The sequence below is a fragment of the Primulina tabacum genome, chromosome 5, assembly GCF_025594145.1.
Source record: "Primulina tabacum isolate GXHZ01 chromosome 5, ASM2559414v2, whole genome shotgun sequence".
Taxonomy (NCBI): Eukaryota; Viridiplantae; Streptophyta; class Magnoliopsida; order Lamiales; family Gesneriaceae; genus Primulina; species Primulina tabacum.
In genome coordinates, this window is record NC_134554.1 from 34,954,428 (window position 1) to 35,014,534 (window position 60,107).

Genomic DNA, 60,107 nt, shown 5'->3' on the forward strand with positions numbered 1-60,107 from the left:
TTTATGTATTATTGGTGGTGTGGGTATTGATTATGATTATGTTATGGTGCATATTACCTCCAAAACCGAGTCTCTCACTTTCTCTGAAGTTAGTGCACTTCTCATGTCTCAATGAAGGAAGACTCGATTCTCAAAACTTCAATGGTGCATCTCCACCTACAACAAACACTGCTATATTTTCTCAGCAATGAAAAATGTACAATCAAACCTTTCCCGCCAGTCCTTTCCTTCGTCCTAGAGAAGTCGTGATCGAGGTAGATTTTGTAGAGGAGGAGGTCGAAAACCATGGACCATTAACAATGACAAACCAACTTGTCAAATTTGTCAGATTCAGGGTCATGTTGCTGAGATTTGCTACTACAAATTTGAAAAAGATTTTGTTCCTACTCAGCATTCTTCGGGACCTCCTCGTCCACCCTCTCAAGGGTCTGGTGGATCATCTCAAGCTTATCCCGCAACTGCCTTTACTACCACTAAATCTGAATCATCACCTGAAGAATGGTGGTTCTCGGATTCTGGTGCATCCCATCAAGTTACTCATGATCTCTCCAACTTCTCCGCTAAGAGCGAGTACACTGGGGGTGGTAAGCTAGACATGGGAAATGGTGCAGGTTTGTCCATCTCTCACATTGACAAGTCTCAATTATACTCCCTTTTCTTCCTCTCGAGCATTTCTTTTGAATAATCTTCTTAGAGTTCATATGATAACTAACAATCTCCTTAGTGTGAGAAAATTTGCTCAAGATAATCATGTTTTATTTGAATTTCATCCTTGTTTCTTTCTTGTGAAGGATCTAGCAACACAAGCAATCATTCTCCATGGGACTTAGCATGAAGGTCTCTACTAGTATGATCTCGGAAAGCCCGTCTCAGTTCCCTCCTCACAATCACTTTGCTTCAACTCTGTCCTTCCCTCAGTCAATAATTTGGATCAAAAGTCTTGCCATCTACTCACTGTTCGACTATCTTCTCCAATGTTAGCGCAATGACATCTTAGTTTAGGACATCTCACTTCCTCTGTAGTTAAGAAAGTATTGCTTAGTTGTGATGTTACCTTTTCCGGAAATGAAGTTGTTAATTTTGCAATGCTTGCAAACTTGGAAAAACTAATCAATTATCATTTTCTCCTTCAAATACTATTGTTTCTATGCCTCTTGAATTAATATGTTGTGATGTGTGGGGACCTGCTCATACCATCTCCAGAAATATTTCTCGATATTACCTGAGTTTTGTTGATGCTCATACTCGTTACACCTGGATATATTTCCTTAAAATTAAATCTGAAGTTACAAAATATTCACACGCTTAAATAAACACGTTGAACTTCAGTTTGATAGAAAAATAAAGTGTATTCAATCTGATTCTGGTGGGGGGTTTAAATGTTTTAACTCATTTTCTTCAAATTGTGGTATCACTCACCTATTTTCTTGCCCTTGCACCTCTAAAAAAAATGGTCTTGTTGAACGAAAACATCATCACATTGTTGAGACAGGACTTTCACTCCTATCTCATGCATCAATGCCACTCTCTTATTGGGAAGATGTTTTTTTCACTGTTGTATACCTTATAAACAGGCTTCCTACTTTAGGTCTTCATGGAGCAAACTCACTCCAAAAACTTTACAACAAAGCCCCTAATCATACCATTCTTTGTACATTTGGATCCTTTTGTTTCCCTGCTTCTTTCCATATAATGCTCATAAACTTGAGTTTAGATCGGCCCCGTGCACTTTCCTTGGGTATAATGACATTCATAAAGGCTATGAGTGCATCAATAGTTCAGGAAGAATATATATTTCAAGACGTGGGAAGTTCAATGAAATCACCTTTCCTTTTGCTTCTCATTTCGAAATCTAAATGCTCTACTTCTGCTAATACAAATTCTGATTCATCTTGTTTATATTCACCACATATTCAATCACCATCATCTCTTCCCATCCCTCCCGAGTCTACAACCTCATCTCTCTCTCCTTCACTTTCTCAACCACCTATACAATCTCCTGGTGTTTCTTCTGTTCCCTCTTCTCCAGTGGCAGTCCTTTCTCCCTCCGATGTGAATCACCATCCGATGATTACTCATGCTAAAGATGGAATATTTAAGCTCAAGGTCTTGGTAACTACCAAATCAATAGATTTTGAACTCTTAAACTTCAAATATGCTCAATCCCATTCCAAATGGTGCACTGCTATGCAATCCGAATATGATGAATTCATGCATAATCACACATGGTATCTAGTCAACGTTCCTTTGAATACACCTCTTTTCGGCTGTAAATGGGTATTCAAAAACAAAACCAATCCCGATGGTTCTGTTTCTCGGAACAAGGCTCATCTAGTTGCTAAGGGTTATTCTCAAACTCAATGGCTCGATTTCTCTGAAATTTTTAGTCCAATGGTTAAGCCAACCACCATTATAATTGTGTTAACAATTGCAATTTCAAAAGAGTGGAATGTAAAGAAAGTTATGTCAATAACACATTTTTAAATGGTACATTATTTGAAACAATGTACATGAAACAACCTTCAGGATTCGAAATCATCGATCCCAACAAGAACCTGGTGTGTAAACTGCACGAAGACCTTTATGGTCTCAAACAGGCTCCGGGAGCTTGGTTTGATCGACTCCGTCACTCTCCTTTATCCATGGGGTTTGTTGCGTCTAAAGCTGATGCATATTTGTTTATTAAATTTACTGCTACTTCAATACTCTATGTTATTGTCTATGTCGATGATATCTTACTCAAAGGTAATAACAAGACGCAACTTGATGCTATCATCCATCAATTGAACTGTCAATTTTCTCCCAAAGATTTTGGTGATTTGTCTTATCTTTTGGGCTTTGAAGTTATCAAGTCTTCATCCGATTCTCTTTTTCTATGACAATCTAAATATACTCGAGACTGGCTGCTTCATACAAAGATTCATGATGCTAAACCTTTTCCTATTCTAATGGCTACTGGAGTTAAATTATCATTTGTTGATGATGATTATTTTTCTGATGTTACTCTTCAATTCTTGACGATTACTCGTCCCGACATAGCTTAAAGTGTAAACAAAGTCTGCCAGTTCATGCAATCACCGTCTCTTTCTCATTGGAAGGCAATGAAAAGTATTCTTCGGTATTTGAATGGCACACTTCATTTTGGTATTTCTCTCACCGCCTTCTCTTATCTTCCTCTGCATGGTTACTGCGATGCTGATTGGGGCAATGACCCCGATGACCGTCGTTCCATGTTCGGATTTGGTTGGTTTCTTGGCACATCCCCGATCACATGGAGCTCTAAAAAGCAATCAATTGTTTCACGATCAAGCACAGAAGCTGAATACTGCATCCTTGCAAATGCAACCTCTGAGTTACTTTGGATTAAATATCTCTTATATGAACTTCATGTATCTTTAAAGCGTACACTAACAACAAAAATGATATTTACATTATTTCATCATTTTTTTTACTTTTAAACCTCAAATAAAATATTGTAGAAAGAAATAAATACTCTAATAAAAGACTAATATGAAGAATAATTAAGAAGAAGATAAGACTTATGTGTAGGAGTAATAATTTTGAAGAGAGATGAGATATAATAAATAACGACTTCTTTAACTAAATATGTTGTTTATAAATTATTATAATCTTGTGCCAAATATTATGATAAGTGGTTTAGGCAGTGCAATTTGCTGTGGTTCTTGGCAAAATAAATAACCGAACCGCGTATTCTGTGTGGTATATGATTATTATTTTTAATCGCGGTTTTTATACAATATTAAAAAAATAGTGCGGTACTATTCGGTGTGGACGGTTATTAAAAAAAATGTGATCACCCTTATGTAACACCCACGAATTCTGATGACCGAAAATTTATCCAGTAGCGAAAGGCAACAGAATAAACATGATGCTTGGATGTAAGTTGTAAAACCATACAACTATTCAAATTTCATATTTCAACTGTCATATCGCACATGCAATGGAGGACGTTTGAGTAGATTATTGCTCCTGATAAAATGGAAATGAAATTAGCCTAGTGCATATTTGTTTATTAAATTTATTTTAAATAACTTATGGTTGAAAATTAATATTTAAAATATGTGTATTGAATATTTGAATGTTGAAAATAAGAGTTGTAAAAATTAGAAATTTGTGTGTGATGATGAAGGTAATGATGTAATTTATTTTTTGGATTATTACCAAAGAAATTCTATAAATAGCCTCACCATTTGTGAAGAAATTCACAATTGAGTAGAGAGAAAAAGTTTATAAAGTGTATAGTTTGGTAAATTTTAAGAGTTCGAGATTTTTACTTTTCACTATAAATTTTTACTTTTTCATAACACGTTATCAGCACGAAGCTCTAAAAGTCCTTTATATTTTTCCAAGCTCCAAAACAGAAGAAAAAGGTAACAAAATTAATAATATTTATTTATTTATTGTGTATATATTTAATATATAATATAATGTTATTATACAATAAAGATCATAAATAATAAAAATAAAATTTTTAAAAAACTTGTTATAAATCCTGGGAGGATGTTAAGACGACATCCCACACTCCCGATAAAGGATACGACAAGTATAAAAGCTATAAGGTTTTTAAACAAAATACCTTAAGACACCTCATTATAATAATGTGATAAGATATACATAATTATTTAAACATGACTAATATTATATACACCATATTATTACCATAAAATTATACAAATACATACATTTATTTTTTTGTACCCCAACGGTCATAAACGGTAACAAAACGGATAGTGTTTGCCCTATAAATATGATTTCACAAACACATTCAATCACTTCAACTTTCTCTTCTTCTCTAAAAATTATTCTTCATCAAATTTTCGAAGAAAAAAGAAGATACTTTCTCAAGGTTATTTTTAATTATTTTGGTTATAATACTCACGAATTTTGTATTTATCGGAGAATATCCTCCTCGTGTGTTTTTTTATTTTTACGAATGCTTATACTTGTTTTTTATCCATTACTTTGTATTACAATATTCATAACTAATAAAATGCATCGTAATTTTTTTTAGTACTACCATGTCAAACTTGCAAAGCTCGAATTCATTGCTCTTGATATCACGAGGAAAAATTATATGCCATGAAATCTTGATGTAGAAATGCATCTTGAGTCATTGGGTCTAAATGAGACTATAAAAGAAAATGGCATATCCACAGCACAAGAAAAGACAAAAGCCATGATAATTTTGCGTCGACATCTCGACGAGAGATTAAAATGTGAATATCTAATTGAAAAAGATCACATGGCTTTGTGGAATGGATTAAAAGAAAGATTCGAACATATAAAGGAGGTTATACTTCCGACCACCCGGGATGAATGGAATACGTTGAGATTCCAAGATTTTAAAAAAATCAGTGATTACAACTCGGCGATTTATAGAATAATCTCGCAATTGAAATTTTGTGGGCACGAGATTACTGAATTGGAAATACTTGAAAAAACATTTTCCACTTTTCAAGCGTCTAATATAACTCTACAACAACAATATAGAGTGCGTGGATTTTCGAGATATTCTGAACTTATCGCCTATCTCCTTGTGGCGGAAAAGAATAACGAGTTGTTAATGAGAAATCATCAGGCACGACCCACTGGTTCAACGGCATTTCCTGAAGTAAATGTCGTAAGCAAAAATGAATTTAAATATGGAAACCAAAATCAAAGTTATAGACAAGATTTTGGTTGAGGAAAAAATCGAGGACGTGGACGTGAAACTGGTCGTGGTCGTGGACGCGGCCGTAGTTTTGAAAATAATCGAGATAGTTATTTCTATAACTCATCTCAAAAGAGCGTCCCAAACCATCCACTGAAAATGCATCATGAGAATATGAGTGTTAATGAGAATCACTCAAAAAGATTTCAAAGTTCTTGTTTTAGATGTGGTACTCCAGGACATTGGTCCCGTATTTGTCGAGCCCCTGAGCACCTTTGTAAACTTTATAAATAATCAATAAAGGGGAAAGAAAAGGAGACCAACTTTACTGAACACAGTGAACCTTTGACTGATTCAACTCATTTTGATGCTGGAGATTTTCTGATTGATTTCTCGGACAATGATCAATTTGCTGGTGGAATAGATATGTAAAATATTTTATTTTTCCATATACTCGTATGATATTGTTTTATCGTGTGTTATATTTTTACATATGTATTGTATTGTATTTTATTTTTATAAATGTATTGTCAATAATTTTATTTCATTGCATATTTTTTTTGAAGTTCAAATATGGAAAATGCTATGAACAAAGCCGAAATTTGCATACCTGATAGTGGTACAACGCACACTATCCTCCGAAATAAAAGATATTTCTTGGAACTAAAACCAACAAAAACAATAGGTGAATACAATATCAGGTCATGTAGACTTGATTAAAGGTTGTGGTAAAGCACAATTTTTGTTACCTAATGGTACAAAATTTTTTATCAATGATGCTTTGTATTCACCACAATCGAAAAGAAATTTGTTGAGTTTTAATGATATATATTCCCATGGGTATGATACTCAAACAATGAATGAAGGGAATGAGAAATATATGTGTCTTACCACATATAAATCAGGAAAAAAATATGTGATTGAAAAACTACCAATGCTCCCTACTGGATTGCATTATACACATATAAGTCTCATTGAAACAAAAATGGCAGTTGATAATTGTTCAATATTAACCAATTGGCATGATCGATTAGGACAACCTGGTTCAACAATGATGCGAATAATTATAGAAAATACACATGGTCATCCGCTGAAAGACCAGAAGATCTTTCAGAATAATAAGTTTCAATCTAAAGCATGTTCTCTTGGAAAACTTATTATAAGACTATCACTAGCCAAATTCCAAACTGAATCACCAATGTTTCTTGAATGTTTTCATGGTGATATTTGTGGACCAATTCATCCACCATGTGGACCATTTAGATACTTTATGGTATTGATTGATGCCTCCAACAGATGGTCACATGTATGTTTATTGTCAACTTGAAATGTTGCATTTGCAAGATTACTTGCTCAAATAATAAAATTGAGGAATCAATTTCTTTATTATACAATCAAGAAAATTAGACTTAATAATGACTGGTGAATTTACTTCTCAGACTTTCAATGATTATTGTATGTCTATGAGAATCACTGTTGAGCATCATGTTGTTCATGTGCATATACAGAATGGATTGGCTGAATCATTGATTAAATTTCTGCAACTGATTGCTAGACCAATGATTATGAAAACAAATCTACCTATTTCTATATGGGGACATGCAATTTTACATGCTGCTGCAATTAATTCGCATCAGACCGAGTGCATATCATAAATACTCCCCATTGCAGCTTGCATTTGGTAAAGAACCAGATATTTCTCATCTGAGAATTTTTGGATGTATGGTGTATGTGCTTATTGAACCACCTCAACGAAAGAAAATGGGACCTCAAAGAAAGATTGGAATTTATATTGGTTATGATAGTCCATCAATCATTCGATATCTTGAACCTCAGACAGACGACTTGTTCACAGCACGTTTTGCTGATTGTCATTTTAATGATGAAATCTTCCCAATGTTAGGGGGAGACAAGAAACATACCGAAAATAAAATTACATGGTGTGTATCATCATTGTTATATCTGGATCCAAGAACAAAACAATGTGAAAAAGATGTACAGCAAATTGTGCACTTGCAAAGAATAGCAAATCAAATATCAGATGCATTTACAGATTCAAAATAGATAACTAAATCATATATACATGTTGTAAATGCTCCTGTTCGAATCGAAATTCCAAAGAAACAAATTGAAAAAACTCATGATGTCGTAAAATGCCTAAAGCATGTAAGGCCAGTCGGTTCCAAGGATAAAAATCCTCTAAAAAGAAAATTCATAGAGAAACACGATGATCACAAAATAGAGAATGATGTTCATGAGGAAACACATGATGATCACAAAATAGAGAATGATGTTCCTGAAGAAACACATGATGATGAAAATGTTCTGTCAGAACCACAAACTGATGAGAATCGTGAAATCTCTATCAATTATATTAATACTGGAAAAATATGGAAACGAAAAGATATTAAAGAAATTGTTGATATATTTTCTTATAATGTGGCAATCGACATCATAAATGATAATGAAGATCATGAACCAAAATCTTTTGGTGAATGTAAAAATCGGCAGGATTGAATAAAATGGAAAAATGTCATCCAGGTTGAATTGGATTCGCTAAATAAATGTAATGTTTTTGGACCTATAGTCCTTACACCTAAAGGTGTAAAACCTGTTGGATACAAATCGGTTTTTATTCGAAAGCGAAATGAGAAAAATGAAATAGTAAGATATAAAGCTCGACTTGTTACACAAGGTTTTTCTCAAAGGTCTGGAATTGATTATGAAGAAACGTATTCTCCCGTGATGGATGCAATTATGTTTTGGTATTTGATTAGCTTGGCGGTATCTGAAAATTTAGAAATGCGTCTTATGGATGTTGTTACAGCTTACTTATATGGATCACTTGATAGTAATATATATATGAAAATCCCTGAAGGATTTAAGATGTCTGAAGCACAAAGTTCAAAACCCAGAGAATGGTATTCCGTAAAATTACAAAGATCATTATATGAGTTAAAGCAATCCGGCCGAATGTTGTATAATCGGCTAAGTGATCACTTGATGAAAAAGGGATATGTAAATAATTCAATACGCCCTTGTGTTTTCATTAAGAAAACAACATCTGGATGCGTAATTATTGTTGTATATGTTGATGATTTAAACATCATTGGAACGAATAAGGAAATTCAAGAAGTTGTGTCATACTTGAAGGAAAAATTTGAAATGAAGGATCTTGGAAAAACCAAGTATTGTCTGGATTTACAAATTGAACAAAAAGAATGTGGAATATTTATTCATTCAGAAAAATTATACAAAAAAGATCCTTAAACGTTTTAATATGGATATATCAAATCCTTTAAGTACTCCAACGGTTGTTAGATCATTAAACATAGAAAATGATCCATTCCGTCCAAGTGAAGATGATGAAGATATTCTTGGTCCAGAAGTACCATATCTAAGTGCTATCGTTGCCCTTATGTATTTTACAAATTGTACAAGGCCTGACATATCTTTTGCCGTAAATTTATTGGCAAGATTTAGCACATATCCAACAAAGAGACACTTGAACGGAATTAAGCATATATTTCGTTATCTACGAGGAACAACAGACTTGGGACTTTTGTATTCAGAAGATGCTAATCCAAGTATAATTGGTTATGCCGATGCTGGATACTTATATGATCCACACAAGGCACGTTCCCAAACTGGATATGTATTTACTCGTGGAGACACTGCAATTTCTTGGCGTTCACAGAAACAAACACTCGTAACAACTTCATCAAATCATGCCGAGATTATTGCACTACATGAAGCAAGCCGTGAATGTGTGTGGTTAAAATCAATTAACCAACATATCCAAATCTCATGTGAATTATCATTCAACGAGAAGCCTGTGATACTATATGAAGATAATGCTGCATGTGTTGCTCAAATGAAAGAAGGATACATAAAAAACGACAGAACTAAACATATTCCTCCTAAATTCTTCTCATTCACCAAGGAGCTTGAGAAGAATAAATATATTGATATTCGTCACATTCAATCAAGTGAAAATTCATCAAATCTCTTCACAAAGGTACTTCCTACGACAATATTCAGAAAACACATATATAATATTGCAATGCGCGCAATCTACGAAATTTGTGAATGATTGTTCGTGTCAACATGATGGGGAGTTTACGTTACTGCACTCTTTTTCTCTTACTATGGTTTTTATCTCAATGGGTTTTTCCTAGTAAGGTTTTTAACGAGGCAGTATAAAAACACGTAATGAAAACAATCATTATAATCATCATCACAAGAGGGAGTGTTGAAAATTAATATTTAAAATATGTGTATTGAATATTTGAATGTTGAAAATAAGAGTTGTAAAAATTAGAAATTTGTATGTGATGATGAAGGTAATGATGTAATTTATTTTTTGGATTATTACCAAAGAAATTCTATAAATAGTCTCACCATTTGTGAAGAAATTCACAATTAAGTAGAGAGAAAATTTTACAAAGTGTGTAGTTTGATAAATTTTGAGAGTTTGAGATTTTTACTTTTTACTATAAATTTTACTTTTTCATAACACTTATAACCTTTTTTTACACACATACTATGTTATTAGGTCTTTATAAATTATGCATTATTATTTCAGAAATAATGTTATATGTCACACGTTGTCATGATTAAGTAGTCAAGAGTTGTATAAATGAACTTGGACAATCCTCTCCACTTAGCTAGCTTCTGAGGTTAAGTTAGTTCCAAATCTCATGTTTAACATGTTACTGGATACCAGAGACACCGTTATCATGTGTTGGATTGTGTATATGTACTTGTACAATCATCTCGTCTTGAGCTTTTAGGATTGTCACATTTGTATAAAATAAAATAATGCGGTATTTAAATATATTTGGTATTAAGAGATTTCTTTTATCATAAATACAAGAAATGGCATCATGTTATAATAAAATCAGAGAAATAAATATTTTTGAATCTTTCACTGAATTTCAAGGACATATTTGGGATACTAGAATTATTAGATATTTGATCTTTTTAAATTTTAAAATAATATCTTGAAAAATGAATTAGAGTGACGATAGCTTTCAAAATTTCTATGATTTTTTTTTTTTGTCAAAGATTTTTCAAAGCATATACACTTTCAAATAGATTATAAATTATTTAAAAAAGTCTCTTGTGAACTCAACCAAACGTCTTCAAGAGCATAAATACATATCATATCCCAACAAATTATATTGTGTTGGGTGAAAATAATAAAAAAATGAGCGATGGAAAATGGTCCAACTCACGAGTGATTTGGCGTCTAGTTTTAGTGGAAAACAATGGTGACAGAAGAGATTCATATCAATATACGTATATATATATATATATATATATATATAATACTATTATCCTTGATTAGAGTAAAAAAATTGATTATTATTTATTAATTTTGTTTTTGAAATACTCTAACATATCCAATGATTAAAAATTGAAATGACGGATTAAGAGTCCTTTTGATTTAGTAACATTTTTTCAGTTTTTTTATTTAAAAAAAGTGTTTTTTTCAGTTTTATATGTGTTTGGATAGGTATTAATCAAAATAAAATAAGTGCTTTTTCAAAATCCAAAATTTATAACTTTTTAGTGTTTTTCTAAATAAATCCACTACTTTTGAAAAGTCAGGGAAGCTTAATTGCTAATCTATTATATTATATATATATATATCTATACTGTTTTATTAAGTTGAGAAACTTAGAGTAACTAAATTTGGTGTCATGGTCTGTTTTTATTAATTATATATATTAATAAAATGTTAAAACTTTAATGCAAATTATATGTGGTTTAGTGGATAAAGTCATTATTTCTGTGGATTTAGGTTATAGGTTCCATTCTCATTAAGGTCATTTTTTATTCTTTTATTTTATTTTTTAATTTATATATCAAAATTACAGTGTAGTCACTCACTATTTCTTATAATTATATTTTGATCTTCATTTAAATCTAAATCAATGAATTATAAAAAATATTATACAAGTACGCAACGCGTGCATCGGTGCAATATTGTTATATTAAGTTTGAGGACATGATAGTAACCACTTAAGAAGAACACCAATTTTTCTTCCAACTTTACCCTAATATGATACTAATATTACATTTATGTTTTTTGTTTTTTTAAAAAAAAAATTCAATACACTTTTATTTTTATTTTTTTTATTAAAAAAATTCAAATATCAATTTAGTCACTCCATAATTTGTCAAATTTAATTTTAGTTCATCGATAATGATAAAAAAGACTGTATACACACGCATCGCGTATGGAGAATAACTAATATCTATAATATGTACGTATAGGTGTGTGTTGATCAGTTGCTATCGGTACCACATGCCAGAGTGAAAGTAGAGCACTTCGATTTTATGCCCTGCAAATTATGCATTTCAACCCGACTTGGTTGTTTGGGTTAGTGGTGCAAGACAGCTATTGGTCATAGGCTTCTATTTCATGAATTTTATTTTAGTTATTTTTTCCACATACATATCATAGAAAAATGAAGGCATGTCATCGGAAATTGCTGAGGTGGTGACAAGCATTATTGTCGTGCCAGATGTCACGCCAGCATTATGATGAAAAAAATGCAAGTTAGTAGACTAATATCGTGAATCGACCGATAACAAGGAAAAAATGAAAAACATGAAAATTATAAGACAAAATATGTAATTTAATTTTTTTTAAAAAAACAAATCACCATAATTTAAAATGGATTTTAACATTGTGCAAAAGTTTCGTGTTTTTATACAGTGTATATGTATAAAAATGAGAAATAGAAACGTTAATTAAATCTAATTCAATATTTTTGTTTGGGAATTTATTATCAGAATCAATCATTCTTTGAAACACAGCGTATTTGATCCTACGTGGCCTGGCATGATCACCTAATGCACATGTGATCAAATTCAACTTATAGATAAAACGTGAGAGTCATCTCAACCTTCAATTATTAATGTGACATTTTAAAATTAAAATCCAGCAAATACATAAATTACGTATAAAACCTTATAAATCAAGGAAAAATACAATTTTTTCATTATTTTATAAAAATCAACATTACCCATAATATATATACATATATATGTGTGTGCGCGCAAATATATGTATATATAGTCAAATATTCATCTAATTTGTCATATTTTTATTTTTTATCCATTTAACTTGTCAAAGTTGTGTTTTAATCTTGTAATTTTTGTTTTGTTTTTGTTTTTTAGTCATATCTAGCTGGAGTGCTAATCTGACACTTAACACAAACAATTTTCGATGTCACATAAGTAATTTTCCGTGCCATATCAACCATCCCACACAATATGACAAAAAGTCAACAAAAACCAAAATCACATGAATAAATTACAATTTGTTAAGATAAAGTACTAAAAACAAAAACATGACTATTTTTTAAATTAATAATGATGTCTTTTTCCCTAATTACAAGTGGGTGCAAGTATATAAACATGCACATAAGAGATTGAATAATCAATCAACCTAACTTTGCAGCAACCAAAAACAGAGAAAACCATAAAATTCAGAAATGGAAACAACTTTGTGTTGTATCATAGTTCTGATATTAACTTCCCTTTTAGTATCAAGACAATTTCTTCTCAAAAAACGAAGACAAAATCGACCTCCAAGCCCATTTTCACTTCCACTGATAGGCCATCCTCACCTCGTAAAAGAGCCAATGAATCGAACCCTGCAAGCTCTCTCCGCCAAGTATGGTGACATTTTGCAGCTTCAGCTTGGCGTGCGTAAAGTCCTGGTGCTGACCTCTCCCTCCGCCGTCGAAGAATGTTTCACAAAGAATGACATAATTTTCGCCAACCGCCCTTCGACCCTTTCCACCAAACATTTCAGTTACGACAACACGACGATCAGTATCGCCCCTTACGGAGAACATTGGCGCAATCTCCGACGTATCGCGGCACTTGAAATCTTCTCCCCCGCTAGAATCGCCATGTTTGCGAACACACGGAGAAGGGAACTTGATCTGCTACTTGGAGAGTTTCTGCGTGATTCAAAGCTTGGTGGAGGGTCGACAACAGTGGATTTGAAGTCGAAGTTTATAGAGCTTTCTTTTAACGTGCTTTCCATGACCATAGCTGGGAAGAGATACTACGGGGATAATGTGGCGGATGCTGAAGAGGCGAGGAGGGTGAGGTTTATAATGAGGGAGATGCTTGAGCACAGCGGGAACACGAATTTGGGTGATCTTCTGCCATTTTTGCAGTGGGTAGATTTCCAGGGTTTGGAGAAGAGGTTCGCGAATTTGATGGGGAAACTCGACAGGTTCTTGCAGGATCTAGTGAATGAACGGCGTGAAATCGTGTTGAAGGAAAATGAGTCTGTTGGAAGCCATGAAAGGTTGGAGAAGACCATGATTGGTCACTTGTTGTCACTGCAAGAACATGAGCCGGAGTATTTTACGGACGAGCTCATTAAAGGGATTATACTTGTAAGTATAGTTCTACACTTTAATCTCAATGTCCATCGACACTAAATAACAAATATATATCCCGTATTACAAACGAAATACTTTATTTAGTGTTAGTTGTCACACATAGGTTGGATAAAGTTCGGGTGAGTAGCACATATGAACTTAGATCATCCTTCCTTTTGAGCTAGCTTTTGGGTTGAGTTAGATCCAAATCTCAATCTTAACACATGTTCCACTATTAAGTTTTGGACTGTCTATAGTTGGGCCACCCGTTTCGCCTACATTTGGGTTATTTGTAAACTTCACGATCCAGATATTCATTCTTGGGCGTGAGGGGGTTAGTTGTCTTACATTAGTTTGATAAAATAATATGGAAGTTGAATATATAGACTGAAACAATCCTCACATCTTGAGCTAACTTTTGGGGTGGTTAGTTGTTTTACATCAGTTGGATAGAGTTCCTGTAAGTTGGCACACATGGACTTAGACAATCATTCTCCTTGAGCTAGCTTTTAGGTTGAGTTAAGTCCAAATCCAGATTTTAACATGATATCAGATCTAATGTTCCATCGTTATGTATTGGACTGCTTATAGTTGGACCACTCGTTCTGCCCATAGTTGGGTTATTCGTAAACTTCCGTTGAAGATGTACATTCATTGGGCGTGAGATGAGTGTGTTAGTTGTCCCACATCTTGCATATATGGGCTTTGACAACCCTCCCCTTGAGCTAGCTTTTCGGATTGAGTTAAATTCAAGTCTGAATCTTTAACATTTAATATTCTTTATTTTTCTTTCTTTATTTATTTATTTTTTTGTATATTACTCAATATTGTGGATAGGTGTTATTGGTGGCGGGAACGGACACAATGTCCATAAGCATGGAATGGGACAATGACACTCCTACTTAACCATCCCGAATCGATCAAGAAAATCAGATCTGAAATCGAAGCCAATGTCCCAAAGGATCGACTATTAGATGAGCAAGACCTACCGAAATTAACCTACCTACAAAATGTAATAACCGAGACGTTGCGCCTGTATCCACCGGTGCCATTTCTAATACCTCACGAAGCCTCAGAAGATTGTATAGTTGGTGGCTATGACATATCAAGGGGCACAATGCTGTTAGTGAACTTATGGGCCATTCATATTTATCTGGCTTTTATTTAATATTTATTCTGCTAGTTTAGTTAATGAATCTTTATTATAGCTGGCGAAATTTGAATGCTAAAATATATTTTATCTTTTTAAAAAAATGAAGAGCATCCATTTTTTTAAAGACGTAGGAACTCGTACTTGCTACCTCTCGGTGCACAATAGGTAAACCACATGCAGTCGAATGTCTATTTTCTTGCTCCTCGCTTTGTCCAGACAAACTTAGTTTTGATAGATTAATTTGAGCCCGATCGAAAACAATGAACTGTCAAGGACACATTATATATTTTGTATATATAAACGTAAAGAACTTGTAATTCTCAAAATATTATCAAGTTGCATGTCTCTAAAACACAAACAAATGAGTGCCGGAGTGCTTTCGACGGACGGGATTGTGGACAAAAAAAAACAATAAGGCAAGATTTTAAATCACATTTACATTCATTAATACTAAGTGATCATTTAGTTCTTTGTCTTTTTGGTTCCTAAATTGCATGGAAGTTGGCTTTTATAGGAACAAGGCATGTCTTCGACTTTGGCTTCAAATGGTTGTGTTGATTATAAAGGGAGGATTGCTGATAAACAGTCCGGCGGAGGATGGAAAGCTTCCCCTTTCATCATAGGTTTCTTCCTTGGCTATTTGATTTTTTTTTTAAATTTTTTTTTCTGAAACAGTGATCAAATCCATATGTTGAGTTGCCAATGTCTCCCAATTAGTTCATCTACTTAAAGGATATATGTGTCCTCTCTGGATTTGTAGTTATGGATTACACTGAAGCAGTCGGATGATAATATAATAAAAAAACGGAATAAAATAATCAAAACAAAGATCAAGAATTTACGATGTTCACCCAATGTATTTTTTCTGATTGCAAATGTGAATATCAATATATCTTGGTCAAGCCATTGACCTTATGTACCATTTTTTTTCTGCAGTAAATGAGGTGGCTGAGAGGTTGGCATTCTTTGCAATTGCTGTGAGTATGATGCCTTATTTAGCACGTGAAATGCATCAGCCAGTCCCCGATGCTGCCACACACATAACGGATTGGATTGGAGCCGCCTATGTTCTTACATTGCTTGGAGCCTTTCTTGCTGATTCATATTTGGGCTTTTTTCTTGACCATCATGGTCTTTTCGTGCATCTACGCTGCTGTAAGAACTAACAAACCACCAACTTTTCTTTATTTACCCAAAAACATTTTGACTTTCATGTCTAGCTAACTTAGTCAAGAATTTGAGACCGTCCCCCATAAGTTCATTTTATTCGTAGCTAGATTGCAATATATAATTTTTGTCCCATGTCTCGTGATCCTCGATTTCTTTTCTCAAGGTTTCACAGTAGTACGATCCTATTTCGAATTTGCATGCATTTGTGGATTTATTAACAAGTTTAAGATGCTATTCCATCTAATTTGCTGGTTTTCCATAACACCAATCGTCATACTTTCGTGTTCTCTTTTCAGGGAATGGTTTTGCTTACATTTTCAGCCTCCAAAGACAGTTTAAGACCACCTCACTGCACGAAAAAGCCCTGCATTCCAGCGTCCACTAGCCAAACGGCCCTCTTCTACTGTGCCTTGGCGCTTTAACGCCTTTGGAACCGGAGGCATCAAGCAATGCGTCTCTTCCTTTGGCGCAAGCCGGTTAGATGAATATGATCAAAATGAAGCACATAAAAAATACAGCTTCTTCAACTGGTTTTTCTTTGCTATAAACATGGGAGCACTTTCAGGGATAACACTTTTGGTGTCATACAAGTGGAGTTCGGATGGACTTCGGGATTTTGGATTCCGACGGCAGCAATGATCGGTTCAATCAATATCTTGGCTACGGTTTGAAAAACTACTGGTATCAGAAGCCGATGGGAATTTCTTTTATGCGATATGTTCAAGTGATTGTGGTTTCCGTGACGAATAATGTTAGAGGCGCCAAAGTGGGGTGAGGAGATAATCTGTATGAGGTTAACGCCAGTGAATCTGCCATTTTTGGTGCAAGAAAGCTTGCTCGCACTGAACAATTCAGGTAAGGTCTTGATGACGAGGTTCGATTGGGTGAGAGCTAGATGGGAAATCTATCAGGCAAAGATATGTACTTTTCTTCTAAATATTTTTGACCTGATGAAATGAGCTCGAGTGAGCTGGCCTGCACTGTGAGTACTCTTGACCAAGTAGTATGAATTCGGATGGCCTGGACTGGCTTGTACTATGAGTCTTTGGACTGGGTCCTCGGGTGGCTTGGCCTGGCCCGTGAGTACTTTGGAGTGGGTAGGATGAACTCGGGTAGCCTGGTCTGTGAATACTTTGGACTAGGTAGGATGAGTTCGGATGGCCTGGCTTAACCTGTCCTGTGATTACTCTTGACTAGCTAGGATGATCTACAGATACTCAACAAAAAAATGTCAGTGGGTGCTGGAAGAGTTTCCGGTGTGGCCACTCCGGTGCTCAAACTAGTACAAGACACACTAAGTACAGTGATAATTTAATGAATGCAGTAGAATACAATTTATCATGTCCCAAATGGATGAGCAAACCTGAAAATTTATTTAAGGGAAGATGACATCAATTGCAACACATGGACATCGTTCTTGATTAGACATTTACTCATGCTCTGCATTATGACAGCAGACATGACGACCCATACTGTTATTTGTCTTGTCATGAGCTTTGATTGTCATGTTAATTATTACGAGGTACTGTGACCCATACTTATGGGCCTCGTTCTCATCTCCTCATGGTTTGTTTGAGTAGGAAGAAACTGACCTAGACGATTGATATAAATCTAATCGAGCATGACGTGCTAAATATTGGGAGGAGATTCAGACATGTGTGTTGTCTCGATTATACAAGCTTGACGATGATTAAAGATGAAGAATCAAGTTCATTCGAATGCTTGAAGGAGTTCAATGAAGCATTCAATGAAGATGTATCGAGCAACGAAGCATTTGAGTGCAAGCCAGCCCAAGTCAGCTAGAGCGCCCCAGCGGCTGAAACTAGCCGCCCCAACATGCCTCCTACGCAGGATTTGCGAGACCAGCACGCCATAGCGAACATAAATCATCGCCCTAGCGTGCCGTGATGCCTATTTTATTTATGAAAACCCTAGCTTGCGGTTTTTTTATGAGTTTTTACATTGTTTAGTTATTAAAAATGTTTTATAAACATGTATACACGAATTGTAAAAGAATTGAAGATTGAATGAATTATTGAGAATTTTTTCTCTTTTAAAAGTTTTGTGTTCTTCAAATCAAAATTATCAAATATTTAATCTTTGTGGTGTTTGTCAATTGTTCTTTATTCGGATTGTCGAAGACGAGTTCTTAAATGGTTCGTTTGAGATCAGCTGTTTATCTTTGTGAATATTTGTTGTTAAATTTTTCATAGTTTAGAGGTAAATATCACGAATAATTACTTGTTTCAAAAAGATTGGATAACACAATGTTCTTAATTTCATCGAATGAGGGCGTGACTCTGTTTTTTACCGCATTTTCTTTTCGTGCTTTGAAGAATCGTATCATTTGTTATCAGAGCTTTAGGTTTTTTTTTATTCAAGTAAGTATCTCATTTTATTATCAGATCTGTGTTTTCTATCGTTTCTTGTCGTTTAGTGAATCTTGTGATTCTTGAAATTTCGTGAGTCATTTTTCGTTTTTCGAGTTGCACGAAATCTTCTTGTGCAAGTCTAAAAAATTACGAAAATTCAAAAAATTGTGGTAATATTTAGCATTGATATTTTGTTCTTGTCTCTTTGTGAGTCATATTCAAGATTCTGTCAAAAAATTCGAATTTTTTGTTTTAAGCAGATCGAGTAAGTCGAATTGCAGGTGTCGTGAAATTTGAACTTGTGAGTTTGATGTACACAAGCTACAGAGCCTAAAGTATACCTACGAAATAACTCTAAAAATCGAGTAAAATACTTGAGTATGATCATTTATTTCTTGAAGAGACGTGTGAGGTATTTGTAGTGAGGACAAAACAAAAGATAGTTGAGTGAATCTCCGTTGGAGTGATTAGTGAGGATTCGTGGATGAAGAAACTTTACTCTTTATTGTTTTCTGCTAACCTTTTCTTGCATGTATAATGTTTGACGATCGTCGATTTCAAACAATGCTAAGAGAGTTGGATAGAATTTGGGAGAAGGAGTTTAAGACTTTACATGAAAAGTATATGTGGTGCAAAGAAGAGGAGCCATATGACAGGCAAGTTGATAAGAATAGGAGAGGTAGTAGAGTTGAAGGGATTAGAGTGTTGCGCTTGGATCGTGATGATGATAGGCGATGTGACGAGAATAGTGGGTATAAAAGTCGGAAAGGGTATATAATGAGCGACATAAAGATGACAGTTCTATTTTTCTGTGGTTGAGCCGATCCAAAGGCGTACCTTGAGTGGAGGAGAGGATGAAGTGTATCTTTGATAGCATGGATTATAAGGAAGCAATGTAGGTAAGACGAGCTTATAGTTTACCGACTATGCTATTACTTAGTGGGTTAAGTTAGCACAAGATAGAAGGAGATGCAATGAGGACCCCATAGGAATGTGGGATGAGATGAAAAGATTTATGAGGAAGCGATTTGTTGTTGGTGTCTAGAAGTTGGCCATGTTATTAGCAAATGTATACGTGAGAAGGTGGCAGTAGTAAATTCGTCAGTTGAGCTTGAATCTCAAATTGGGGTTGAGGCTGTGGTTGAACCTGAATCTGAAATTGAGGTTGTAGTTGAACCTGAAACTAAAGTTATATTTAGGAAGTAGAGGGTGAAGATAATCCACCAGTTGTTGATGCGAGTGTTGAGAAGTATACGGTGGGAAGTGGATCAGTAGATGATGAAAAAGTTCCTAATGTGTGTGATATGGAAGAGGAGTAAAGCTAAAGTGAGACTTTAATTCATATCTGTATGGATGAACAAAATATTTTATTTGTTCAATTGAATTTAAAAGAAGAATTTCTTGAGGTTTAATTGGTATGTCGTGAAATGAGTGAAACAAATGTGAAATTATCGAAAGATGTCGTGAAATGTGTGGAAACAAATGTGAAATTATCGAAAGAATGAATGAAAAAAAGAGTGAGATGATTATAGAAAAGAAAAAGGAGAGAAAAAAGAACAAAATGCCAAAGAAAAAAAACAATTTGATGGCCCAAAAGAGTGAGGTTGAGAGTTGTTTTTACACAAATCCCTTCAAGTACATTTGTACAAAGTGATTTATTCTCCTTGTGATGATATAGTCGATTCAATACCGAGCATTGTTAACTCTTATTTACATGATTCTGAAGATGTCCATGATGAGGAGGTGGACAAGAGCAGATGGTGGGAGAATGTCATGGGTGGATCCATGTTAATTTGAAGTAATCGACATGAGGGAACATTAGTTGTCAACACAAAAATTATGAGGTACGATTTACTTCCTTACTTTAATTCTTTGTTGTGTTGCTTTCAAAAATTTGGTGGATATGTTGAAAATGTGATATTTATTAGGTATGACTGTGATTTAACTTTTTTGTCTAAGTGTCATGAAGTTGAGAGTGGTGAGAGATTGCTTGAATTAAGTTAAAATGTTATTGATTTTTATTTCTCAAAATTTGTCAAATTGATGAGATTTTTCATGACAATGAATCGTATACATTAGAATTAAATTTTTGTGATGGGTTAAATGATTGATTGGATAGTACATTTAGTGTGTCATATTTGCATGATTATTGTTTGTTGGGTGATGTGTGTCGGATGAGTATGATTATTTCTTTATTCATGATGAATACATGTTTAAAAATAAATAAATTTTTCATTCTACATCCATTGCATGAGTTGTTACTTGTTTTTGAGACACATGATATTTGTTTGATTTGTAGCTATGAACTAACTAGAGTCACATATATGATGCATGGATTTTTACTAAGGTTGCATTTGAAGAGACATATTGAGTTGAATTGTGAAACATGCATTGCATATAAGAGATTGTCATTTCAACTAGATTCTTATATCGTGCATGAACTACTTCTTATTACCAATGAGCAAATATCGTATATGGGTATGGAATTTGTTGTGTTGTTAACTAGGTCTAAGAAGATGATGAATATGATTTTTGTAATACTTAATTATATTTTATTGTTATCAATTGGTGTCAAATGTTATTTATCTTCTCGAGTAATAAATGAATGCATAGAAAGGACAACCGTGAAGTTGGGATTTCTAGTGCGGATGGAGCAAGTAGATGATGGCACCTACAGACTAGAGTTGAAAGGAAAGCAATCAATTCTTTTTATTATTAACTTGCTTCATTTTGTGCAGGGAGTGAAGTTTTGAAGACAAATCTGGAGTAGTTTGGTTTGACCATTGGGCCTTGTCATAAAGAATAGTTTTTCGTCTCAACATTAGATCTTTTGTATCCACAATTCAAATTAGGACTTCTTCATACACTGTATTTTCATTTATGTTTCCTTCGCTCACTAATGATTCTGCCTCTAGAATGTGAGATTAATCTGATACATATATTCTTAATTGTGACACGTAAAACATATTGTCAACCCTTGAAATGTTTGGTAGTAAATTCAATCGGTGTGCAAGTATACCAACTTTGTCTAGAATTTCAAATAGGCCCACGTTTGGACTCAACTTGGTGATTTTGTCGAATCTTGAGACTCCTATAATTGGCGCAACCTTTAAGTATTCATTTTCGCTAACTTGAAAATCTATGGGTCGTCTCTTGTGTCGACCCAACTCTTTTTTCGATCTTGGACTGCTTTAAGACGTTCTTTGTTGATTGAAACTTTCTCTATAGTGATTTGGATAAGCTCTGGTCCCGTGATTGTTTTTTCTCCAACTTGATCCCAATATATAGTGACTGATACTTTCAGCCGTACAGAGCCTTATGGTGTCATGTCAATGCTACTGTTGTAGTTATTATTGTAAGAAAATTCAATGAGGGGTAGTCCCTTTCTCCAGTTAACACTGAAATCTAGTGCACAAGCTCTCAACATATCTTTCAATGTCCAAATGGCCATTTCAGATTGTTCGTCTGTCTGATGATGGTATGTAGTGCTAAGTGTCACTCTCGTGTCCATCACTTATTGGAAGCTTTTCCAAAATTTTATTGCGAACCTCGTATCTCTGTTAGATAAGATGCTGGCTGGGATACCATGTAGTCTTACTATGTTGTCGAAGTAAAGGGTGGTTAGCTTGTCAAGCTTGTAGTTCATGCATATGGATAGGAAGTGAGCAGATTTAGTTAATCTATCAACTACTACACATATTGTATCATGCCCGTGATTGATCTTTGATAATCATACTACGAAGTCCTTTGATATATATCTTCCCACTTCCATTATGGAATTGTCATGGGTGTATGAGTCCTCCTAATTGCTCTTTGACCTATTGACACACCAAACATCGTGCGACAAATTCTACAACATCTTTTTTCATATCATTGCACCAAATATTTTGTTTCAAGTCCTTGTACATAGGAGTGTCAAAATCAGACACGACCCACCAACCCGACACGGTTCAACAAAAAGAATCAGGTTTGAGTTTGAGGTTTTCAGGTTCGGGTCAGATCGGTCTGGACTCGATAGCTGACCCGAAAAAAATAATCGGGTTGGGCTGGGTTCGGGTCAACCTAGTTGACCGGAAAATGTTAATTTTTTTTTAAAAAAAATTAATAATATTTCCTATATTTTTATATATTGTGTGTCTGAATATTCCGTCCTCATTAATACAGAATTCATGGATCTTTCCATCCTTCGCTTACTCTTTAAGTTTGTTCAAATCAATTTATTTTAATATTAATTAATTATATATTTATAATTATATTAATAATACCAAATAATAATATTATTAATTATAAAAAAATTACATTTACTTATATTAATATTTATTATTATTGTTATTGTTATTATTAATCAAAATATAAAACTTGTATGTGTTAAAAAATAATAAGTGTATCAATTTTTCATATTGTTATATCATTTTAGTAATTTTCATAAAAAAAATTTAATAATATCAAACACATTAACAATCAAATACTCTAACAAATTATTTTTAAATAAGATCATGAAACTTATTAATTCATAAAACATCTTACAAGACATAAGAATTTGTTGTTTCAAACAAATTTAATCAAACATCTGCTTAATCGATGATGTATCTTTTTTATTTTAAAATAAATGATTATTCAATCAACTAAAATATTCTCAAATATCTAAGATGATACCTCGGTAAGGGCCCGGGTCATCATTAACCCGGGATATCAATTGTAAAGCCCAGAGCAGAAGACTTCTTCCCGGGCAGTCATCATAGCCCGGGCTCCCATACAAAAATCCTGGTAACCAACTACCCGGGCTACCTCGAGAATTGAACCACACTCGAGTATGATTGATACAGGCCGTCTAATCTGTCGGAACAACTTGGGCTTAGAGTGTCGTAGAAGTCATCAGAAGCTCGAGTATGAGCAACCGACTTGCCATACTTAGTAGGTGGCACTGGAATCGAGGTACCTACCCTATTTCCTACTATAAATTGCAGGTATTAATGTCATTTAAGGATTCTGAAATCTTTGAACTCTGAGCATTACATATATTTTCTCTCAAATTTTGTTTGTGTTCATCTGAAACTTGCTGACTTTAGCATCGGAGTGGCCACGTCGGACACCCCTCCGGCGCCCATTCACGAGTTTCCCTGATTGTTTGCAGGTGTTATCACAACCATTATCCTCACTCAAAATTCCTAAACATTATAAATTGTTGATCTGATCCGTTGGAGCTACATACTCGGCTCACCCATTTCAGCGTGATTTCATCATTGGTGCCGTCTGTGGGAAACTTGAGTTCAAGACGTTGATATGGCTCTTACAAGAAGAACCAACCAAGATAATTCTCGCTCCCAGGATGATGGAGGGCAGACTTCAAGACAAGTTGGTGTTAATAACACTGGATCAAATCTCATTACTTTGACCCCGGAAGAGTTGCAAAAGATTTTATCCGACGCCATAAAGCAAGCTATGGCCAGGAAAGAAGTTTCTCATCATGTTACACCACCTGGGGATAGACAGGAGCCTGAGCATGAGCAGGAGCAGGAGATGAGGGAGGAGGAGGTGAGAGGAGAAGATGAGGAATCCAGCGCCTAGGTCCAAATCTCCTACCGTGGCAGAAGAGTTGTTGGAATTGAGACAGAAGATGAAGGTGCTGGAAGGACAGTTGGAGAATCGGGGCACTTCCCGAGCAGTCACCAGGGGATGCCCGTTTGTTGAAATCATTGTCCGGGAACCTCTTCCCGAGAATTTTAAATCAGCCAAAATAAAGGATTATGATGGCAACGCAGACCCTGAGCAACACTTGGCCAGATTTGAGAACATGGCCATGTTGCACTGCTACACGGATAGAATCAAGTGTAAGGTGTTCCTGACAACATTGGTGGAATTCGGCTCAAAGGTGGTTTGAAGGTTTGGCTCCTCAAAGTATTAGTTCTTTCAAAGACTTCCAAAAGATGTTCTCACACCATTTCAGTAGCAGCAAAAAGTACAAGAAGACTACTTTTAGTCTTTTATAAGTCAAGCAGAGCCCGGAGGAGAGTCTGAGGGCTTATATCCAAAGATTCAACAGAGTGGCTCTGGACATTCCAACTTGTGCCACTGAAACAAAGACTATCGCATTCACCCAGGGCCTGAGAGAGGGTGAGTTTTTCAAATCATTGACTAAGAAGGTGCCCTGGGGATTTTGAGGACTTATTGTCCCGGGTAGAGAAGTATATTAACATGGAAGAGGCACTAGAAGCAGAAGAGGGAGGCTGTTAAGAAGGAGAGAGGAGACCGTGTGTCTAAGCCTGAGGAGAGGGGGCAAAAGAGGGGTAATCCGGGGCACTTTTCTCAGCACGTGCCTCTGAAGATTGCCCGGGAAAGAGAAGTACAAGAATGCAGTAGAGACCTGGCCCCGGACAATCAATTATCCTTGCCAGAGAAGAGAGGATTTTGCACTTTCTACAAAGTGTGTTACCATAACACCGAAGATTGCAAGACATTGAAGGGAAATTATGTCCCATCTTCCATCCCCGGACCCAGTCACAACAACATAGAGCCGAGATTGCCACCTTGGACATCTCGGCAGCTAGGGTCCAGCGCCCGGGGAGGGGGTATGAGGAATAGTCCGAAAGGAGAGCTCGGGAGAAGAAGAGAGCCCGAGCTTGAGAGAAAAAAGAATTCACCCCCTGCTACGGGGTTGATAAAAATGATATCAGGAGGCTCTACTGACGGAGACTCCAACCAGGCGAGGAAATCAAGGAGTAGGAGGGAATGTATGGAGATAGAGGGGACGAGGAGAAATGAGGCGATGATCAGCTTCGGCCCGGAAGATTTAAAGGGGGTGAATTTATCCCATAATGATGCCCTGGTGATACAGGCCCAGGTGGCAAAATATGACATTTTGAGGGTCTTTATTGATTCGGGCAGTTCTGTAAATGTAATTTTTAAAGATGCATTTGTACAGATGGATTTGCAGGGTTTTCACCTGAAAGCTGTGGAAACTGCTCTCTTTGGCTTTGCTGGCCATGTGGTCTACCCGAAAGGGGAAATTGTCTTACCACTGACCCTGGGCTCGTAGGATCTCAAGAAGACAGTGATGACTTCTTTCACGGTGGTAGACTCCCCATCATCATATAATATCATTCTAGGGAGACCGGCTTTGAATGAACTGAAGGCTGTGGCATCTATCTACCACCAAAAGATAAAGTTTCCTGTATGAGCCCGAGTAAGAGAGGTCCGGGGGGATCAACCTTCTTCCCGGAAATGCTATATGGAGGCAGTTCGAGCTGATCAGAGCAAAACCAAGAAGGAAGGGAAGAGAGCAAGGTTGGGTAAATTGGGAGGAAGAGCAGTGGAGGAAGGGGAAGTGCATTTTGTAGCAGAGGACGAGCAGGAGATGGTAGAAGTCGGACCATGCCAGCAAATCCGATGGCTCGGGACCTCAGTGTATCCACCCGGGTTAGTTTGATTAACTGTTTGAAATCTAATATTCATGTGTTTGCCTGGTCCCAACAGGAGTTGACAGGGATTTCTACCCTGATATCGGAGCACCAACTGAACATTCTCCCGGGATCTCACCCGGTGAAGCAAAAAAAGAGACACTTTGGTCCTGAAAAGAAAAAGTTATTGATGAGCAAGTGAAAGAACTCCTGAAGGCCGGCCACATTCAGGAAATTCAATTCCCTACATGGCTCTCGAATGTGGTATTGGTGCCCAAATCTACCGAAAAGTGGCGCATGCGATATTAATAAGGCCTGTCCCAAGGATCATTATCCTCTGCCCCGTATTGATCAATTGGTGGATTCCACATCGGGCTTCGAATTGCTGAGTTTCATGGACGCATACCAGGGGTATCATCAAATCCCCCTGGCCAAGAGTGATCAAGATAAAGCCAGCTTCATCACCTCGGGAGGTAGATTTTGTTACATTGTAATACCTTTCGGGTTGAAGAATGCAGGGGCTACTTACCAGCGTCTGATGAACAAAGTCTTTGAGAAGCAGCTAGGGCGAAACGTGGAAGTCTATGTAGATGATATTCTGGGCAAGTCCCGGGAGGTTGCGAGCTTTATTGTTGATCTGGAGGAAACCTTTGTCACTCTCGTGCATTACGGGATCAAGCTTAACCCTGCCAAGTGCATCTTTGGCGTAAAGAGTGGCAAATTCTTGGGATTCATAGTGACAGATCGAGGGATCGAGGTGAATCAGGAGAGAGTCAAATCTGTGCTAAGTATGTCCATCTCCCCGATCTGTCAAAGAAGTGCAGAAGCTGACTGGGAGGATTGCTTCCCTTTCTCGATTTATTTCCCGGTCAGCGCACAGGAGTTATCCTTTTTTTCAAGTCTTGAGGAAGGTGCAGCGATTTGGATGGGATGAGAAATGTGAACAGGTCTTCCAGGACTTGAAAGTTCATCTTGCGGAGCTCCTTGTATTGGTGAAACCAGAGCCCGGGGAAAAAATTTTTTCTATCTTCCTACTACGAAGCATGCTGTCAGCTCGGTTCTAATAAAAGAAGAAGGCTCTGATCAAAATCCTGTCTACTATGTCAGCCATGCTTTAAGAGGCCCCGAGCTCCGTTACAGTGAAATAGAGAAGGTGGCTTTGGCCTTGATCATGATCGCCCGGAAGCTACGACCTTACTTCCTGTCACATCAAATCATTCTTCTTACCAATAACCCTCTTGGCAGGATCATGACTCATTCAGAAGTATCTGGGCGGATGATCAAGTGGGTAGTAGAGTTGGGAGAATATGACATTGAGTACAAGCCTCGGGTTGCCATTAAAGCGCAAGCCTTATCATATTTCTTATCAGAAATGGTTCGACCCGAGGAAGAAGAAGTATGGAGAGTATTTGTGGATGGGGCGTCTAGCCTTGCTGGGTGTGGAGTAGGGGTTGTAATAATATCTCCCCCGAGAGAGAGAATTAAATTAGCACTAAGGATCGACTCCCAGGTAACCAATAATGAAGCCGAGTATGAGGCTGTTCTTGCTGGAATCCAAGCTGCCCGGGAAGTCGGAGCTTCCCGGATTATTCTGTATTCTGATTCGCAACTAATTACTCAACAGATAAAGGGCGTATATGAAGCTAAGGATGACAGGATGCTAAAATATTTACAGCTCATCAAAGCCCAAGCAGAAGGTTTTGCTGATTGGAGTATTGAACAAATATCCCGGGAGGAGAATGGCGAGGCAGATGCCTTGGCAAAAATGGCTGCTTCTTTGGCAGGAGTCAGTACCCGGGAGGTCCTATGTGTTTCCCGGCTTATCCTTTCCACCGAGGAAGAAATATTACCCGAGCTCGAGGATTCCTAGATGACACCTCTTATCAAGTTCATCGTAAATAATGAACTACCCGAGGACAAAGCCCGAGCTCAAAAAAATAAGAGACAGACTCCCAGGTTCGTTCTCTTAAATAATATATTGTACAGGAGATCATTCCAGGGACCTCTTCTGAAATGTTTATCTGAGAAAGAGGTGGATTATGTCCTCCAAGAGATTATGAAGGGTGTTGCGCTGAACACCTCGGAGGAATATCTTTGGCTCGGAAAACAATGCTTGCTGGTTTCTGGTGGCCAGCTCTTAGTCAAGATTCTGCTCGGGTGGTCCAAACTTGTGAGGACTGTCAACATCACTCGAGTTTTAAGCATAGCCCGGCCACTCTCATGAAGCCTATCTGGGCATCTTGCCCCTTTGATCAATGGGGCATGGATATCGTGGGTCCATTCCCAATTGCCCGGGCTCAGAAAAAATTCTTGTTAGTAGTTGTTGATTACTTTTCCAAGTGGATAGAAGCTGAGCCCTTGGCAAAAATCACTGAGCAGGAGGTATTGAAATTTCTATGGAAGAATATTGTGTGCCGGTTTGGAATGCCCAGAAGACTGATCTCGGACAATGGGAGACAGTTTCAGGGCAAAAGAATTACGTCATGGTGCAGGGAAATGAAGATCACCCAATCTTTTACCTCTATTGCATATCCTCAATCTAATGGCCAGACAGAAGTTGTTAATAGAATTGTTGTACAAGCACTGAAGACAAGACTGCAAGGCAAAGGAAAAGATTGGGTGGAAGAATTATCCAGTGTTCTCTGAGCTTAGAGAACTACTCCCCAGGCACCTACCCTAGAAACTCCTTTCAACTTGGTATATGGTTCTGAAGCAGTCCTCCCAGTTGAGATGGGGCAAACCTTTTCCCGGGTAGAATCTTACCCGGACAACAATGATCAGGCCCGGGCTATGGAGTAGATTTGGTGGAAGAAAAAAGAGATCGAGCTTTCATTCGAATGGAAGCATATCGAAGCCGGGTCATGAAGTCATATAACAAAAAGGCCCGGATCCGAGATTTTCAAGTGGGGGATCTAGTCATGAAGAAGGTCAACCCTGCTGGGGATGTTGGGAAGCTGGAAGCACGGTGGGAAGGACCTTATAAGATCACCCGAAAAGTCAGCTCGAGATCCTTTTATTTAGAAGATGCTCAAGGACATCCCCTCAAAAGGCCTTGGAATGTATTTGATTTAAAGAAGTACTATTCATGACAGATGTAATTATTTGATGGAAGAAATAAATGAAAGATATATTTTCTCAGAGAGTGTTATGAATGTTTCTGTTATCATATCCCGGGAGTTACTAGGCCTCGGTTATTAAAAACCCAGGGCACTACACCCTGGCTCGGGGCACCACACCTCGACCATTCCCAAGTCCCGGGAAACGTTCCCCGGTCCAAGGCTTCGTACCTTGGTACTTAAAAGCCCAGGGCACTACACCCTGGCTCGGGGCACCACACCTCGACCATTCCCAAGTCCCGGGACATGCTCCCCGGCCCAAGGCTTCGTACCTTGGTTCTTACAAGTCCAGGGCACTACACCCTGGCTCGGGGATCCCGAGAAATACCCCTTTGAAGTTCATATTTAAATCTCTACATCTCAATTGTCAGTTAAAGTATAGGGTTATTTATTTATCATATGGACCAGGACACCGGGTATTGGTTTAGGAGCTACCGGTTTCTCACACTTAGAAAGTTTCATGAGTTATTATGTTACCCGGGTTGTGGAAAAATTTGTCAAAAACAATGTTAAAAAGGCACAGCAATGGAAAGAAATAACATTTCATTATAAAGCTCGGAGGCAAGAACTACAAAGGGAAAAGTACAGAGTAAATAAATCCTATTCTAAGTCTGCTGCGCTGAATGGTTCCCTGGCCTCCTCGGGAGTCTTCTCAGCCTCTTTCTTGGCAGCATCATCCTTGGGAAGGGAATCAATGGCCTTGTCAATATCAGGAAAGCCCTCCCTACCTGCTGGAATCAGACCTGCTTCCTCAAACTTCTCCTGGCACTTCTCAAAGCCAACTGTGAAGTATTTATACGCCCTATCTTCAACAGCTGCTTGGAATTCCGTCGATTGAAGGAAAACAGTCATCCATTCCTCACGGGTCAGCTGTAGGAGTTTGAGCTTTTCCTCAGCAATCTCAGCCCGATGTTGCTGAGCACTGGCCTCATCCTCGAGATAGCTAATCCGGGATGCCAGACACGCAGTTCGCTTCTGAGAAGCCTCCTCCTGGGCTATGCTGTCATCTCGGGCAATCTGAGCCGAGGCCAGTTGCTGGTTAGCCGCTTCCAGGGAAGCTTGGAGACCGGCAGTTTTCTCTTCATGAAGTTTCTGAACCCGCGCAATCTCTCTTTGAAGATGGTAATGAATATCCTGAGCTGCCCGGGCTTGCTGACCTTTCTTTGTGGCCACCGCTGCCACCTCTTCAAAGGCCGAAACTATCATATGGGCCGCCTGAATAAGAAAGAATTAAAAAAGAAAAAAGAGAAGAGGGAGAGAGAAAGGGAAGAAGATAAAAGCATGAAGCTTACAGACAAAAGACGGTTGGATCCCTCCAAAAACTTTACACTGGCAGGAGTAGTCTTCAAGATTGCCATCTCAGCAGGGCTGAGTATCTTCTTGAGGCGATTAACACCAGTGGCAGTAGCTCCCTCAAAGAAGATATTAGCCTGGGAGAGCTGATCGGTTGAAGGGGGCTCTTGGCCGGGTTCTTCATTGGACTGAGGGGGAAGAGGAGGAGATGGAGCAGATTGGGAGGTGCCCTCGGGGAGGTCTTCAAGAATGACCAGCTCGGGTTCCGCAGTAGCTTTTGTTTCCTCTGACTGAGAGGCCATAATCCTGAAAGAATTGGGATGAAGTTGATTGACAGGAACGCCAAAAAACTTAGCAACATCGATATAAAAAGGATGAACGGGAAATCGAAGACCATTCCTAACCTGGTCCCGAAAGAAAGTTGTGTACCCGGGAGGAGGGTTATTGGCTCTATCAGAAGGCCCGGGTATCAAGATAGAAAAAATAGAAGGAATATTTCCCAAAGCTCGAAGTTCCTCGTCTGCCCCCGAGCGCAAGGTGCTGCTCATAGAGGAGAACCAAGGAGTGCCCGAGATCTCGATTGCCCGAGGACTCGGGACCCAGGCTTTACCCTTACCCTTGCTCTTGGCAAAAGCTTGGGCCCGGGAGTGGCTAGAAGAGGAAGGTTTAGAAGAAAAAGGTTTAGTTTGATGGGCCACTGGTTTTTTAGAAGGCTGGATAATGGAACGGCGACGGGGAGATGAGGAAGAATCGGAGCGAAGTGCGGAGGACTCAGCACTAGGTGAGTCCTCGCACATTCGCTCCTGAGGTAGAAGAAGTTGAATGAGACATCTTAAAGAAGAAAAACTTACAAATTTGTAGGGTAAAGTACGGTGGAATATCGTCGGAGGTTGAATGCTTTGCACAAAGGAGCGTCGAGAAGGAATTTTGCAAGAGCTTCGCCGGAGATTTGAATTTGAAAGTGATTTTTATAAAATAGGGCAGCCAATACTTATAGAAGGAGGGAGTTGATCTGCGCCGTTAATTTGAATCAAATCGGATGGTTGAGCTGAACTTTGGAAATTGTGCGGGTATACGAAGGGACACGCGCAATTATTAAAGCGTCATACTTATCGGCTCCTCGGAATGCAAAACGTTCCTGACCGTTGGAATGGAAGGGCACGCGTCATTATGACACCACATCAATTGCCCCAGAATACAAAACGACACTTTATTCTAAGTACGGGAGATATGAGGCCCCGGCACTTTATTCTAAGCCCGGGAGATATGAGACCCCTGCACTTTATTCTAAGCCCGGGAGTTATGAGGCCCCGGCACTTTATTCTAAGCCCGGGAGATATGAGGCCCCGGCACTTTATTTTAAACTCGGGGGATATTAAGTCCTGGTATTTCAGTTTGTCATTTATCAGTTATTGTCAGTTAGTCTTATGTCAGTTATTTTATTCAGTTCATGATATATATACCAACTGATGAAATTAAATTCTTGCAGCAAAGTAAAAAACTAAAGATAAACTAGAGAAACGTTTTATTCATTAAAAGTAATAAGCAGAGAGTACATTGAAGTATTCTTCCTCAACGGCATCCCTCCATTTGTTTAACCAACTGATTAAAACTCCGGTGGAAGCCTTGACAAAGCTATCTGAATCTGCTATATTCTTCAGGATCCTCCTCTCCTTTTTAAGCATGAGTATGTAGACACCTTTGTGTGTGAAGATGTCCACACTATCTGCAATGTGGAGGCTCCGGCGATATTTCTTCATGAGAGCCACCTGCTTAGGAATGGGAGTTCTCTCTACATACTGAGAAGATTCAAGCTCATACAGCTCTTCCCTAGAATCGAAGCACTTTGTGGAAGACTTCATCCTCCAGTTCAGTCTTTCGTTTCTCCAGAGCTGTTTCCATGAACCCCTCCGCCATATCAGGAAGTCTTCAAACTACTTGAACCTGCCATTATACTTCTCGGATAATAATTTGCTAATATGATTGAGAAATAGGTGGGTTACTATGTATAGGCGGTGGGAATCGATCTCGGTCGTTGACTTAAACACACGTGGACGATCAGGATGCGCCTCGGAAATTGTAACGGGTATGTGAAGGGACGTGTACGCATATCGATGTGTCAGACTTATCTGATTCTCGGAATACGGAACGATTTTTCGGCGGGAAGTTAATGCTAAGCGCATGCTTCATAATGATACCCTATGGATTTCCCGAGAATACTAAACGACACAATACCGAAAGCCCGGGAGATGTGAGGCCCCGGCATCTCATCCTCAACCCGGGTTGTATCAGACCCCGGTATCCCATTTCATCTATGGAATATTTGAATACCCGATGCTCTTATTCGCTTTGAATTATATTTCAACAAAATAACAAGTATGACTGATCGGGACAGCGAGTCAAGCTCTAGCCCGACTATTTTAGGGATGAGTGGTGATACCCCGGTAAGGGCCCGGGTCATCATTAACCCGGGATATCAATTGTAAAGCCCAGAGCAGAAGATTTCTTCCCGGGCAGTCATCATAGCCCGGGCTCCCATACAAATACCTGGGTAACCAACTACCCGGGCTACCTCGAGAATTGAACCACACTCGAGTATGATTGATACATGCCGTCTGATCTGTCGGAACAACTTGGGCTTGGAGTGTCCTAGAAGTCATCAGAAGCTCGAGTATGGGCAACCAACTTGCCATACTTAGTAGGTGGCACTGGAATCGAGGTGCCTACCCCATTTCCTACTATAAATAGCAGGTATTAATGTCATTTGAAGGATTCTGAAATCTTTGAACTCTGAGCATTACATATATTTTCTCTCAAATATTGATTGTGTTCATCTGAAATTTGCTGACTTTAGCATCGGAGTGGCTACATCGGACACCCCTCCGGCGCCCACTTCACGAGTTCCTCTGATTGTTTGCAGGTGTTATCACAGCCATTAACCTCACTCAAAATTCCTAAACATTATAAATTGTTGATCTGATCTGTTGGAGCTACTTACCCGGTTCTCCCATTTCAGCGTGATTTCATCATAAGAGGAGTGAGACAAAAAGTCAATTATTCATTTAATTCACGCTGCTAATTATGTAAACGTGTTTCTTTTAAAAAATAAAAAATATGTAGACGTTCATGCGTAATTTGCCTTATTTTCGAAAGGTACTAGATTGTGTTGTTGGCAGATGCGAGTTTTCTAGTAAGTCACACATCATTCTATTATACGTTTTTTTTTTATATAATATAAATAAACTTTATTTATAAAATAAAATTATTTAATATTTTAATTGAAGCTGAGATGAGGATTTTTAGCTTATTTGTGACATTTGAGTACATTAATCTCCAGCAACTCTGAGACCTAATCTTACCAAGACCGCCTGAAAGCCACCTCCGCCACCACCATGGCAGAAGCCGAACCTCAACTTGACGCCACCAGTACTGCCGCCGCCCCGAAACACACTAATGTTTCTTTCAGCATTTGGCCACCGACTGAACGCACTCGCGACGCCGTGAGAAACCGCCTTGTCGAAACCCTATCTTCGACCTCCATTCTGTCCAAGCGCTACGGTACCCTTTCACGCGAGGAAGCCGTTGATGTGGCGAAGCTTATCGAGGAGGAGGCCTTCGAATCGATCGGTGCCACGGCTGCTACCGATGGTGACGGGATCGAGATTCTCCAGGTTTATTCCAAGGAAATCAGCAAGAGAATGCTGGAGACTGTGAAGGTCAGATCTGGTGAATCGGGGGCTCCGGAAGAGCAGCCGGCGAATGAGCCGACGCCTAAGGCTGAGGAGGAGGATGCGGGATCCACCGCTCCGCCTCATAGTGAGAAAATCGAGTCGGTTGCTGATGATGAATGAGTAAACTCTCCTCCATGAAAAAAATTAGCTTATCCTTTTCTTTTTAATTATGGTGCACTTGTTTATGTAATCGGTTTGTGATGTTTTTCTATGCCGAGGTCTATCTTCCTCTATTATCTGGATCCTTCTTTGATAATATAATAGAAACACCATATTTCGTGAATTTGGCCTCAGGATGTGTATATTTTTTTGTGGATTTATGTCTCTTTTAGGAGTGCTCCACAAGTAATAGATTTTTCCCATTATTGATTTGAATCAAAGTGTTTTTTTTGTTGGGGAAGTAAGAGTCATGGGCGAGTGGTTCTTGCTGTAATTATGCTTTAATTTAGCTAATGGTGTTGGTAGATTCACGCCAATCTAGCCTTTTCTTGATTTCCTTTCAAGACCGTTAATATCTTTGGATTGAACTCACATTTGAGGTTAGTCAGTTTCAATGTTTCATAGTTATTGAATGCGCACAATCCAATAAACACTAGGGTCAGGATTCTGGTTACGATTCACACTTGAAGTTATGTGCATAGTTGAGAATTGAGATCAATGAGATGTAGTCAGAGAATTGTGTCCACTAGCATCTAGTATATTACATATAAGCTGTTGAATAATGATGAAATAATTTTTTCTCAGTATACGTAGATATGAATGACCATTACATTGGATATCATTAAAAAAATGCAATCTTCTCATTTGAGGCAAACTTAAAATGTGCCTTGAGCCTTTAACTGCATCAAGACACATGTTTTACGCCCCAGAGGTGTGCCTCATTAAAGGATTGTTCCCTGGGCATGTTCGTGGGCTTTTAATAACTATGATCAGTTAGCGGCAAGCTTGATCTGCCTAAAGAACATGCTGATGAGGTGCATTTCAAAATAATGTACCAAACTTACAGTAAGATCGTTATTTTTGTTGTTGTTATCATCATCATCATTATTATTTGTAATTTCAAGGTGAAGTAGTGGGTACACAAGCGCGGTTGGAAATAAGAAGCAAGCATATTAAAAAAATGGTTACTGCAACGTTATCAGAAGATTAGGGATGGAAGTTTAAGGTCGTGTCAGTGTTGATTGTTAGAGGTGCAAGTGAAAAACCAAGTGCAAATAAACCTAATCAGTCTAGTTAAGTGACTTTCCTAGTTAGTCTTGAATGATGTTTTATTGAAAACATCGGAGAAGATTTCCAGGAAACAGAAGTGTGGGTTGCTTAGTGCTGTTATCTGTTTTAGAACCCAAGTAGAGACTAGACAGGTTAGCTTAACGCATTCTTAGCCCCCACATTCTTTTGATTAACCCGTGCAGGAAGAAAAAGTCGTTACTAGAACACTTTAATGAAAACAAGAATTAAGGAGCATCAGAAATCTGTAGTAGCAACATTTTCTGATGTGATCCGATTAGATTGGGTGAGCATGGTCGGGGCAATCCACTGGATCCGATAAGAGTTTGTTTAGGAAAATGAGCAAAGAGATATGTCATGTGGTGAAGATATATATCTGTAATATAACTTCAAAAAAATGTAACATGCGCGAACAAGGAAATAAACTAGTGAATGGGCGCCGGAGAGATGTCCGACGTGGTCACTCCGATGTTTAAGTCAGCATGTGGAGGAAGAAGGAAAGTTGTATATGTGAGTGAATATACGTGAGTGTTCAAAAGTCCAGAATAAAAAATATTCGGATCTTTCAAATGTAAAACATATCTACCTATTTATAGGTAGAAATCTCATGATTAACTTGTTTTCATTGTCCTTTTTTATAACTAGGATAAAATGTTAGATTTTTAGGATATGTAAGCTTATTTAGAATATTTATATATTTCAAGTATAACGATCGAATCTATCAATGAAATGTTTTGCAGTTCTTCATTATGGGCATCGGATAGACGTATACAATTTTACAGGACAAAGTTCGTCTAGGTTGTCTTCATAGTCAGTCGTGTGAAAGTTGACACCCCGAACCTGTGATACACTGGCGTTACACACCACACCGTGTGCGCTATTGTATTATGCAATATATAAATGTCATGTAATTTTATACGGGATAAGTACATGATTAATCTGAACTGCCCAAGTTCAATAAATCTTTGTAATTTTTAATGATTACGTAGAGTAAAGGTGTTGGGAATGGTAGGAAGTTGGGTCAAATGAGGGGTTTTTTTTTTAAATATTGTAAATTAAAATAATAATTATAAAAATATGGCAAAATGAGAGTGTTTGTAAAAATATAGTAATCCGCTGCACACTGCTGCGGATTCATCCGTTTTTTATAAAAAAAATTAAAAAAACTAAAAAAAAAAGGAAAAGCAGTGGAATCCGTGACCAAAGTCACGGATTCATGGAATTCGTGACAGTGCCACGGATTCTGCGGATTATTTGACCAAATAATCTGTGGCTTTAAATTGCGCTCCTTGGATGAATTTTTGTTCATTCAGCAGCGGCTTCACCTCAATTTCTTCTCGCTTTAAATTCCTTCTTCTCGCTTTCGTTCAGCTAATTCCCATTTTGCGAGAATTTCGTTCGGCGGCTTCAGTGCATTTAGCGTACGTAAGTCTGTGAATTATTTTTTTGTTTATTATATTTATTATTGTCAGTTAATTGTATTATTGCGAGAATTTCGTTCAGCACAATAGTTTATTATATTTATTATTGTCAGCTAATTCCGATTTTGCGAGAATTTCGTTCAGCACAATAATTATATTATTAATTGTATTATTATTGTACTTATTTGATACCGAGAACTTTATGACCGCATCGTAATAGTTTTAAGTAATAATAATCACTATACTTAATTTTATTACAGTAATTATAAATTATATTATTGGAATTACATGTTATAAATAAGTATTATTCCACATAGATCTTAAATAATTAGAGTTAAGTTAATTAGATTATGTTATAGGTTTATTTAACTAAGTTGAAATTTTATTTTCAAGTAATAATAATAACTATACTTAATTTATTTACAAAAATTATAAGTAATATTAATACGTATATATTAATTGTAATAATAATAACTATTTTGATACTTATATATTTATTATTATAAAATAATATTAATACGTATATATTAATACTTTTATATTGTATAATTTTAATACTTATATATTAATATTAATCGACTCACGTAATTTTGTTATTACTTATATATTAATTGCATCACGTATTAAAATATTAATACTGAATAATTAAAATATTATATGTATAACATTAATACCTATATATTAATTCCATGAAGTAATATTTTTATTGAAATACTTATGATATTAATTATAATAATAAGTATACTTAATTTAATTACAATAAATGTATACGTTTTATAACTATTACTAATGTATTTATTATAATAAATAAGTATTACTAAATTATTTATTGTAATTAGATGCTATATTTTTTATAATAAATAACTATTGCTAATGTATATATTTTATACAAATAACTATTAACTAATGATTTATTGTTTGCAAGATGGCTGAAAATACGGAGAATGTGTTGTATTTGCGGGATAGACACATATCAACTAATATCAACGCTGAAAATATGGATGCAATAATTTCGCCACGCCGGTCAGACAAATGTCTCTGGAGATTGCATAATGCTGGGATTCACCTCCGTGTCCGCCTATGTCTTGCACGCATGGGCTTCTATGGTGTCATTCAGTGTGGTCCTATTAAATATTATGATAATCATTTGCTTACAGCCATTGTTGAGAGATGGCGTCGTGAGACACACACATTTCACCTAACCGTGGGCGAGGCAACAATCACCCTGCAGGACGTTGCCATTATTTGGGGGTTGAATATTGATGGCATTCCTATCACTGGTGTAGATACCGCGTACAATAAACATACTTTACAACAGCGCTGCGCTACCTGGTTGGGTTTTACGCCCACATTTTCTCAGATTAAAGGTGCACATCTTTATCTGACCGCTTTGCTAGACCATTGCTTGAATAATATGGTTAATGACGAAAGCACTGAAGAGGAGGTGACACAATATTCTCGTTGTGTTGCATTAATGATCATTGGTGGATGTATGTTTCCGGACTCGGAAGGTGCTGCTGTGAAACTTATGTATTTGCAGTTCCTTGAGGACATAGAATTAGTGAATACGTACAGCTGGGGTTCTGCTGTGTTGCATATCTTTATAGAGAGTTGTGCGACACATCAATGAGTTTGAAGGGCGATTTGTGTGGCCCAATTCAAATATTGCAGGTATTTGTACATTTATACGGTCATTATATTTTTTGTACTTTTTTTTCTTAAGATTTGACTATTTCTGTTGTATGTTATTGCAGATTTGGGTGTGGTCTAGGATTATTCTTCTTTGCCCTGATAGAGCTGAACAGGTATCTATTTCAGAAGAGCAGGCTGCGGATGTGATGCAGGGTCTACCATTCCCACCATACGGCGCACGGTACTAATAAAAAATAGTTAAAATTTAATATTATTATTTCTTATTTTTTTAAATGAAAATATTGTGTACTTTTTTAAATTACAGGTGGAGACGCGGATTTTCTTGGACACACACGGCCCAGCATTCGGTTCGTATAATGAGAGATATGCTTGACAAGATGGTAGAAGTGCAGGTAGATATAAATTATTTGTTTAGAGTTTGAAATTTTTTTACAATTTTAATCTTATTTATATATTATGAAATTGCTAATCTTTTTTTCATTTTATTTGCTTCAGTTTATATGGACATTTTATGATATGTGTCCGGAGGTTGGCAGAATTCTGGATGAAAATAGCATTCATCTATGTCGGTCGGCATGCGCATTGATTAATTTTCATATCGTTGAGATGCGTAGACCTGAGCGGTGTCTCCGACAGTTCGGAATGCGTCAGGGTATTCCGCCACCTGCTACTAACTTCGACAATTTCCATAAGCTGACTCGACAAGGCCGGAACAACTTCGATTGGGCGACATATCACGCGGATTTTGTACAAATGTGGAATGATAGATATAATTTTGTGATTGGTGGAGACTATGTCATACCTGGTACGCCCGCCATCACAGTGGACTATATTGGTTGGTATTATCGCATTTCACAGATAGTGCTCTCGCCGCCAGTGGTACCTTCGAACATCATGGGCTATCATCCTATTGATGCAAACTACCGACAATTTATCGTAAGAAATGTTTTATTTATCTACATATGTACGTGAATTTAATTTGTTGTATTAAATATATGTTACATAACATATGCATCTATATCACAGGCACGCCCAGCTCATGTGCAATATCCACCGATGTGGACAGGAAATGAGTTTGAACCCGGACCATCATCTTCAAATATGGCGTACACTACTCCGCCAGTGGTTTCAAGCTTTCCATCATATGACGCTGGTTACTACACTCCAATTGTTGGTAGTTTTACACAATTTCTACAAAGTGACTTTCGTCCGGGTATGAATGAGAGTCGCCCTACTTTTAACCCGTCGCCCATACCATTTCCACAATATTCTGATCCAGAAGGGTTTGAGGTTGGTGGGAACATTGCCGATACCAGTACATCTGCAGGACAAACAAGTACTCATGGAGATGATGAACAGATGTTAGGTCGTGGACGTAGAGTAATCAGGAGACCACCGTGTGGCACTGGGGGGCATCGTTACCATCGACATTAACTATTTATTTAGATATACACAATTACTTACATCGTATTGTTGTATGTTTAGCAATTTTTTATTTTAATTACAAGTTGTTGCTCCAACATATTTTTTGCGACATTCGTAAACTATCTTTGTATTATTGACTTTTTAAAATTGTGGACTGTATTGATTGTGACTTATTATTCTTTTACGAATAAATTTAGGGATAAATTTATAGTACTGAAAAAACATAAGTATAATTGCTAAATCAAGTCAGGGTATGTCAACAAACTACATAGTAAAAAATCTTCATAACAATACAACACTGAATTGTCATATCAATACAATACTAAATTGTAAAATCTACGTCACAAACATAATTATTTTGCACCATAACTCGATCTTCTCACATGCACCTACCTGCAATGAACAAGAATTATCAATAAATACAAAATTTTTATACACAATTTTGTAATTACATTCACATCTGCACATGTTACGATTTAAAAATAAAATAAAATACGTTATTGTAGATTTTTTACCTCCCACGTTGTCTCGCCCTCGTTGATGGCTGGTCCATCTCGTTTCTTATCCGTGTCGTTCGATCTCTACCAGCCTGCCTTCGTTGTCGACGAACACCATTGTGTCGTAATTGGAATGTAGGTTCATCCCAATATTGTTCATCATGAATAGGATAGAATCTTCCATCGTATGTGTTCACGTATTCGCTCAATGTAAACCATGGTTGTACAAGCTGTGCGGGATTCAAACCAAACCATTTCGCTGCACATATCACATGTGAACAAGGTATTCCAAATATTGTGAATTTACCACAGGTGCAATCACGCGTAGAAATGTTCACAGCTTGTACGTGATGTTGACGACCCGGTCTTCCTCCTGTCGCAACGGATGCTGTTTTATCTCTTTGGTCAAATCTTACAACTCGATGTTCAATTGACTTTTTCGACCACATATCAAATTTAGAGTATGCGTAGTCGGTCCATGGTTGATTTTTTTCCAGCATCTTATCACTTCGAGCTCGCCGTTGAATGAAATACTGCACGCAACGCTGAAAGCTCATCTCCACTATCGCAGTTATTGGAAGACGTCGCGCCCCTTTCAACACACCATTAATACACCCAGACATGTTCGTCGTCATTATCCCTCGTCGCCATCCACCATCATGAGCCAATGACCATTTTTCTTTCGGAATGTTTGACAAATATGTGAAAGCTGCTGCATTATTGGTTTTAATTGCCTCCATTGTCGCATTAAATTTTGATACTTGGTGTTGTATCCCTGCTTCCCAACATAAGTCTTTTAAATGAATGTTTTTGAACCTGCTGTTGAAATTAGAGCAAACATGCCTCAAATAGAAACGATGAACACCAAGAGGAGGCCTGAAGTCAGGGAGATCTTGAACTGCACTTGTTATACCAGCATGTCTATCAGATATAAGGCACACACCACTACACCCTCTGTTAACATGTCGTGCAACATTACCGAGGAACCAATGCCAAGACTCGTAATTTTCTTCATCAACAAGCGCAAATGCTAGCGGCAAAACCTGGTTATTGGCATCCAATGTTATTGCTATGAGTAGTTTGTGCTTATATTTGGTGTACATATGGGTACCGTCTACACTGATTACGTTGCGACAATGTCGGAAACCATCTATACATGGTCTGAATGCCCAAAACACAAAGTTCAAAACTTTATCTGGATGGTCATACGGTCGAAGATGGTTCCATTCTACAACAGTTCCAGGATTGTACTTCGACAAAGCTCCCATATATTTAGGAAGCAAAGTTACAGAGCTTTCTCATGTGCCATAGACTAACTCGACCGCGCGTTTCAAACTCTGCCATGCCTTAGCATACGATATATCATAACCATATTTTTCTTTAATACTTTCTCGCACATATTTGATTTCGTATGTAGGATCATAACGTACGATTCCCAAAAGTGTATTGGCTATCATGTTTACGTCAAGGTTGTGGTGATCTATACCGACTTGGGTAGACATGCATGTGTGATCACCGCCATATTTTGTGATAATGAAGTAGCCTAAACTTTTTTTGAACGATGCTCGAAGTCCCCACCCACAATTGCCACCTTCGGACCAGTTCTTGCATTTGACCTTCCAAATTGTCGGAGAACTTTCGACAACAATATATTCAAGTCTCAAAACCCGAACAGAAAAATCCTTCACAGAAGCTATTAACTCACCTTTGCTATTAAACACCATTTTTACACCGAGCTCTGGCCTTTCAGGATTGTAAAAGTTTGTTCGTGATGCAGAAAGAATACCAAATGAATCTGGAATTTGTTCATGATAGACTTCATTGAAAAATTGAGGAATTTCACGTAAATGTTGCTCTGGTGCAATAGGAATGTTCTCTGTCATTGTTGCTCCAGACATTAACACACGCGCCGATGTCCCTTCATTTGCATTGTCAACATGATGATCATCTTCTCCGTCACTTGATGTAGCATACAAATCATCATCGCTATTCATGACATGATGCGAACTGTCCCCGAATAAATCATCATGCTCAGGCATGTGTTCTGTAATTGGGGTGGGAATATTTGCATCCAATTGACCTGTTCTACTAGAACCCCATGCGACATCAACTCCTGATGGACCCGTGATATGATGATCCCAACCCCCTGAGGAAAAATCCAATTCTCGAGTTCTATTCATCCCCCATGCATAGTCTTCTTCAGTGTGAGTGGTGATATGGTGATCCCAAGGACCAGTGTCGATCCCAGAGTAGGCCTGAGCTGACTGTTCATCGACGTGATACATAGAAGGTCCCGCTTCATTCAAACTTACTGTTCCCAAGCCTTGCGTTATTACTGGCATGAATGCATCAAAATTGTAATCACTTACATTCTGTAACACTGGCGATGAATCAACATACAAGTACAAGCAATCCAGTGTCGGCAACTCAAACATAAATTGTAGACTATCATCATCTGTGATATAGATATGCTCTTCAATGTAACGAGACAACGAGCTATAACAATATTTCGTTGACAATTTGATGCAGAATTTTGATGGGTCGATCTCCAGCTTCCGATGCACATAATTCAACAATTGAGAAAATGTAGTAGAGCGAGGGATTTTAATGGGCCTGGTCGCGGGAATACTATATCCAACCCTACCATCTTCAATAATGACATACTCACCTACGTAAAGTAAGGCTCTGACAGTATCCATGTCTGTGAGAAATATAAAACATAATTAATATTAAAAGTATAAAATATAACAAAATTATATAAAAGAATATAATGCAACTGAAAAAATTTATAATTACATTAATACAACATAAATAATACAATTAAAATATAAGAAATTATTGAAATTACCTTTTCAAATGTCGTTGTACGGAATTTGTAATGAAATGAGCTACCGGAGTTTAATATCTGCAATTAATTAAAAAAATTATTAGATACAATATAAAAAAACAATTCAATATAGAAACAAAAAATATAGATTCGACTTAGACTCGGCGCAATTCTCCCAAATTCTGTTACTCAGCACAATTCTCCGAAATCAAATTCTGAATTGCTGATACTCGGCGCAATTCTCTAAAATTCTAAGATTCGACAGAAAAATATCAAGTCAAATTAGGAATTAAAATAATTACACGATCGACGCAAATTATAAAGGGAGAAGAATCACAGATTCTTTATACGTAACAAAAAATACAAAGGAGTGAAAAAAAATAAAGAGCTGCGCAAGAAGAATCCCGAAAATTTGAGCTGAAGGACTGATGAATTCACCAAATACTCGGTGCAATTTTATTACATAATTTTCAAAAAAAAAATTTGTATACACCAACACAAATTAATATATGACAACAAAAATTAATATAAGTTACTTATATTAAACTTTTAAGTAACTTATTTCAAAATATATAGTTGGATAAAAATATTTTAATTAGAATTATCAATTTCTTATATTACTTTGCATCAACAAATTTTTTTTTTATAACATTATATAAATTATATTAAAGTGTCCAAAGTTAAAGAGTAACTAAACACTATTTCATATATAAATTGTTATAAATTTTTTAACAAAACATGACAAAATACTTTATAATTTCATTACTATTAAGTACAATAATATTAACTCATTCTTATATTAAATTAATTTAATTATATTAAAAATATTAAACTTCAAAAATTTCCAAAAACACAATATCATATTTATTATTTTTCTAATATTCCAACTATTTTTTAATATCATGATTAATATTATAAATATAATATTTAACTAAATTAGACTTATTAATATAATGTTAATGAACAAAATTATAATTACGTTAATATAATATAATATAAAAAATACAAACAAAATATTAAAATAATTGCTTAAATTACATTCTCCGACGTAATTATACGGAATTTGTAATAATTTCAACGGACGGTGTTAATATCTGAATTAAATGACAAATATTATCAAAAAAAATACACAAAAAATATTAATTCTTAATATATAATTATAATATTATCAAAAAAATTAAGCATTACCTCTTGATATATCTTCAAATTAAAAGGATAATAAAATCAACAAATAATATCAATACAATATCGAATTAGAAAAGATGGATACTAGCGCATTTGAATCGGATAAATGCGAGAATTATTACGGAAATACTTTCGGACGAAAGAAGGAAAGATAGAAAGGATACAATTTGAAGCGGACCTGAAATTTTTATTTATAGAGGAATATACGCAGGAGTAGACACGGTCACGGATTCTTTGAATCCGTCACCCACTCACTTTTCTTTTTTTTTTTTTAGTTTTTTTAATTTTTTTTTTATAAAAAACGGATGAATCCGCGGCAGTGTGCTAGCGGATTACTATATTTTTACAAACACTCTCATTTTGCCATATTTTTATAATTATTATTTTAATTTATAATATTTTTAAAAAAAGCTCGTCAAATGAGAGCAAGAGTCTAAATGAATCAATCTATTCTAACATGAAATTTTTTTTAAGGTTAAAATTAAATATATTTGAGTTGATCGATTAGTAATATTGAAAAACTAAAATTTGCGAGTTGAAGTTTTACTCAAAATATTTGAACATATTTGCAAGTATTTATTCGAAAATAAATATTTGAATGGTTTGAAATTTATTTATTTAATATTTAACTTTATCATGTTAATAAAAATATTAAAATTTGTGAGCGGTTCATGATAATTTAAATAAAATAAACTGAGCTTGAATCTGAATCAGTCAAGAAAACTTTGAAGACAAAAATTTGTGTGAGACGATTTACGGGTCGTGTTTTGTGAGATAAATTTTTTATTTGGGTCACAAGAGACCTACTCAATTTTGAATTTTTTGAATATATATCAAGTATTTAGTGGGTAGACTCGAATTGATTCATTTTATACTTGATTGAGGTTAGGGATGTAAACGATCCAAGCCAAACCAAACAGTATCAGGCTTGAGCTTGGTTTGTTTAAGATTGTTTAAGGCTCGAGCTCGTTTCGAGCTTTTATTATCAGGCTCGAGCTTGGTTTGTCTTGAAATTACTAAGCTCGAGAAAAGCTCGAGCTCGGCTCGTTAAAAGCTCGTTTAGCATGTTAATCAAGCCATGCTCGAGCTTGATTCATTAATAGCTCGTTTAGTATGTTTAACAAGCCTGGCTTGAGCTCGGCTCGTTTTCGAGCTCGTAAAACATAAAATTGAGCTCGAGTTTGAGCTTGATTCGAACTTGTTAAAAATTAAATATATCTATAAACTAATTTTAAATCAGACATAAAAATGTAAATTCATTCATAAATAACCAAAACGACATGAATAAGAGCTAAAAAAACATAAATCAATATATTATTGAACATTCCAAAATAATATATCTAGTATATTCATCATACAATTATATCATCATATAAATAACAATGAAATATTTTCACCCCTTTAATACTTCAACTAAGTCTGGTGAGAAAGTAGAGAGGACGTTAAAGAATCCATTAAAATCAGGAATTACAAAATCATCTCCAACAACAACTAGTCAAGTATCCTACAAAGTTCATATTAACAATAGTACTAATATTTTTATTTGTCTTGTGTTCAATTCCTTCCATTGACATTAGTACTAATATTTTTATTTGTCAACTCAACAAATGAGTCAAACTCAAGCTTACGAGCCACTTAAACGAGCCGAGCTCGAACTCGAGCTCGCGAGCCTATTATCAAATATGTTTGCGAGCTCACGAGCCGAATATCTTTAGGCTTGAGCTTGGTTTGATTAATTTTTCGAGCTCAAAATCGAGCTTGAGGTTGGCTTGATATGATTAATAAACGAACTCAAACGAGCTTTTTATCGAACCGAGCTTCGAATAACTCGCAAACGATTTGATTCATTTATATCCCTAATTGAGGTGGATGGAGATGGTGATCTGCCATTCCTCAATCTGAAAAGCTTATTTTTCTCGAAACTTATTATATTTTAATTAGTTTATTTTATTTTAAAAGTACAAGTTGAGTCCAGGGATGGTATGTATTTCTCTTGGCGGGGTAAACCGGTCAATTCGTCGTACGATTCAGGCCCCATCACGAACCACCACAATTATCAGATCAGTGTCCTCTTTCCCTTATCCTCCAACAAAACCCTCAAACCCCTAGACATTGGATCCGATCCGACAAATGAAACGTCCTCTCGCCGCCGGAGACACCGATTCCTCCGCCTCCGTGGATGAAGACACGAAGAAGAAAATCAGGCCAGAAGGGAAAGAGGAGGAAGAAGGAGGGATGCCGCTAGCAGCAGAAGCCGTGCTGCTAGATGACAACCTGTTGTACGAGGTGCTTAGGCACGTGGACGACGGGCGCAACTTAGCTAAGGCTTCTTGCGTCAACCGGCTATGGAAGAGGACGGCTCAGGACGAGCGGATCTGGGAGTTGATCTGCACCAGACACTACCATCGCAGCCCGATTCAGCTGCGACCTGTCGTTTTAGCCCTCGGCGGATTCCGGAAACTATACTCTAGCCATCTCTGGCCTCTGCTGAAGCCATCTTCTTCAACGTCGCCGGTCACTTCGTCGTGGCCTTGCATTCCACTCGCTCTGGAACCACAGTCGCATACTACAGCTAAGCCTAAGGCTAGATGGGGAAAGGATGAGGTGAATCTTTCCCTTTCATTGCTCTCAATTAAGTACTTTGAGAAGATGAGCTTCAACAATCGAAACAAATGATCGATGTACTTTGGATTATAATTATGGGGTAATAGTTGCCCTCGTAGTGTGCTCAAGTATCTATATTATATGGAATTGTGAATCTGTCTGTGGTTACTGATAATGAATCCATCGTCCTTTTTCGTCATCTTGGATTTAAAAAAGAGCAGCAATCTTGGATCTTGATGCACAAACATAACCCCTTTTTTCGTCATCTTGAATTTGACAGAGCAGCAATCTTGGATCTTGTTGCACAAGATAGTCGCTACGAGTTGCTTGCTTTATAGTAATTGCTGCTGTGGAGTTTCATCACATGCAGATATTATGAATAATTCATTCGCCTCTGTGTCTCTCTAGAATTGAAAAACTAAAAGATGATAATTGAGTTTATCAACAGGTCAAGCTAGAATTTATAAACATTTACAGTGTCTTTGGATGTTTAAAATTTTGGATTTAGATCTAGAAGTAGAATTGGATTCGAAAATTCATGGTTTTGGAATTATATATTGTGTTTGGACTTAAATTTAAAAATTATATTTTTAGAATTAATTTCTAGTTTGAAAAAAACTAAATTTAAATTTGAAAATTTAAAATTTTACTAAAATAAATTTAATTATTTTTTACATAAATTAATATTTAAAATATATTATTCACATTATCAAAAAACTGAAAAATTAAAATTAATTTTATCGTATATTTCTCTATACAATTTCAATTATATATTTATGTTATATAAAATATATAAATTTTTATATGATTAATTAACTACTGATAATGAAAAAACAAATAATTTTTTAAAATAAAATAATAAAATATAAAATCTAAATATTCAAATTTAAATTCCAAGAAATAAATTATTTTAAAATTAAATATTCAATCATATCTTAATTTTATAAATAAAAAAATAAATTATTATTGAATAAAAAAATTGATTAATATTCAATATATCGATAAGATTTTATCTCAAAAATGAAATATGTAAAATAAAAAAATAAATAAATTAGTGAGCAATGGTGATTGAAACCATCATTGATACTCCATAAGAGCTCGGGTCATGGATGATCAGTGTTCTAAATGGCCCCGCATAGGAGGTAGGCGGCCCTTGACCGCACCGCCTATGCATGAGTCGGATGTTTTAGGCGGTCCAAGCTATACGGCGTTGGGGAGGCGGGATGTTTTCGAGCATGCGGGCGAGAGAGTCATTGAAGATTTTTAAGTTGTAGTCAACAATTTTAAAAACCTAGTCAACAATTTTAAAAACTTAGCAAGCAATTTTAAAAACCTAGTCAAAGTCAACTAATTTTAAATATCAAAACTTTAACACACCTCACTTTTTTTATTTTATTTTTGGTTTTCACTCTCAACTCTAAAGTCTCAACCACCGAACACAATCTGTCGCCCGCCTCATTTTATTAATTGCACATTATCTAGATGATATTATATTTTGTGCTTAAACATTATTTAATTGTACATTTTACATAAAAATATAACTATTTGTGATTATATTGCATGATTATCTATAAAAAATACTTAAAAAAATTCAACCGCATAAGCACCGCCTAGGCGACTGAGGCGGTAGGCGGTCACCGACCGCCCCGCCGCCGCCTCCCGCCATTTACAACCTTGTGGATGACTCGGAATACTAAATGAATAGTCCAAATCAGAGTTAATATGCAGAGTACCTTCTTTAGCAGCAGGTAATGGGACGCCCGGGATATTTTCTTCCCGGGCAATCGAGCGCCCGGGCTCTCATGCAAGCTCCCGAGAACTTCTACCCGAGCTACCTCGAGAAGCGCACTGCACTCGAGTGTATTGTTATGAGCAATCTTATCTGTTAGAACAACATGGGTTTGGCGTGTTAGAGAAGCCATCAGAAGCACAGGGTATAAGCAGCCGCCCTACCATACTTAGCATGTGGGCACTGAAAACAAGGTAATGATGAGATCTACTCCTATAAATAACATGTACATTTATCATTAACAGATTCTGGAATTCTTAATTCTCAAACACTCACGTATATTACCACATATACAGCCGTCCTTACTTTCTTCTTCATCTGCTGACTTAAGCATCAGAGTGGATACGCTGGACACTCCTCCGGCGCCCAATTACGAGTTCTTTTACTTGTTTGCAAGTTACAGTTGAAGTCATTATCCTTGCTCAAATTTCCTAACACAAAATTATCCTCACTATCCGGTGAATTGCCCACGTAATTCACGCCCGATTCATCTGGATATTATCATTGCCGCCGTCTGTGGGAAATTGAGTCTAAGACGTTGATATGGCTCATATTAGAAGAACAAATCAAGATACATCCCAGACTCCTGGAGACGATGCGCATATCTCTCGACAGGGTGGTTTTCCACTCACAGGACCTCCACCTGTTATGAATTTATCCCCGGAGGATTTGGCTCGGATTATGTAAAAGCCCGTATTTCGTATTGCGGAATTATTAAAAATTTTCTAAATAAATAATTATTTTGCCTCATTTATAAAATAAACATGTAAATAATTTTAACTTTAAAATAACAGCGGAAGTAAATAATATTTTCAAGCAACAATTTAAAAATAATCCAACGTAAACAACAATTTAAAAATAATCCAACGTATTAAAACTGAGTTTGAATGATAAAAGATGCATAAGCTAAAATATGAGGTCCTCGGGTTTTCTACTGCTGCCACAAGATAGCTCACTGGTCTACGCCCTTCGTCTCGACCTCATCCGTACCTACAACAATCAAGTCTAGTGAGTCTAAAGACTCAACATGTATATATCGTGAATAACAAATAATATATATCATAAAATCGCATGCAACGTAAAAATATGGTATCGTAAAGCGCATGGTGAAAATCGTATCATGAATAATTATAATTACGTGCATATCTGAAAATCATACGTAAAAGCTTTGCTCAATAGAGCTCTGTCATGTCATATCATAATTTTCTGGTAGAGATAATGTTTCTAAGCTAGTGGCCCATAACATAACGTGAGCGCCTGATCAGACTAAACCACAATATACTGGCGGTAGAGATCAATCACAGCCCTTGGACTGGATGTCTGTACCCATACATAATCATAAACCGGTCGTAAGTCACCGGGTGGAGAGGTCCTCGGTTGCGCCTACCGACTTCCAAACCCATAACATAATGTGGCCACAAGACATATCGCATATATCTAAAAAATAAACATTTTATATTTTTATGCACGTAATATAATTATAACCTTATTTTTATTGAATGAGTTGGATCGTTCCCAGGCTTGCTGCGACTTAATTCTAATATGTGACACATGCAATAAATCTTAACTTAACGAAAACTTAACCAAAAATGAGACTATTAGGACAAACCACTTGAATTTTAATCATGGTATCGTACCAACCCGAACCAACATTAAACCGACGTTTAACCATGATTAAAAATACCCCAAACATACTGAAAAATATGCATAATAACTGTAAAACACGAAAATAGGTGAAAGGAATCCAAAAACATAATACACTCTTTCGAGAGTCATTTTGGCATCTTTCACCGTAAATTCTCGTACGACCTCTAAACTAGACCAAATCACGAACGGCCAAAAACATGACTTTCCTAACTCATTGAGGTACTGTACAGTCCAAGGTCATGGGCTAAAAGCCAACCAAGAACTCAAACAAGCACCAAAACCGAAGATGAAAGTTGCTGTCAAAAAATCCAGCAGTGGCAACTTGTGTGTTTGTGGTGTAAACTCTGAAATCTATTGACCAATGGCTTGAACCACCACCCAAGGACTCTTACCAACATTCTAAGGCATGGCTTGCACCATGGTTAAGGGCTAAAAGCCAACAAAAAACCTAGCAACCGCCTAGAACAACCACAGCATACCAACCGAAAGCATCACTTGCTGTGTAGTGAGTTGTATTGAACCATTTTACTGTCTTGTCTCGTTCCAAGGGCCATTTTATCGACCATGGCTCGATCTAAACATGATGGAGTGTTGTATGAACCATGGTTATGGGCTACAAGCCAACCACAATCCATTCAACAATCAAATACCGAAACCATACTCCTACAGAATTTCAAAATCTTAAAACCGAAGAGCTCATGTCTTGTTTATGTAGAAATCTTAAAGATCCGTGAACCAGGCTTGGAAAGGACACCTTGGTCACGTCCTAGACATGATAAGGAAGGGTTTTAACCGTGGCTACAATCCCTAGGACAGCCATGATTCGAACTCACTCCTTAACCAACCAAGAGAAAAAAAAACGTGATTCAATTCTGCACCTATGAAGAACTTGCTATCATTTCTTTGTTCTTGAGTGTATGGACCGAAACAATTGAACCAAAAGCACTCTAACACATTCTAAATTATGTCTAGAAGCAATCTTGGGTGCCTGGAAACGAAACAACTCCTGAAACCAACAAAAAATACAGCAACCGTGAAGCACAATCAAAAGCCGAGGTGCTGTACAGATTTTTCGAATACTTGCTGTCCAAATTTCGTTTTTGCCTCATAAATCCTGAGTATTCAATGTTTTAAAATATCTCTAGGACTTGATTGAAGAGAAAAGAAACCATATATATATGCCTGGAATTTGTTTTGACAAAAACAAATCAATACGACGCGACGGAACGGAACGGAGTTGGATTTCTTTCTTGTTTCAGCTGTTGCTATCAGGATTCAAAGCTGCTATCTTTCTGGTGTTTTCGAGTATATGAGTGTAGGAAGTGTAAAGGATGAAGGTGAATGATATAGGAGGTGTTAAGGGTTAATATTATGCATTTAGTTAGGAGTTACAAGTGAGAATTTGAATTGTTTCTTCCACCTTGTTATATTTGATTTTATTCTTCCATTCTTGCTGCTAATTCACGATTTCAGTAGCCTATTTCTGATATTTTTCAAAGGTGAAAACGTGGGTTTGCTGGACAATAAAGGTGAGTGTTATAAGGGGTGATAAAGGTGTAATTATATACATTAAGGTGGGAGGTTACAATTGAAGGAGTTGAATAGCATTTGAATTGTTTCTCCTTCTCCTAACTGCCTTCGGTTTATTCTCCATTCTTTGCTGTAGCTTCCCGTTAGTTTGCTCGGTTAATTAGTTGAGGAAAAGTTATGTGAATTATAGTATTTGAATGTACTAATAACTAGTGAATTAAAGGTGGAGAATTATATTTTCTTTAAAGACTAATGAGGTGATTTGAATGAAATTTACTACACCTAAGAAATGTTTTGACCGAAATTGTTACTCATTTGCATGGTATATTTTTATTTAAACTTTGCATTTTTCTTGTTTAAGATTTTAAACCTTCATTATGTATATTTTAATACATTAACAAATTAATTTAGTTTAAAATCTTGCTTAGAATTTTGTATGGCATGCTTGACCTCAATTTAAGTATTTAAATGTTAAGTTTAATTTCTTGAATATATTATACCTAGATTAATTCATCCTCAATTGTTTACACATTTTAATTTAAGCTTTAATTAAATATTGAACTTAAAAGAATTTATTTACCAACTTAGCTCTAATTAATTAAATAAATTCTAAAACATTCTATTTCTTTAAATTAAATTATTCCTTGACTTAAATTAAATTTAGGAATATTTCCTTATTATTATTCTTATCTCTAATCTCCAAACTTCGGTACGACCTCGCGTATTTATACTGAAAAGATAAAGCTAAACATCTACTTTTAAAATAATTAAAACACTTCATATTTATATAAATATTCATTTTTAATTTAAATAGTAGCAATTATGCATGGCTTATACGTAATCTGATTTTCGGGTTCTACAACTCTACCCCCTCTTAAAAGAAATTTTGTCCCCGAAATTAAAACTTACCGAATAACTCGGGATAACGACTCCTCATCTCCGGCTCAGATTCCCACGTAGCTTCCTCCTCCGAATGATTGAGCCATTTAACTTTCACTAACTTGACCATTTTGTTCCGATGCCTTTTCTCTTGGTCGTCTAGGATTTGCACTGGTCTTTCCTCATAAGACAAGTTCGGAGTGAGCTGCAACGGTACAAAGTTCAGGACATGCGATGGATTTGCCATATACTTCCTCAATATGGATACGTGAAACACGTTGTGTACTCCGGCCAGATTCGGCGAAAGAGCAACACGATAAGCTAATGTCCCAACTCTGTCGAGGATCTCAAATGGCCCAATGAATCTCGGACTGAGCTTTCCTTGCTTCCCGAATCGCATAACACCTTTCATCGGTGCTATCTTCACAAAAACATGGTCACCAACAGCGAACTCTAAATCTCTCCTTCTCTGATCCGCATAACTCTTCTGTCTACTCTGAGCAGTCCTCATTCTATCACGGATCTTGACTACTACATCAGCAGCCTGCTGCACAATCTCCGGACCCAATTCTGCTCTCTCCCCTACTTCATCCCAATGAATAGGCGATCTACACTTACGACCGTACAGTGCTTCATATGGAGCCATACCTATAGACGACTGAAAACTGTTGTTATAGGTAAACTCCACCAACGGTAACTTTGATTCCCAACTCCCGGAGAAATCAAGAACACATGCACGAAGAAGATCCTCCAAAATCTGGATAACTCTCTCGGACTGACCATCTGTCTGTGGGTGAAAAGCTGTGCTAAACAACAACTTCGTACCCATAGCTGAATGTAGACTCTTCCAAAATGATGAAGTGAATCTAGGATCTCGGTCAGACACAATAGAAACGTGAATACCATGGAGTCTAACGATCTCCCGGATATATAACTCTGCATACTGGATCATGGAGAAAGTCGTCTTAATAGGCAAGAAATAAGCTGATTTCGTAAGACGATCAACAATCGCCCATATAGCATTCGACCCTCTGACTGACTTCGGCAGACCGACAACGAAGACCATGGTGACATTTTCCCACTTCCATTCGGGAATAGGAAGAGGCTTGAGCATGCCTGCTGGTCTCTGATGCTCTGCTTTCACTAGTTGACATGTCAGACACTCGGACACAAAACGTCTGATATCCCTCTTCATTCCTGGCCACCAATATAATAACTGTAGGTCTTTGTACATCTTCGTACTCCCAGGATGAATTGAATACGACGACATATGGGCCTCAGATAAGATATCCTCTCGAATAGAATCGCCGTTAGGAACCCACATTCTGTCTCGATATCTGACAATACCGTCTCTAACTGTGTACAAGATACTGCCCTTGGCTTCATCTCTCTGTCTCCACTTAGCCAATTGCTCGTCTGCTAACTGCCCACTGCGAATACGGTCTATAAGAGAAGACTGAATCGTCAAAGTAGATAGACGAGGAACTCTACCTCGAGGATATGTCTCTAGATCAAACCTCTGCATCTCAAACTGAAGAGGTCTCGAAACCACCAAATGAGCCATCCCTGCGACTTTCCTGCTCAACGCGTCCGCAACTACATTAGCTTTGCCAGGATGATAGCTAATGTCACAGTCATAGTCCTTCACTAGCTCCAACCAACGCCTTTGTCGCATATTCAACTCTTTCTGTGTAAAGAAGTATTTGAGACTTTGTGGTCGGTAAAGATCTGGCACTTCTCTCCATACAAATAATGCCTCCAAATCTTCAATGCAAATACTATGGCTGCCAACTCTAGATCATGGGTAGGATAATTCTTCTCATGAATCTTCAACTGACGAGAAGCATATGCTATCACATTCCCATGCTGCATCAATACTGCGCCTAACCCGAGTTTCGAAGCATCGGTATACAGAACAAAATCTCTGGGTCCTGAAGGCATGTCCAACACTGGCGCTGAAATAAGAGCTTGCTTCAAGGTATTGAAGCTCTTCTGACATTCCTCGCTCCACACATACTTAACATTTTTCTTCGTCAATGATGTGAGTGGAACTGCGATGGAGGAGAATCCCCGAATAAACTTCCGATAGTATCCTGCTAGCCCAAGGAAACTACGGATCTCTGATGCATTTTGCGGCACAACCCAATCTCTGACTGCTGCAACTTTCGTCGGGTCTACCTCAATACCACTGCTAGAAACGACGTGGCCTAAGAACGTCACTTTCTCCAACCAGAACTCGCATTTGCTGAACTTCGCGAATAGCTTATGCTTTTGTAAGGTCTGCAATACTGTGGTCAGATGTCTGCTGTGATCCTCTTGATTCTTTGAGTAGATGAGGATATCATCTATGAATACTATCACGAACTGATCAAGGTATGACTGAAATACGCGATTCATGAGATCCATGAACATCGCTGGCGCATTCGTCAAACCGAACGGCATCACAAGGAACTCGAAGTGGCCATAACGAGTCCTAAAAGCAGTCTTGAGAACATCGGCGTCTTTCACTCTCAGCTGATGATAACCAGAACGCAGATCAATCTTGGAGAATATTGAAGCTCCCTGCAACTGGTCAAATAAATATTCAATCCTCGGGAGTGGGTATTTGTTCTTCACTGTAACTCTGTTCAACTCCCGGTAATCAATGCAGAGCCTCATCGAACCATCATTTTTCTTCACAAACAAGACCGGTGCGCCACATGGCAAAAAGCTCGGGCGAATGAACTCCTTGTCAAGAAGTTCCTGAATCTGTTTCTTGAGTTCTGCCATCTCTGTCGGTGCTAATCGATATGGTGCTTTCGATATCGGTGTGGTACCTGGCATTAGCTCAATAGAAAATTCCACCTCTCGCACCGGTGGTAAACCAGAGACATCATCAGGGAAAACGTCTAGAAAGTCTCGGACAATAGGAACATCGGATGCTGACTGTTTGGACGTCTCGGGAACATATACAAGAGTAGCTAAAAATGCTGGGCACCCTCGATGCATGAGTTTTCTAGCCTGGACATAAGGTATTATACGCGGTAAATTAAAATACATGTCTGGTTCGAATAAGAATTGTTCCATCCCAGGCGGTCGGACGAGAACAGATCTCCACTGGAAATCAATCAAAACTCTGTTCCTCAATAGCCAGTCCATCCCTAGAATTATATCAAATTCTGGCATCGGCAGAACTATAAGATCCGCATACACGAGATTACCATGAAGTTGAAGGTCTATATCTCGGATCACATTAGTAGCTGTCATCTCTTCTCCAGAAGGTAATGCTACTGAATACGCTATGTCTAGCCCAATTGTCTTGATCTTGAGAGAATTTGCAAAGGTTTCTGAAATGAATGAATGAGTAGCCCCTGAATCTATCAAGGCTTTCGTAGCTGAACCGGCTATAAAGATTCTCCCTGAAAGATTGGAATATCATGCTAAACCCAATAGTTTTACAAGAACTATGCTTATAGACATGCAAATGTCAAAGTTCTTTAACCTAAATTCCCGTAGCTAACACTGCTTAGAACATGCAATCCTATCATAAATTCTAAGTTCAAAATCTTGACCCAAAACATTAAACTTCAAATAAAATTTAAAGATTTAGGATACCTGTCATGAGCATCGTCTCCGGGTTAGTCTCCGTAGCATGGAGAGCAAAAACTCTGCCTTGGGTAGGCAGATTCTTCTGAGGGCAATTCTTCAATATGTGGTCAGTACTACCACATTTGTAACACTTTCCCGAACCATACATACAAGTCCCAGCATGACGACGTGAGCACTTGGCACAGACTGGATACTCCACTGTCCTCAGGACTGCTCGTCCCTGCTGTTGCTGCTGCGGCCCTTTGTTCCTGGGTGGACCGTGGAAAGGTCTCTTATTCTGATGCTGCGACTGAGGGGGACGGTGTGGTACCTGAAATGGTCGTTTACCCTGGCTATCGCGCTCAATATCATTCTGGTCTTGCTCTGCCGCTAGCGCTCTGGAAACAACAACATCATAGGTAGTAGGGCCAGCCACCCTACATCACGACGTAAGATCGGCCGTAGACCATTCAGAAAATGCATCAATTTGGCTCCAGCATCGTTAGCAATTAGGGGTACAAAATGCCATCCCCTCTCGAACTTACGGATGAACTCCGTAACAGTCAAGTCTCCCTGCCTCAGGGTCATGAACTCCGTGGTCAACCTCGAACGCACCTCTTCAGTAAAATATTTAAAGTAGAATACCTCTATGAAGCGCGCCCAACTCAAAATAGTCAAATCCAAAGCCACTGATGCTCCTTCCCACCATAGGCGAGCGTCTCCTCCGAACAGATAGGTCGCACATCGAACCCTATCTCCATCTTCAAGCCCCATAAACTCAAAAATAACCTCGAGGGACTTAATCCATCCCTCGGCAACTATAGGATCTGACGTCCCTAAGAATTCCTTCGGTCGCATCTTCATGAACCGCTCATAGATAGCCTCCGGCCCCGTCTGTCTGGCTCCCACTGCATTGTTCCCCGCAAACTGTGCGAAGAACTGAGTCATCCCAGCTAGCATCTGGGCATTCATATCTGGTGTAGGGGGTGGTGGTAAATCTCTCTCCTCGTTCTCCTGACGATGCTCATCACCTCTCGTGCGATCAATAATGCGTCTAGGAGGCATGCTGTTCCATAATTATAACCCATACGTAACCAACATGCATAATTCCACTATTTCTTTAAATTTCAATAAATAATGCATAATCGTAATCTTGACATAAAATATTTCATGCAATCATGATGTAAAAATATTTCAAGCTTTAAAATAAATGCGTAATAGTAAAACTTACAGACCGAAGACGTGACTTCATGAGCTTCTCGAGAGCAGTAGTAGTACAACCCTTTACAAGATCATAGGCTCTGATACCAATTGTAAAGGCCCGTATTTTGTATTGCGGAATTATTAAAAATTTTCTAAATAAATAATTATTTTGCCTCATTTATAAAATAAACATGTAAATAATTTTAACTTTAAAATAACAGTGGAAGTAAATAATATTTTCAAGCAACAATTTAAAAATAATCCAACGTAAACAACAATTTAAAAATAATCCAACGTATTAAAACTGAGTTTGAATGATAAAAGATGCATAAGCTAAAACATGAGGTCCTCGGGTTTTCTACTGCTGCCACAAGATAGCTCACTGGTCTACGCCCTCCGTCTCGACCTCATCCGTACCTACAACAATCAAGTCTAGTGAGTCTAAAGACTCATCATGTATATATCGTGAATAACAAGTAATATATATCATAAAATCGCATGCAACGTAAAAATATGGTATCGTAAAGCGCATGGTGAAAATCGTATCATGAATAATTATAATTACGTGCATATCTGAAAATCATACGTAAAAGCTTTGCTCAATAGAGCTCTGTCATGTCATATCATAATTTTCTGGTAGAGATAATGTTTCTAAGCTAGTGGCCCATAACATAACGTGAGCGCCTGATCAGACTAAACCACAATATACTGGCGGTAGAGATCAATCACAGCCCTTGGACTGGATGTCTGTACCCATACATAATCATAAACCGGTCGTAAGTCACCGGGTGGAGAGGTCCTCGGTTGCGCCTACCGACTTCCAAACCATAACATAATGTGGCCACAAGACATATCGCATATATCTAAAAATAAACATTTTATATTTCTATGCACGTAATATAATTATAACCTTATTTTTATTGAATGAGTTGGATCGTTCCCAGGCTTGCTGCGACTTAATTCTAATATGTGACACATGCAATAAATCTTAACTTAACGAAAACTTAACCAAAAATGAGACTATTAGGACAAACCACTTGAATTTTAATCATGGTATCGTACCAACCCGAACCAACATTAAACCGACGTTTAACCATGATTAAAAATACCCCAAACATACTGAAAAATATGCATAATAACTGTAAAACACGAAAATAGGTGAAAGGAATCCAAAAACATAAGACACTCTTTCGAGAGTCATTTTGGCACCTTTCACCGTAAATTCTCGTACGACCTCTAAACTAGACCAAATCACGAACGGCCAAAAACATGACTTTCCTAACTCATTGAGGTACTGTCCAGTCCAAGGTCATGGGCTAAAAGCCAACCAAGAACTCAAACAAGCACCAAAACCGAAGATGAAAGTTGCTGTCAAAAAATCCAGCAGTGGCAACTTGTGTGTTTGTGGTGTAAACTCTGAAATCTATTGACCAATGGCTTGAACCACCACCCAAGGACTCTTACCAACATTCTAAGGCATGGCTTGCACCATGGTTAAGGGCTAAAAGCCAACAAAAACCTAGCAACCGCCTAGAACAACCACAGCATACCAACCGAAAGCATCACTTGCTGTGTAGTGAGTTGTATTGAACCATTTTACTGTCTTGTCTCGTTCCAAGGGCCATTTTATCGACCATGGCTCGATCTAAACATGATGGAGTGTTGTATGAACCATGGTTATGGGCTACAAGCCAACCACAATCCATTCAACAATCAAATACCGAAACCATACTCCTACAGAATTTCAAAATCTTAAAACCGAAGAGCTCATGTCTTGTTTATGTAGAAATCTTAAAGATCCGTGAACCAGGCTTGGAAAGGACACCTTGGTCACGTCCTAGACATGATAAGGAAGGGTTTTAACCGTGGCTACAATCCCTAGGACAGCCATGATTTGAACTCACTCCTTAACAGACCAAGAGAGGAAAAAAGGTGATTCAATTCTGCACCTATGAAGAACTTGCTGTCATTTCTTTGTTCTTGAGTGTATGGACCGAAACAATTGAACCAAAAGCACTCTAACACATTCTAAATTATGTCTAGAAGCAATCTTGGGTGCCTGGAAACGAAACAACTCCTGAAACCAACAAAAAATACAGCAACCGTGAAGCACAATCAAAAGCCGAGGTGCTGTACAGATTTTTCGAATACTTGCTGTCCAAATTTCGTTTTTGCCTCATAAATCCTGAGTATTCAATGTTTTAAAATATCTATAGGACTTGATTGAAGAGAAAAGAAACCATATATACATGCCTGGAATTTGTTTTGACAAAAACAAATCAATACGACAATACGACGCGACGGAACGGAGTTGGATTTCCTTCTTGTTTCAGATG

At 37.3% G+C, this 60,107-nt stretch overlaps 7 protein-coding genes across 11 annotated transcripts; 6 read left to right on the forward strand and 1 right to left on the reverse strand.

Annotated features, from left to right (window-relative positions):
- The first annotated feature begins 13,108 nt into the window (after positions 1 to 13,108).
- LOC142547458 (cytochrome P450 81Q32-like) lies at positions 13,109 to 15,226 on the forward strand. Its single transcript, XM_075655768.1, has 2 exons — positions 13,109 to 14,100; positions 14,923 to 15,226. The coding sequence occupies exons 1-2, from the start codon at positions 13,180 to 13,182 to the stop codon at positions 14,989 to 14,991; spliced, it is 990 nt and encodes a 329-aa protein (XP_075511883.1). The 5' UTR covers positions 13,109 to 13,179; the 3' UTR covers positions 14,992 to 15,226.
- Positions 15,227 to 15,761: 535 nt separating this feature from the next.
- LOC142544355 (protein NRT1/ PTR FAMILY 6.2-like) lies at positions 15,762 to 16,830 on the forward strand. The gene is made up of 3 exons (XM_075651412.1): positions 15,762 to 15,861; positions 16,175 to 16,393; positions 16,730 to 16,830. Exons 1-3 carry the CDS (start codon positions 15,762 to 15,764, stop codon positions 16,828 to 16,830), a joined length of 420 nt encoding a protein of 139 aa, XP_075507527.1.
- Positions 16,831 to 33,884: 17,054 nt separating this feature from the next.
- LOC142547459 (MFP1 attachment factor 1-like) lies at positions 33,885 to 34,600 on the forward strand. Its single transcript, XM_075655769.1, has one exon. The coding sequence runs from the start codon at positions 33,979 to 33,981 to the stop codon at positions 34,435 to 34,437; it is 459 nt and encodes a 152-aa protein (XP_075511884.1). The 5' UTR covers positions 33,885 to 33,978; the 3' UTR covers positions 34,438 to 34,600.
- Positions 34,601 to 36,940: 2,340 nt separating this feature from the next.
- LOC142545070 (serine/threonine-protein phosphatase 7 long form homolog) lies at positions 36,941 to 39,040 on the forward strand. The gene is made up of 4 exons (XM_075652051.1): positions 36,941 to 36,965; positions 37,891 to 38,636; positions 38,720 to 38,838; positions 38,923 to 39,040. Exons 2-4 carry the CDS (start codon positions 38,592 to 38,594, stop codon positions 39,038 to 39,040), a joined length of 282 nt encoding a protein of 93 aa, XP_075508166.1. The 5' UTR covers positions 36,941 to 36,965; positions 37,891 to 38,591.
- Positions 39,041 to 39,145: 105 nt separating this feature from the next.
- LOC142544974 (uncharacterized) lies at positions 39,146 to 40,126 on the forward strand. Its single transcript, XM_075651970.1, has 2 exons — positions 39,146 to 39,554; positions 39,645 to 40,126. The coding sequence occupies exons 1-2, from the start codon at positions 39,225 to 39,227 to the stop codon at positions 40,050 to 40,052; spliced, it is 738 nt and encodes a 245-aa protein (XP_075508085.1). The 5' UTR covers positions 39,146 to 39,224; the 3' UTR covers positions 40,053 to 40,126.
- A 1,697-nt stretch (positions 40,127 to 41,823) lies between these two features.
- Positions 41,824 to 44,422, reverse strand: LOC142544975 (uncharacterized). Of its 5 annotated transcripts, XM_075651976.1 has the most exons (4): positions 44,406 to 44,422; positions 43,523 to 43,618; positions 43,389 to 43,445; positions 41,824 to 43,241 (listed from the first exon to the last, which is right to left on the reverse strand). In XM_075651976.1, exon 4 carries the CDS (start codon positions 43,237 to 43,239, stop codon positions 41,839 to 41,841), a length of 1,401 nt encoding a protein of 466 aa, XP_075508091.1. In that variant the 5' UTR covers positions 43,240 to 43,241; positions 43,389 to 43,445; positions 43,523 to 43,618; positions 44,406 to 44,422; the 3' UTR covers positions 41,824 to 41,838. The 5 variants fall into 5 exon arrangements, with proteins under 5 accessions (XP_075508091.1, XP_075508089.1, XP_075508088.1 ...); XM_075651974.1 differs by having other exon boundaries at positions 43,389 to 43,618; positions 44,406 to 44,421; XM_075651973.1 differs by lacking the exon at positions 44,406 to 44,422 and adding an exon at positions 43,718 to 43,978 and having other exon boundaries at positions 43,389 to 43,618.
- A 2,128-nt stretch (positions 44,423 to 46,550) lies between these two features.
- Positions 46,551 to 47,355, forward strand: LOC142547460 (F-box protein GID2-like). Its single transcript, XM_075655770.1, has one exon. It carries the CDS (start codon positions 46,683 to 46,685, stop codon positions 47,226 to 47,228), a length of 546 nt encoding a protein of 181 aa, XP_075511885.1. The 5' UTR covers positions 46,551 to 46,682; the 3' UTR covers positions 47,229 to 47,355.
- The last annotated feature ends 12,752 nt before the right edge of the window (positions 47,356 to 60,107 follow it).

What these genes read in the sequence shown, in the direction of transcription:
- LOC142547459 (XM_075655769.1), top strand. Translation starts at nt 33,979, where the DNA reads ATGGCAGAAGCCGAACCTCAACTTGACGCCACCAGTACTGCCGCCGCC.
- LOC142544974 (XM_075651970.1), top strand. Translation starts at nt 39,225, where the DNA reads ATGCGTAGACCTGAGCGGTGTCTCCGACAGTTCGGAATGCGTCAGGGT. An exon ending in CAAACTACCGACAATTTATC is followed by an intron (nt 39,555 to 39,644) that starts GTAAGAAATGTT and finishes TCTATATCACAG; the next exon opens with GCACGCCCAGCTCATGTGCA.
- LOC142544975 (XM_075651976.1), bottom strand. Translation starts at nt 43,239, where the DNA reads ATGGATACTGTCAGAGCCTTACTTTACGTAGGTGAGTATGTCATTATT.
- LOC142547460 (XM_075655770.1), top strand. Translation starts at nt 46,683, where the DNA reads ATGAAACGTCCTCTCGCCGCCGGAGACACCGATTCCTCCGCCTCCGTG.
- LOC142545070 (XM_075652051.1), top strand. Translation starts at nt 38,592, where the DNA reads ATGAGTTTGAAGGGCGATTTGTGTGGCCCAATTCAAATATTGCAG. An exon ending in GCCCAATTCAAATATTGCAG is followed by an intron (nt 38,637 to 38,719) that starts GTATTTGTACAT and finishes ATGTTATTGCAG; the next exon opens with ATTTGGGTGTGGTCTAGGAT. An exon ending in TTCCCACCATACGGCGCACG is followed by an intron (nt 38,839 to 38,922) that starts GTACTAATAAAA and finishes TTTAAATTACAG; the next exon opens with GTGGAGACGCGGATTTTCTT.
- LOC142547458 (XM_075655768.1), top strand. Translation starts at nt 13,180, where the DNA reads ATGGAAACAACTTTGTGTTGTATCATAGTTCTGATATTAACTTCCCTT. An exon ending in TCATTAAAGGGATTATACTT is followed by an intron (nt 14,101 to 14,922) that starts GTAAGTATAGTT and finishes TATTGTGGATAG; the next exon opens with GTGTTATTGGTGGCGGGAAC.
- LOC142544355 (XM_075651412.1), top strand. Translation starts at nt 15,762, where the DNA reads ATGTCTTCGACTTTGGCTTCAAATGGTTGTGTTGATTATAAAGGGAGG. An exon ending in AGCTTCCCCTTTCATCATAG is followed by an intron (nt 15,862 to 16,174) that starts GTTTCTTCCTTG and finishes TTTTTTCTGCAG; the next exon opens with TAAATGAGGTGGCTGAGAGG. An exon ending in TTTCGTGCATCTACGCTGCT is followed by an intron (nt 16,394 to 16,729) that starts GTAAGAACTAAC and finishes TTACATTTTCAG; the next exon opens with CCTCCAAAGACAGTTTAAGA.